The following is a 72,089-nucleotide window of genomic DNA, read 5'->3' on the forward strand; positions in this document are numbered from 1 at the left end:
TAACCAGAATAGATCAAACCCCCCCCCCCAAGGAAAGATATAACAGATGCAATTGAAGATCCCATTCATAAACAACTGGCTGAGAGGTCAGAAATCGAATTCAGAATTTGGATTGAAGACAAGATTAACAAAGTGGAATTTGGAATTCGAGAAGAAATTCAAAAGTTGTCTCAAGAATTTAACGAATTTAAAGACTAAACCACCAAAGACTTAAACACACTGAAGCAAGAATTTGCAGCCATAAAGATATGAAAAATACAGTAGAATCCCTCCGTAACAGAATGGAGCAAGCAGAAGAAAGGATTTCTGACATCGAAGATAAAGCCTTTGAATGCTCCCAAATTCTCAAAGAGGAAGAGAAATGGAGAGCAAAAATGGATCATTCTCTCAGAGAGCACTAGGATAATTCGAAGAAGGTGAATATCCGAATCATAGGAGTTCCAGAAACAGATGAAGTGGCCTCGCTGGACACAGAGGCCCTTCTGCATGAAATTATGAAAGAGAATCTTCCAGACATGCCTAGAGATTCTGAAATTCAGATAGCAGACAGCTTCAGAACCCCAGCACAACTCAACCCCAATAAGACATCCCCAAGGCATATCATAATTAACTTCACTAAAGTTAATATGAAGGTGAAAATCCTCAAAGCTGCCAGGAGAAAGAAAACCATTACCTTCAAAGGGAAGAATATTAGATGACTGCAAATCTCTCTGCTGAAACTTTTCAAGCCAGAAGAGGGTGGTCGCCGACTTTTAATCTCCTAAAGCAAAATAACTTTCAACCCCGGATCTTGTATACAGCTAAACTGAGTTTCATTTATGATGGAGAAATTAAATACTTTAATGACATTCATATGTTGAAGAAATTTGCCATAACCAAACCAGCTCTTCAGGATATTCTCAGACCTATCCTCCATAATGACCAACCCAATCCTATACCACAAAAGTAAACTCACTCAGAAACTTCGGACCAAACTCCAATTTCTACGCTGGAGAAAGGATTAAAAATGCCCACTGGACTTTTGAAAAACTCGATACCCAAAACTTCAACAGACTTATCAATATTCTCCATTAATATGAACGGCTTAAACTGTCCTCTAAAGAGGCATAGGTTAGCTGACTGGATACAAAAACTCAGGCCAGATATCTGTTGCATACAAGAGTCATATCTTAACTTAAAAGACAAATACAGACTCAGGGTGAAAGGATGGTCGTCCATATTTCGGGCAAATGGTAATCAGAAAAAAGCAGGTGTTGCAATTTTATTTGCAGATACAATAGGCTTTAAACTAACAAAAGTAAGGAAGGACAAGAATGGTCACTTCATATTTGTTAAGGGTAATACTCCATATGGTGAGATCTCAATTATTAATATCTATGCACCCAACCAGAATGCACCTCAATTTATAAGAGAAACTCTAACAGACATGAGCAACTTGATTTCCTCCAGCTCCATAACTGTCAGAGATTTCAACACTCCTTTGGCAGTGGTGGTTCGATCCTCCAACAAGAAGCTGAGCAAAGAAATCTTAGATTTAAACCTAACCATCCAACATTTGGATTTAGCAGACATCTACAGAACATTTCATCCCAACAAAACTGAAAACACATACTTCTCATCAGCCCATGGAACTTACTCCAAAATCGATCACATCTTAGGTCACAAGTCTAACTTCAGTAAATTTAAAGGAACAGAAATTATTCCATGCATCTTCTCGGACCACCATGGAATAAAACTTGAGCTGAGTAGCAACAGGAATCTGCATACTCATACAAAAACATGGAAGTTAAATAACCTTATGCTGAATGATAGCTGGGTCAGAGATGAGATTAAAAAAGAAATTGCCAACTTTTTGGAACAAAGTGACAATGAAGACATGAACTATCAGAATCTCTGGGACATAACAAAGGCAGATCTAAGAGGGAAATTTAGAGCACTGCAAGCCTTCCTCAAGAGAACGTAAAGAGAGGAACTTAACAACTTAATGGGACATCTCAAGCAACTGGAAAAGGAAGAACATTGCAACCCCAAACCCAGTAGAAGAAAAGAAATAATCAAAATTAGAGCAGAATTAAATGAAATTGAAAACAAAAGAATAATACAACAGATCAATAAATCAAAAAGTTAGTTTTTCAAAAAGGTCAATAAAATAGATAAACCTTTGGCCAACCTAATCAGGAAAGAAAGAGTAAAATCTCTAATCTCATCAATCAGAAACAACAAAGACGAAATAACAACAGACTCCTCAGAAATCAAAAAAATCCTTAATGAATATTACAAAAAACTGTATTCTCAGAAATTGGAAAATCTGAAGGAAATTGACCGATACTTGGAAGCACGTCACCTTCCAAGACTTAGCCAGAATCAAGTGGAAATGTTGAACAGGCCCATATCAAATTCAGAAATAGCATCAACAATACAAAACCTCCCTAAAAAGAAAAGCCCGGGACCAGATGGTTTCACGTCAGAAATCTACCAAACTTTTAAAGAGGAATTAGTACCTATATTACTCAACCTGTTCCAAAAGGTAAAAGAAGGAAGACTACCTAACACGTTCTATGAAGCAAACATCACCCTGATTCCCATACCAGGAAAAGACCCAACAAGAAAAGAAAATTATAGACCGATATCACTAATGAATATAGATGCAAAAATATTCAACAACATCCTAACAAACAGAATCCAGCAACACATGAAACAAATTATACATCATGACTAAGTCGGTTTTATCCCAGGATCTCAAGGCTGGTTCAATATACGTAAATCTATAATGTTATCCAGCACATAAACAAATTAAAAAACAAAGACCACATGATTCTCTCAATCGATGCAGAAAAAGCTTTTGATAATATCCAGCATCCCTTCATGATCAGAACACTTAAGAAAATCGGTATAGAATGGACATTTTTTTAAACTGATAGAGACCATCTACAGCAAACCCACAGCCAATATCATATTGAATGGAGTTAAACTGGAATCATTTCCACTCAGATTAGGAACCAGACAAGGCTGCCCATTATCTCCATTGCTTTTTAACATCATAATGGAAGTTTTAGCCACCGCAGGTAGGGAAGAAAAGGCAATCAAGGGTATCCATATAGGGTCAGAAGAGATCAAACTTTCACTCTTCGCACATGATATGATTGTATATCTGGAAAACACTAGGGACTCTACTACAAAACTCTTAGAAGTGATCAAGAATACAGCGGCGTCTCAGGTTACAAAATCAACATTCATAAATCGATAGCCTTTATATATAACAACAATAGTCAAGTTGAAAAAACAGTTAAGGACTCTATCCCAGTAGTGCCAAAGAAGATGAAATATTTGGGAATTTATCTAACAAAGGACGTGAAAGATCTCTATTAAGAGAACTATGAAACTCTAAGAAAAGAAATAGCTGAAAATATTAACAAATGGAAAAACATACCATGCTCATGGCTGGGAAGAATCAACATTGTTAAAAAGTCCATATTACCCAAAGCAATATATAATTTCAATGCAAGCCCTATTAAAGCTCCACTGTTATACTTTAAAGATCTTGAAAAAACAATACTTCGTTTTATATGGAATCAGAAAAAAACTTTGAATAGCCAAGACATTTCTCAGAAATAAAAATAAAGCAGGAGGAATTACGCTACCAGACCTCAGACTACACTACATATCGATAGTGATCAAAACAGCATGGTATTGGCACAAAAACAGAGAAGTAGATGTCTGGAACAGAATAAAGAACCAAGAGATGGACCCAGCTACTTACTGTTATTTAATCTTTGACAAGCCAATTAAAAACATTCAGTGGGGAAAAGATTCCCTATTTAACAAATGGTGCTGGGTGAACTGGCTGGCAACCTGTAGAAGACTGAAACTGGACCCACACCTTTCACCATTAACTAAGATAGACTCTCACTGGATCAAAGATTTAAACTTAAGACATGAAACTATAAAGATACTAGAGGAGAGTGCAGGTAAAACCCTTGAAGAAATAGGTCTGGTGGAGTATTTTATGAGGAGGACCCCTCAGGCAATTGAAGCTGCTTCAAAAATACACTACTGGGACTTGATCAAACTAAAAAGCTTCTGCACAGCCAAGAACACAGTAAGTAAAGCAAGCAAACAGCCCTCAGAATGGGAGAAGATATTTGTGGGTTATGTCTCCGACAAAGGTTTAATAACCAGAACCCAGAGAGAACTCAAACGCATTAGCAAGAATAGAACAAGGGATCCCATTGCAGACTGGGCAAGGGATTTGAAGAGAAACTTCTCTGAAGAAGACAGGCGCGCAGCCTTCAGACATATGAAAAAATGTTCATCATCTTTAATCATCAGAAAAATGCAAATCAAAACTACTTTGAGATACCATCTTACTCCAGTCAGACTAGCCTATATCACAAAATCCCAAGACCAGAGATGTTGGTGCAGATGTGGAGAAAAGGGAACACTTTTGCACTACTGGTGGGAATGCAAATTAATACATTCCTTTTGGAAAGAGATATGGAGAACACTTAGAGATCTAAAAATAGATCTGCCATTCGATCCTGTAATCCCTCTACTGGGCATATACCCAGAAGACCAAAAATCACATCATAACAAAGATATTTGTACCAGAATGTTTATTGTAGCCCAATTCATAATTGCTAAGTCATGGAAGAAGCCCAAGTGCCCATCGATCCACAAATGGATTGATAAATTGTGGTATATGTACACCATGGAATATTATGCAGCCTTAAAGAAAGATGAAGACTTTACCTCTTTCATGTTTACATGGATGGAGCTGGAACATATTCTTCTTAGTAAAGTATCTCAAGAATGGAAGAAAAAGTACCCAATGTACTCAGCCCTACTATGAAACTAATTTAGGGTTTTCACATGAAAGCTATAACCCAGTTACAACCTAAGAATAGGGGGAAGGGGGAAAGGGAGGATAGGGAGGTGGGGAGGTGGGTAGAGGGAAGGGGATTGGTGGGATTACTCTAGCGGTGCATCTTACAAGGGTATATGTGAAACTTGGTAAATGGTCTATGAAGCTAGTGAATGATGCCCCATGAATATATCAATGTACACAGCTATGATTTAATTAAAAACAAACAAACAAACAAACAAAAAAACCACTGCTGCCATAAGACAGAAAAAAGTATATATATATATATATTTCCTGCATTGATTTTATGGTTAGGGTCCTTAGTATTCCTCAAATCCTCAGTGGCATTTGTGACCAAGTCAGATCACCTTTTAATTATCATGGCCTTTCACTGGTTAGGAATTTATTTGAAGAATGTCAGTTTCCCAAAATACACTCCACGTTCTTTGAGGTGGGAGCTATGTCTGGTTTGCCAATAGTATTTTGAGTACCAATCAGAGCGCTTGGCATTAAAAAATGTTGTTGACATTCTATTTTGCTAAATAAATGCCTATGATTTTTTTTTCACATAGCAGGAATTGTTATTGCTTACAGCACTGATTGTACGGGAAGTAATGTCTAAAAGGAAATGAAAGTTCAGTGGCAATTTGCCTGGAAAGAAGAGCAATGGCGTGGTGATGAGACACACTGATGACAGTAATAGAGGTTGAAGTACAACTTAGTCTTTGTTAAAAAAGAAGTCATCTCATGCTTTGAAAACTTAACATGCAAATGAATGCACTAAATTCATTGAAAGTAGAATTGTAATTTATCGTAATCTGAGTATTAACCCAGACTGCTGAGGAAATGTTTTTAATCTTCCTTTTTTCCCCTTCAATGCTAAAAGAAGCTCTAAAATTAGCTAATTATTGATATCTCTTTATTTCATTTCTCCCATAATATGATTGAAGAAACATTCAAGTAGTTCAGATTTTATTTGTGGTTTGTATTATGATATAGAAAAATCAGCTCTGTGAGAAACCTTCTTTGGGATTACCACCTCATCTTAAATTTTGAATTTATTTTTTTTAGGATTTTCTTAGGCAGACCCCTAAAGAAAAGTGTATCTATATATTGTAAATTTTGTGCTGAAATAATAAGTTTTTAAAATAAGGATATTTGTAGTAGAATGTTTATCACAGCTCAATTTATAATCTTCAAGATATGGAACCAACCCAGCGCCCATCAACTTACAAATAGATAAATAAACGGTGGTGTATGTAGACTGGGGAATACTACTTAGCCACAAAGAAAGTCGGAGACTTTACATCCTTTGTATTTACCCTGAAAAATTTGGAAAACACCTCCATAAGTAAAGTATCACAAGACGGGAAGAACAAACATCCCATTTACCCAATACTACTGTAAGACTAGTAAATGAACAACTGCACACCCACATGAGAGAAAAACATAATTAAATTCTAGATGGAGGGAGCGGGGAGAGAGAGGAAGGACTTGATAATTCTCACCTGAGGGGCAAAACAGGCACAATGTAGGGGTGATTTGGCACACCCCCTGGGTGATGGGCTTAATTACAATTTGGACTTTGCCTAACAAATGCAAACAATGTAACCTAATCATATACACCCTTATATTAATCTGAAAAAAATAAATAAACATTAAAATTAGGGAAAAAATAAACAACAAATTACAATGGAAAAATTCCCTGGTCAAGAAACATTTGATAAAACAAAGGCTCTGGCAGAAGGTGGAGGATGACCTCAGCAGGCAGTCCAGGCAGATTCCCGAGGAGTGTTTGGTGTCCCTGGAGAGGCCTCTGCAGATACCCCTGCACCTGTGAAACAAGCCTGACGAAGAGAACGAAGTGGATTGGCTTGAAAATTATCTCGTGTATGATTCAGCCTAAGAACAGAGTTTCATAAGACACTGAAGACATGAAAAAATAAGATTGATTTCAGGAAGATAGATTGATCATTTAAAAAATAGTAATAATTAACCTAATAGAAGTTTTCTTCTTGTCAAAAATAAGTGGTATTATTTTTAAGATACCATATATGTTTTTATCCACATATGTATTTTAATTTTCAATTAAAATTTTCCAAAGGCCACAAGTCATTCATTCATTATGATGTATGAGTATTACTTTGTGAATTCCTCAACTCTCTTGAATGCTGTAAAATTTCAGGTGATTCTTTATACTTTCCCTAGGGCCTTGATGACTCACTTTGTCCCTCAAGTGGGGATTTCCCAAACATAATTCCTTGCCTCCCACCCCCACCAATTTTTTCCTTTTCATGTACTTAGTGAATATTCATTTACTAAATAAATGTTTGATATTTTACAAATTGTTTTTTTCTCCTTTTCTAATGATATTTATTCCAAAGTCTTCAGCTAGAGTCATTCAACTCTCTACTCCCTTCCACTTTTGTATTTTCATATAACTGCTGCGATTATAACTTATGTATAACAACAAAACCTCGAATTCAAGGCAACCAAAATTGATCTTACTTTAAGCCACCTCAACACTACTGTCAGAATAATATTCCTGATTCACAGCTGTGATGCTCTATTCCTCTGCTCAGAAATCTTATCTTGCTCATCATTTTTTTTCATTAAATGCTGTTTTTTACTTTTAAGAAAGTTTGCAAGTCATTACTAAAAATTTCTCACTTGCCATTATCCCTTCTTTTCATTACATATCTATAAGAACTCTGCCTTTTTTCCAGAAAGCCCATGAGTTTTTTTCTTGGGGATGTCTAACAGTGTTCCACAGATCCACAGCTCAGCTCCTTTATTTCATCCATTTGAAATGCCTTTAGGAATGCACCTGCATTTTCATATTTTATCTGCAATTTAGCATCAGAGCAAATGCATTCTTTTTCTTGGGTCTAAACACACCAGAAGGATACAGAACTTTCTGTAAGAGCACACAAGTCTCTCCTCCTACCTTCAAGTTTCCGACCACATCTTTTCTTACAGTTAATTGTTGCTTCTCTAATCTCCTCTGCTAGATTATCAAGTCCTGGGACTAAGGACCCCATATTACTTATATACAAATTCCTCATAGAACCTACAATAACAGAACATCTTTCAGGCATTCAAATATTTATTTATTGAGTAATAATATGGCAAATACATAAAACATAGTGAATGAAACAAGATCAACAACATAATTTCACAAATACATTAGCCATCAGATAATTTACTATCCCTGTACTCTTGCATTCTAGAAAATATTAGTTGCTACAGTTCTTGAAGAAGTTAAATATGTTCATCATTTTGTAAAATCTGTTTCTGGCCAATATCATTTAAAGACAATAACTTATTTAAATATGAAATACACACACCTAATTAAAAATCTAAAACCTACTAAATAAAGTAAAAACTAAAGTAGTTCCTCAACCCTGTTCTCCAGTCCCCAAGCCCTTTCACAGAGGCAATCCATTTTTCCAATTCCATGTATTGTTTTCAGAGATAATATGCATATATACAAGCTTAATTCTGAGAATCATTTTCCCTTTTACAGATACTAGAATACTTATCCACACTATTATGCACCCTACTTTTCTACTTAAAATTATCTTAGAGATTGTTTTTAATATGCCTGCTATCTTTATTGTTATTAATGTTTCCCTAGTTTTTATACCATAATCTATGTACAAATGACTAGATACTTATTAATGAGCATCAGGGATTTTTAAACTTGCCATGATGTTTCATTTTGTACATATATCTTTGCAGATATCTATACTACAACTGGAAGATAAATTCTTTAAACAGGAATTACTGGTTCATTTTGTTATTTAATATTTCTTTTATTTAAAAGAATATTATTTCTTTTATTTAAAAGAAATATTAAATAAACTAAATAAACTAAATATCAATTATTGATATCAAATACAATGATATCAATGAATATCATTGACTTTCTCTACACAGACACTATATTAGCTATCTATTTCTTTATAACAAAACTTTGCAAGCTTAGATAAGAGTGCACCGTTTAGGCCTAATTTAACTGAGTCATCTACAAGGCTGCAATCAAGTATCAACTGGGTTATGGTCTCATCTGGACACCCAACTGGGAAAGGTCCTCTTCAAAGATCACTCAAGGTTTTGGCAGACATTAGTGTCTTGCACCGAAGGATAGAGGGCCTTAATTTCTCTCAGACTTGGCTGAAGGCCATCCTTAGCTCCCAGATGTCACCCTCAGTTCTTTACATTGTGAGTCTCCTAATTTAGCTGTCTATGTCATCAAATTCAGACAGCAAGAGAATCTCTCAGCAAAAAGAGAGTTCCATCTTATGTAATGGGATCACATTCAGGTAATCAAGTGTATCTTCTCACCTTTCTTGTTTTCTTGTGGTTAAAAAAAAGTTTCAGGTCACACCTACACCCAAGGGGATTATTCAAGGACCTATTGACTAAGAGACAGGAAACATGAAGTTCCACTGGAGTCGGCCTGCCACAGGTGATGCATCAATTTAGAATCCCTCCAGATGTGTGCAGAGGCTGATACACCAACCCCTCACCAAGTCCACTATCAGAGATTTTAATTGTTGCCAAGCAGACAGCTAAAAGCAAATGCTCTCTCACTGTAGTTCAAATTTTCATTTTCTTATGGCATGTGAGGTTTAGTATCTTTTTGCTTACTTAAATAAAATAAATATTTCCCTTTTTGTGGACAAAAATCAGCAAGATTTTAAAAGTCCTTTATCCCTGCTAAAAAGCTCGCAAATATTCATTTTTATTTGGTGAACTGGTTTTATATTTTGAAGATTTTCTTTCTCATGCAGATTGTTTCCTTCATTTTAATACAGTTAATAAAATTGCATAGTTTGAGTTCTATTTCTTTATTCAAACGAAATTGCTGGTGGACAAAGATGTAAATTTAAAAATTATTTTTTAAAAAAACTAGGAGGTGGGTGGGGCCTTGGTGTGTGCCACACCTTTTGGGAGCAAGACAGGATTGCAAGAGGGACTTTATCTAACAAATGCAATCAGTGTAACCTGGCTTATTGTACCCTCAATGAAACCCCAACAATAAAAAAAAAATAAAAATAAAAAAACTAGGAGGTAACAAAGAACTACAAGGGAAAATTCTTAATTTCTACTGCAATAGGAAAAGAGTGCCTAACCAAGACCATTTTCAAGAGTTCTGTGCTGAGCAAGAGAAAGAACCAAGATCAAGGGACCACTGCCTAGTAGAAGAACCCTTATGCAGATCAATTATTGGGCTCTCCAAACAGAAGACCAAGCCCGTTTCCCCAACTCAGGTCAGTCCCAACTCAGATGAGCCATCTCAATGCAAGCGGAAGGCCATTTCTAGCCCACACACTGTAGCTGAGAGATGAGAGGTCTGGATCAAAGGGACATCCTTAGTAATGTCTTTCCTGGCCACCTTGTCTAATATTTAACAACATCCACAATCTCTCTTTCTTTCTTTTCTCCTTTGATCTTTTCATTATTAATATATTATCAATTTAATTCCTCTTTTGCTTATCTGTCTCCCATATAAAATGTAAGCTCCACGATGACAAGGATTTGTCTGCTTTGGTCCCCACAGTTTCTGTGCACAGAAAGCACAGTGTGTGCTCCATGACAAACCCTTTAACTAGCAGTGTATGTGTACGTTATTTTAAAGAAAACACCGACTGTTAATGTAGACAAGAAACCCAGAGTGAAAGAAGATACTCCAAGAAGCAGAAGAAAATTCCCTTGAGAAAATAGGAAGTAGTAAATCAATAAATCAGGGCCCTAAAATGATGGTAAGCCAGTGGACTGTGAGAAAAAGGGAGTTGTTTGCCAAGAAAAAAAAAAATTCACATTAAAAATCGGTAAAATGAACTGGAAGCAGCAAAGTACAGAACAGACAAATATGAAAGTAACTGGAGATGACACATCTAAAAATTACTTTGAATTCATTTGACACATCTCCAATGGGCTTTTAACAGCTACAGGGCAATTTCTGCCTGGAACTGACAGACATTTAGAAGTTGATATATTCCACTAGACCAGCAGTTCTCAACCTGTGGGTCGCGACCCCTTCGTATCAATGAAAATGCATCCTCTATATCAGATATTTACATTACGATTCATAACAGTAGCAAAATTACAGCTATGAAGTAGCAACAAAAATAATTTTATGGTTGGGGGGTCACCACAAAATGAAGAATTGTATTAAAGGGTCACAGAATTAGGAGGCATTAAGAAGGTTGAGAACCACTGTACTAGAGAACGCAATTCCTCCATGAGAAAAAAATGGATGGCCAATTCACATTTAGACCTTTTCTCCTTTTCATATCCTATTGTCTTAAAAAAAAAAAAAAACTTATGTGAAATATCTAAGACAATCCATTTATAGAAATATAAGTGAAAGATTTCCCCAGATATATATGTGAAGGGGCACGGTTCTCAGCACCCCGGAAAGGTGGTTTTGTCTCATATGTGCTCCTTGTGGTACAAGAACCTAAGATGGGAAAATTCCATTCTTGGCTATAAGGGAGACTCGGGGTTTAATTCCTCCCTGCTTGCTAAAACAGCAGAGACACTGGGGTTAATTCTTCCCTGCTAGCTGAAAAGGCCTTGAGAAATGATTCTCTGAGGTTCCTGCCAAGTCGTAGCTGGAGATTTTAGCACCTGTCTGGAGCTGAACTGTTAACTCTTCATTCCCTAACTTTAAATTACACAAAAGTTTCATTTAACCTTTTAGGGAGGTGGGCAAACAGAACAGACAGCCTGGTATCCTTATAGTTTATCTTTAAGTTAAATGCTCCAGACTTAGAAATAACGTGTATGTGCTTTATAACATTTATGCTGAGGAGAACTTTTAATGGCAGTCTCAATTAATGCTTTTGTTCTTTATTCTTACTTATTCTTATCTGATGAGTTTGGATATATAATACAGTGAATAAAGATGTACAATCGCTGTAGGCCTGAGCAAGCCTCAGTCTTCCCTTAATTAATCATTCTGTCTGCAGTGATATCTCTGTGTCGTTGATTGGGCTGGTGGACAGCAACATATATGTATATATATTTAATATATATCTGAATTTGATTCTGCAACTTCATCTTGTAGAAATAAGATTTATTACAGAATTATCAACAACAGAATTCTTAATTTTTTGTTAGTACTAGACACTTTTCTAGTTACTAGACACTTTTGGAATTATGTAAATCTATTATCGTTTTCTCATGATTTTTATCATAGGCTCAACCATGGGGAAAATCAGAATATAAATTAAAAACATTAAACTAAAAATGATTAAAGTATGATGAATTACATATAAATAAAAACTTTCAAAAACTCAAGACATTCCAAGTCCCTAGGTAACTACCCCCCAAAATATCCTTGAACGTGATATTTAATTGAAAAAGTCACTGGCCAGAGTCAGCCAAGACTTGGCCTTCCTATTCCAGGCCAGCGCCATTATCTTTCCCCCACTTTCCTTAGGGGTCATGGATTGGAGCAGAAAATGAAGACTCCAGGCCTATTTATCTGTTGTTGTTTATTTGTTTCATTTTGTTCTGTTTTGTTTTTCAGGAGAAAAAAGAGCTTGAGGGAGATGTGCATTAGTATAGTCCATTTGTTGCTATAAAGAAATCCCCATGCTGGGTCATTTATGGAGGTCTGAGGTTTCTTGGCTCATAGTTCTGCAGGCTGTACAAGAGCATGGCACCAGCATCTGCTCCAGGCTCATCGAGGAAGAAGGAAAAGAGCCAGTGTGTGCCAGTCACATAACCAAACAAGAAGGAAGCAAGGGAGCAGGACAGTACCAGTTCTCCCTCGCTTCCCAGACAGAATGGCACCAACCCATTTTTAAGGGATCATTCTCAAGGATCCAGACACTTCCCCCAGTTCCTACCTCCAATACTGGAGATAAAATTTCAACATGAGACTTGATGGGGCCAAACAACCCACATTCAAACCAGGACATTATTATTTTGTGTCAGGAAGCACAATATATTAGACAACAGTCTCAATATTAGCAAGAAATTGCCTAGGACTAAGAAGTCACATTATGTTAAAGTTTATGCTACTGTTCATTTGCCAAAACATATTTAACAATTGACCATAATTAAACTAGCCATCTTGAAGATTTCTTAAAAAATCTTTTAGAATACAGAATAGGAATTTTTCTTTTTTGTTACCATACCATCCCCAACACTTCGACCAATAGGCATTCAACAAATATTTCTTTCTCAAATACAACATACTTGATGTGTAAACATATGAATTCTATGTTTTATTATTATCTTCATTGTGGTTAATATGAGGCTATCTATGGTTTGGTTACATTGTTTGAACTTGTAAGGTATTTTTATTATTCCAACAAGTAGAATGAAATTCTCATAAAATTAATGGTGACTATTTCTGGTGGTACAATGAAGGAAAAACTTAATTTTCTTTAGGTAGCAGATGGGGATTTTCACATCACCATTTTAATTTTGTAAAATAAAACTTTTTATAACAATTTAATTTTGACTTTGAATTTCATTCTACTTGATAAGAGAAAAAATATTCTTTTCCGTTTTAGGAAAAGTCAGTAAATTCAGTTTGTTTTCCAAATTTATTTCAACGTTAAAACTCTTGAATTAAAATTCAAACTCAGTCGATTATGTTGTGCCCTTACACCTTCATCTTCCTCTCCACAGTCCCTGTTCTCTTTCCTCTACCCGTCTGCTGTGAACACTGAGCCCTGGCCACTGGGACTGCCTTTTCTTTCATTCATATTCTGGATCCACTCACGATGTCCTTGCTGCCACATTGGGCATTTGGCATAGCTACTCAATTATCTGGTATTGGGTGGGACACGCAGCTTCTGGAAGATACCCACCATTGTCTCTGGGCTAACCTTTGAAAGACAGCCACAAGACCCAGCACTCTAGAGTTCTATCAAAATTATGTGGGGATTCTTCTTCTATCCCACCCTATTAAAAGTCTGTTTTGGGGAATATGAATCACTTTTCAGAAACTTCTATCTGCAATTAAATCTGTTGCTGCCAGAGCCCCTTCTCCATCAGCCATTTAACTTTTCCCATTTAGAGTTGTAAACCAAGGTCTGTCCTTGCTGCAGAGTATTTCTTATACTGTTCTTCAAGGAACCCAAAGGCATAGAGCCTCAGAGGCACTTAACTGACCCATATATGAACTTCTATGTACCACTTTGTCTTCTTTTTAATTGTATTGTGTACAACTTCTAATGCAATTAGGAAATTCTATTTGGAATTATATACATATCATTTATTATACACACACATAGGGTTGGTGCTCCAAGCATTAATAAAACTGAACAATCCAAAGTATGACATCTCTGCTTTTTGGCAGACATTTGGGAACACAAAGTCTGATTTCCAAAAATCAGAACATTCTAAGAAGGGAGATCTTTTTTGTCTTTAAAGCCATTGTTTCCTTTGTGAATTTTAATAGCCTGTTTTGCAACTCAAAGATTATTAATTTCATTTTCTTGTTATTTCTTTGTTTTATTAAACCTTAAATAATAGACTCCGCGTACACTGTTTTCATCATTTTACTTTAGGAAGTAATTATTTCAGCAGTTTTTTCTGTAATGTACTTTGTAACTTACTTGGAGGCAGAGCTAACTTTCCTCTACTCAAAATTTTGGAAAATTTCAATCATAGTAAGGAGTTCAGAGAATGGTGCGACAGACATCAGTTAGTAGAGAGGTACTCTTTCTCAGCCTCCTCCCACTTTCTCCCCCCATTATTCTGAAATGTTAAGATTATTTAATATAATTTAGAAATCATACCACGTAATCATTAAATATCTCAACATACATCAAAAAGTAAGGGCACTGTGTTACAAAATCAAAACACTCTCATCACAGGTGAGAAAATTAACATCAGTGCAGTATTACCCAATATGCAGTTTCTATCTAAACTTTCCCCTTCTTCCCAGTAAGGTCCTAGATAACTGCCTTGCCCCAGCCCAGGATTCGAGTGTCACCTACTACATATATTGTGCTTCCACTTACCACTTGCTTGATCCAATAATAAATGAAGTTTTTACCAAAATCACTATTTCTGCAACAGTGCCGATAACAAACTGATTTAAATAGAAATATTGCTTTACACTTTTGTGTTTAGACTTACTGAGAGTGTACAGTCAGAATCCCGCATTCAGAAGTTCCTTGGATCCTGTTTCACTTTCTGTGATGGTTAATTTTATGTGTCAACTTCTCTGGGAAAGGGAAGCCCAGACAGCTGGTAAGACATTATTTCTGAGTGTATCTGTGAGGGTGTTTCTGGAATAAAGTAGCCTGTGAGTTGCGAGACTAGTAAACAAGATCACTCTCACCTATGTTGAGTGGGCATTGTCCAAACCAATAAATAAAACAAAAACGGCAGAGAAAGGAGGAATTCTGTCTGAGCTGAGGCAGCCATCTTCTTCTGCCCTTTGACCTCCAAGCTCGAGGCTCTCAAGCCTTCAGATTCAGGCTAAACTTGCACCATAAGGTCCCCTGGTTCTTAGGCCCTTGAATTTGGTCTGAAACCACACCACAGCTTTCCTAGGCCGCCAGCTTGCAGGTGGAAGATGATTGATCCTCAGCCTTCATAATCACTCTAGCTAAACCCTCACAACCAATCTTTCTGCATATACGTAAATCCTGCACTGGTTCTGTTTGTCTGGAGAACTCTACTACACCTCCACTATCTTAAGGCTGCAGTGCCCAACCTCGGCCTGGGGCCTGCACCAGTCCATGGCTGATAGTAACTGAGTGGATCTCACAGCAGAGGTGAGAAAAGTGGGGGGGGGAGGACATGCTAGGAAAGCTTCACCTGCATTTATGGCCACCCTACCCCTGAGCCCCGCCTCGTGTCAGACAAGTGATGGTGTCAGGTTGTCACTGGAGCACAAACTCCGCTATCAACTATGCAGGAGAGGGATCTGGGGTGGGAGCTCCTTGGGGGGTCTACTGCCTGAAGGTCTGACGTAGAGATGGAAAGTGCTTGAATCTTCCTGAAACCACTCTCCCATCCCATCCCCAGTGCTTGGAAACATTATCATCTGTGAAACCAGCCCCTGGGGCTAAAAATGTTGGTGGCTTTGGTCTTAATTGATTTGATAAAGGGCTAAGTGATAAGCAAGAAGGCCTCATGGTCTCCCTGCTCAAGTAAACTTCAGACAGGATTGCTTCTGCCTTCAGGGCCTAACCTCTACTAAATCCTATCTCAGTGCCTTTGAAATGTAAATCTCTTTAAAAGCCTCTTGCCACTTTATAACCCACAAAGGACGCCCCTAAGGACCTAGGAGCCAGGCCTTTGAAAGGTAATCATCCAGCAAGATAGAGCCCCCTCCCAGCCTCAGTGGGAGGCTGGAAGCCTAACTCAGCAGGGCACCTGGCTCTAGTTATAAAGCTACCCTGTCTCCAAGGGAGGAGAAATTTACTTTTCCTTCAGGTAAGGCCAATTGGCAAACATAGATGGCCTAAGATTTCCCCAAAGTCCAGGACTTAAAAACTTTCTAGTCTTAGAAAGTTTTGGTCTTAGAGGAGCTGGGTAATTAGAGTTGATCCATACTCTTTTCTGTTGCTGGCAACAATATATGCATAAAATTAACTGTTTGCTTATCTTGCCCGGTTTTCTTCATTAACAGTGGTAGGAGTCCATCCCCAGCTGTGAATACACCTCAAAAGTCAAAACTGCATTCTAAGGGATGCTCAGAAGAGTTTATTTATTTTTATTTTTTTCCTTACCCCACATACTACGTTGTACTTCACTGGTTATGGCTCATACACTCTACGATTTTTTTTTTTTCGGCATTAGTAACCAGAGGAGAGGTGGCCTAAAACCTTTAAGTTTTACACCTAAAACCACAGGACTTACGTATAACCTAAAATTATTGTAGATAACTTTATCATTGGGCAATATATCCAGGAAATCTCTTGCTTTCTTTTTTTCTAAGAGACACATAGCATTCCATTACATGTATATATACCATAATTAATTCAATTAGTCTGCTGTGTTTTCGTGTTGTTTTCTAATGTTTTGCAAATGACAATTATGTCACAATAAATAATGCACATTTTTCCTATAACATTGGAGCCTACCTTGTACCTGTTAATTCTTAGAAATGAAATTGCTACATCAAAGGGAAAATTGGCAATGTACTTTCATTAGATATTGCCAAATTCTGCTTCACTGCACACACCATCTGGCAGGACAACCAGGGATGAATGAGAATGCGGCTTCTCCACAGTAGTGGCAACAGAATTAGGTTATCCTGCTTTTAAAGATGTTGTCACTGTGTAAAATGAGCAATACTATTTCAGGGCATTTTACTTCTTACTACTGAAAGGGACCATAGTTTTAAATGGTCACATTTCATGTGTATCCATTTTTAATTGTTTATTCATATTTTGTTAGATTTTCTATTTGTTCTTTCATAAGTCCCCTGTTTGTACGTGTTCTTTGTACATTAGAATTGTTAGCATTTTATCCACAGGCTAGTATTTATGAAAGTCTTTTCAGCAACTAAGATGAGAAGCCAATTTCTCTTTTGACTTATTCATATAGAAAATTTTATCAATGACCAACCAAATATTAAATATACTTACAATTCTGAAATAAGTTTTATTTATCCATAATGGATACTACCCCTTGGCTTCTTTTGTTAATATTTTATTTAGAATTTTTACAGTATGTTTATATGCGGGATTAATCTATAATTTTCTTTTTTTGCTATGTTTACAAAGTTCCGATATCAGGTAATGATATTTATAAAAAGGAGACTATTTTTCCTCATTTTATCTACTACAGAGAAAATTATGTAACAATGGGACTTTTGGGGTTTGGGAAGTGCAGAATTCCTGATGCATAGCGTCTGTTTTGAAATAGTTACTCAATATTTGCCTCTATTTTTGTGCTGGAGATCCCTTAGGGATCTAAAAATAGACCTGCCATTCGATCCCACAATGACTCTACTAGGTATATATCTAGAAAACCAAAAATCACTTTATAACAAAGATATATGCACCAGAATGTTTATTGCAGCCCAGTTTGTAATTGCTAAGTCGTGGAAGAAGCCCAAGTGCCCATCACCCATGAATGGATTAATAAATTGTAGTATATGTTTAAAACAATTTTTTTTTTTAATTTTAAGTAGTGTCCTTTTGGCAAATTACGTTTCCTAGGAAATTATCTGTTGTTTCTATTTGTCTCCAGAGAAGTGTTTAAAACAGTATTAGTTCTTAAATGCATCTTTAAGCAACTGTTTTATTTGTGCTTTCTAATTATTTTATTGAGTAGGTCAGGGTTTTCCATTTTGCTGATGTAAAAACACACAGATTTTCATTTAATCAATTAACTCTATTTCTACCAATGAATATTACATTTGTCTTTATTATTATCTTCCTGGTGTTCTGTTCACTTTCACCTTTTTCCTTTCCAAGCTTTCCAAGTTAGATATTAAACTATTTTAACTCTCTCATCTTTATCATAATAAAGCGCATGTTTCTGGCTTTGTGCTTTTCTTTTATTATACTTTGAAATGAATCTTATGATCCAACTATGCAGTTTTTCATTGTCAATTTTTATAAATACTTTCCTTTTAATTTTATGTCTATAGCCTGCAAAAAAAAATTGTTAGACAAATGTTAATTTACCAGATAGAAGGGCATTTCTTTGTTACTAACTTACACCATTACTTCATGGTGTTCAATGTTTTTTTTTTTTCCTTCTTGTGGACTTTAATTTACTTAGCTGTTTAGCTTTATTTTGAGTCACTCAAGATGCTTGCCTTTTTGTATTGTTTTCTTTACATGTGCTAATGTGTCTTATAATGCTTTCAATCCCTTCTTTTTTTATTTAGGCTTCTGATATTTGGTGTCAGTTTTATGTAATTTATTTGACTACCACCTATTAACTCTGTGACAATGATAACTTATGTTCTAGTTTTGTTTACTCTTTTCAACTCAGTTTTACATGCAATATTTCTGTGCTATTATAACATATAACTTTTAAGTATTGTTTTTTGATGAATGGATCCACATTTGTTTTAGTATTAGACCTACAATTACATGTATTCACGTCCATTGATCTTTCCTTTGTAAATTTTCTCCTATCAACATTTGAATGAACCAGTTCCCACAGTACAGCCATTCTCAACCTATGGGTAGCAACCTCCAGGAACTGTATTATAGAACCTTGGCATTAGGAAGGTTGAGAACCACTGCCTTAGGGGATTCTTGGCATCTTTAATGAATACCATATTCATTGATGTTTTATATATTTAAAACTATTCTATAGACATTAGGAGGATAGTCTATAAACATGTAAAGGATACCTTAGCTGGATATAAAATTTTTTTTCATATTTTTTCTTTTGATTTTATTTAAAGAGCTGACTTCATTAAAATATAATACCAATTTTACTTTCTTTCCTTTGATAAGAACTTGAGGGTTTTTTCCTAGAGACCTCAGAATTTATTTTTATTTGTTATTAGCATCCAATAATTTTATGAGACTATGTCCTGATTTTTAAAAGCTCTAGTAAGTTTATTTTCAGGTACAAATGGTCTTTTAAAAATACAGTTCAAGTTTTCCTTTATTTCCCCAAAGAAATTATAAGATAGGTCACAGTGTTAAATATTTATGTAGGGTTGATTTTTTTAATAGAGTTCCATTTTGAACACACTGAATTTTTTAATTTATCTCTCAGACAAAACATTGTCCTTCTGATGCATTTCATGTCACTTAAAACAATTTAGTCCATTAAATTATTATTTTAGTGTCTTTATTACATTTTTGATCAAATCTATTCTTTTTACCTATTTTTCAATTTAGTACAACATAATGATTTTTTATTTTTTTACAATTTATGAATATATAATTTTCATAGCTGCAAATGCTTATTTAGAGTTATTTTATTTGGATAGAGATATGTGAAAATGTTATGCCTTCTTTGTGGTTGATGTTTATGGGGAATTTTTACCATATATTTTAATTCTCACATCCTAGTTTCTTCTTGTTGTAGACATCTGCTGTTTTCTATTTTCTTTGTAATAACTTATTTTCCTGAGTCTGATATAATGATTGTATATAAATGAGGGAAAGGTATTGGGAGATTTACTCACAAGCTACATGACCACTAACACAGGGTCTATTGGTCCTTGGTTTTAAATTATCCAAACACTTTATATAATAAGAAATGATTTCGGCAGTTGGAGCAAGATGGCAGCCAAGTAACAGCTTCCCTACAACTGGGCACCATGAGTCTGGGGATATAAGACTCCAGGCATCTCTGGCTGGTGTGATCTGCCTATAATCATCCCTATGAGGATACAGGGAGTCAAGCGAGAGACTACTGGACTCCAAAAGGAGGACAAAAACAGTGGAAAACTGGCAAGTGGTTGCATGTGTTCGATCAGTCTAATCCTGCCGGCAGCTGTAAGTACAGCAGCAGTGAGACTGCAAACAGGAAAGGCCTTATCTGTGAACCGTTTTGGTGTTTTTGGACTTGGCACTCAGTTGAACTGCCTTGAGGGGAGCTTGAGCAGGAGTGGGGAGAACTTTGGGCATTATCTAGGACTCCAGACTGAGCTGCTGAGCCAGACAGAGCTAATAGTGTTCGGCTGTGGGCCGCAGGGAGCCATTGTGAGAGAACTGCCCCAGCAAACTCCGCCCTCAGGGTCAAGCAAGGATCGGGTGGGAGCTAGTAACCTAGTGACAGAGCAGCCTAAAGGCAGGGACTAAGCTGCCTCTCAGCCTTAACCCTCAGGGGCAAAGTGAGACCGGTTTTGGCACTCTGGGTAAGTGGATAGCCACTTCAGCAGAGATCCCAGTGATAAGCAATTTCCTGGGAAAGCTTCTGCTTAGCCAAGTTTAGAAGTTTAAAGTGCCTTTTAAGAGGGCTGAAGAGAGATTTAGGGTCTCCACCCTGTGGGGTTTGAGAAATCAGTGGAGGCCTCCAGTCGTATCAGCATTGTGATTAACATCTCATACCCCAGAAGACCACCTGTTGCCCAGACAATATTCAACAAGATTTATATACGGCTTTGTTTTTGGTTGTTTGTTTTTTGTTTATTTTGTTGTTAATTTTTTTTTTAATTCCAACCTTTTCTGTACAGATTTTTTCTTTTCTTTTCTTTCTTTCTTATCTTTCTCCATTTTTCTAGTTTAAATACAATTTCCCATTGCTGCCTTTTTCAATACTTAGAACTTTATTTTTGCTAGTGTTTCTACCCCTATTATTTGTGTTTTCACCCAATTTTATATTTATTATTTTCTGTTTGCTTGTTTTGGTTTGATATATAGCATTTTTGTCTTTCTCCTCTGGTTGGTGGAGGTAGGATACTGAGTCTTATCAAGTTAGCAAAGAGCTGCTGACCTCAGGGAACCAGCCAACTGGGTACCCCCAGAGGTTGGGTTTTTTTTAAAGGTTGTGTCCAAGTACCCTACTGTACACCTATATTGCTCTGTCTCCCTCTTTCTGTGCCTCTCTTCTTTTTGTCAATATTCCCTTTTACCCACCCCTTCTCCTTTCTCTATTTTCTTTTCATTCTTTCTTTCTTTTATCCCTTCTTGCTCTTCAACCTTCTCATCCTTCTGTTCCTGTACCAAAAGGACTCATCGAAACCTTAGTCCATAGGCATGGGAACTTAAACAGCAAGAGGAAGTGAAAGGAAAATTAGGGCAAGGAAATAGATAAAATAACTCACTCATGAGGAAGAATCAGCAGAAAACTTCTGACATCATGAAGAACCAGTCCAGAGCAACCCATCCAAGGAATCCACGAGGTAACTATTGCACAGCATTCAACATGTAAAGAAATGTTAGGAATGACAGAAAGGGAATTTAGAATACACATGATGAAAACAATGAAGGAAATGATGGAAACAATGAAGTAAACTGCTAATAAAGTACAAAATAACGAAAAGGAAATCCAAAAATAGAATCAAATAAGAGATGAACCATATGAAGAATATAAAAAGGATATAGCAGAGAAGAAGGAACTAAAGCAGTCAATTAGGGAACTTAAAAATGCAATAGAAAGTATCACCAACAGGTTAGGCCATGCAGAGAAAGAATTTCAGAGGTAGAGGACATAGTTCTTGAGATAACTGAGATAGTTAAAGAGACAGAAAAGAAGAGAGAGAAAGCAGAACGTTCACTGTCAGAATTATGGGACTTCATGAAGTGTTCCAACATACAAGTTATAGGAATCCCAGAAGGGGAAGAAGAAAGCCCCAGAGGAATGGAAGCCATACTAGAGAATATTGTAAATGAAAATTTCCCAAATACCATCAGAAATTCTGACACACTGCTTTCAGAGGGATATCAGACCCCAGGTCCCTCAACTCTAACCAAGTTCTTCAAGACACATTGTGATGAACCTGTCCAAAGTCAAGACAAAAGAAAAGATTCTGCAAGTTGCCAGGAGTAAGCACCAGTTGACCGACATGGGTAAATCCATCAGAGTGACTGCAGACTTCTCTAATGAAACTTTCCAAGCAAGAAGACAATGGTCACCTACTTTTAATCTACTTAAACAGAACAATTTTCAGCCCAGAATTCTATACTCTGCTAAGCTAAGTTTTAAAATTGATGGAGAAATCAAATAATTTATGGCTATACAAACACTGAGGAAATTTGCCACAATAAGACCAGCTCTACAGGAAACACTTCAACCTGTTCTACACAGTGACCATCATGATGGATCAGCAGCAATGTAAGAACTCAGAAATTAAAGGGCAGAACCTAACTTCCACACTGATGCAAAACTTAAGACTAAGCAATGGACTCTCACAAAAGAAGATGAATAGAAAACTACCACACTTACCAATTATCTCAATAAATGTTAATGGCTTGAATTCCCCACTGAAGAGACATAGATTGGCTGACTGGATTAAAAACACAAGCCATCCATTTGCTGTCTGCAAGAAAAACACCTGGCTTCAAAAGACAAATTAAAACTCCAAGTCAAAGGTAGGAAGACAATTTTTCAGGCAAATGAAATTCAGAAGAAAAGAGGAGTTGCAATTTTATTTTCAGATATATGTGGATTTAAAGCAACTAAAGTCAAAAAAGACAAAGATGGTCACTTTATATTGGTCAAGGGAAAAATACAACAAGAAGACGTTTCAATTCTAAATATTTATGCACCCAATTTAAATTCTCCCAGATTCTTGAAACAGACCTTACTCAGGCTGAGCAATATGATATCTGATAATACCATAATAACAGGGACCTTTAACACTCCTCTTACAGAGCTGGACAGATCCTCTAAACAGAAATTAAACAATGATATAAGAGATTTAAATGAAACCCTAGAACAACTGCTTGATAGACGCATATATAATACTCCATCCCAAAGATAAAGAATATACATTCTTCTCATCACCCCATGGAACATTCTCCAAAATTGATCATATCCTGGGACACAAAACAAACATCAACAGAATCAAAAGAATTGAAATTTTACCTTGTATCTTCTCAGACCATAAGGCAATGAAGGTGGAACTCAACTCTAACAAAAACGCTCCACCCCACACAAAGGCATGGAAATTAAACAATCTTCTGTTGAATAACAGATGGGTGCAGGAAGAAATAAAAGAGGAAATTATCAACTTCCTTGAGCATAACAACAATGAATACGCAAGCTACCAAAAACCTGTGGGATACTGCAAAAGCAGTTTTGAGAAGAAAATTTATCGCTTTAGATGCCGAAAAACAGAAAGAGAGCTCATCCACAAACTCACAAGCTATCTTATGGAACTGGAAAAAGAAGAGCAATCTTAGCCTAAATCCAGAAGACAAGAAATATCCAAAATCAAATCAGAGATCAATGAAATTGAAACAAAAGAATCATTCATAAAATTAATGAAATAAGGAGTTGTTTTTTTAAAAAAATAAATAAAATAGATAAACCATTGGCCAGACTAACGAGGAATAGAAAAGTAAAATCTCTAGTAACCTCAATCAGAAATGATAAAGGAGAAATAACAACTGATCCCACAGAGATACAAGAGATCATCTCTGAATACTACCAGAAACTCTATGCCCAGAAATTTGACAATGTGAAGGAAATGGATCAATATTTGGAATCACACCTTCTCCCTAGACTTAGCCAGGAAAACATAGAGCTTCTGAACAGACCAATTTCAAGCACTGAGATCAAAGAAACAATAAAAAAGCTTCCAACCAAAAAATGCCCTGGTCCAGATGACTTAACACCAGAATTCTATCAAACCTTCAAGGAAGAGCTTATTCCTGTACTGCAGAAATTATTCCAAAAAATTGAGGAGGAAGGAATCTTCCCCCAACACATTCCATGAATCAAACATCACCCTGATACCAAAACCAGGAAAAGACCCAACTAAAAAGGAAAATTTCAAATCAATTTCATTCATGAATATAGATGCAAAAATTCTCAACAAAATCCTAGCCAATAGATTACAGCTTATCATCAAAAAAGTCATTCATCATGATCAAGTAGGCTTCATCCCAGGGATGGAAGGCTGGTTTAACATATGCAAGTCCATAAACATTATCCACCATATTAACAGAGGCAAAAATAAAGATCATATGATCCTCTCAATAGATGCAGAAAAAAGCATTCGATAAAATACAGCATTCTTTTCTAATTAGAACACTGAAGAGTATAGGCATAGGTGGCACATTTCTAAAACTGATTGAAGCTATCTATGACAAACCCACAGCTAATATTTTACTGAATGGAGTAAAACTGAAAGCTTTTCCTCTTAGAACTGGAACCAGACAAGGTTGTCCTCTGTCACCTTTACTATTCAACATAGTGCTGGAAGTTCTAGCCAATACAAGGAAATAAAGGGAATCCAAATGGGAGCAGAGGAGGTCAAACTCTCCCTCTTTGCTGACGACATGATCTTATACTTAGAGAACCCCAAAGACTCAACCACAAGACTCCTAGAAGTCATCTAAAAATACATAAATGTTTCAGGATATAAAATCAATGTCCACAAGTCAGTAGCCTTTGTATATGCCAGTAACAGTCAAGATGAGAAGCTAATTAAGGACACAACTCCCTTCTTCACCATAGTTTCAAAGAAAATGAAATACCTAGGAATATACCTAATGAAGGAAGTGAAGGACCTCTATAAAGAAAATTATGAAATCCTTAGAAAGGATATAGCAGAGGATATCAACAAATGGAAGAACATACCATGCTCATGGATGGGAAGAATCAACATTGTTAAAATGTCGATACTTCCCAAAGCAATCTACCTATTAAATGCCATTCCTATCAAAATACCAACGTCATACTTTCAAGATTTGGAAAAAATGATTCTGCGTTTTGTATGGAACCAGAAAAACCCCATATTGCTAAGGCAGTTTTTAGTAATAAAAATAAAACTGGGGGCATCAGCATACCAGATTTTAGGCTGTACTACAAAGCCATATTGGTCAAGACAGCATGGTACTGACACAAAAATAGAGACATAGACACTTGGAATCAAATAGAAAACCAGGAATTGAAAATAACATCTTACAACCACCTAATCTTCGATAAACCAAACAAGAACTTACCTTGGAGGAAAGACTCCCTATTCAATAAATGGTGTTGGGAGAACTGGATATCCACATGTAAAAGACTGAAACTGGACCCACACCTTTCCCCACTCACAAAAATTGATTCAAGATGGATAAAGGACTTAAATTTAAGGCATGAAACAATAAAAATCCTCAAGGAAAGCATAGGAAAAACACTGGAATATATTGGCCTGGGGGAAAGACTTCATGAAGAGGACTGCCATGGCAATTGCAACAACAACAAAAATAAACAAATGGGACTTCATTAAACTGAAAATTTCTGTACAGCTAAGGAGACAATAACCAAAGCAAAGAGACAACCTACACAACGGGAAAGGATATTTGTATATTTTGAATCAGACAAAAGCTTGATAACTAGGATCTATAGAGAACTCAAATTAATCCACATGAAAAAAGCCGACAATCCCATATGTCAATGGGCAAGAGACATGAATAGAACCTTCTCTAAAGATGACAGATGAATGGCTAACAAACATATGAAAAAATGCTCATCATCCCTATCTATTAGAGAAATGCAAATCAAAACCACCCTGAGATACCATCTAACCCCAGTGAGAATGGCCCACATCACAAAATCTCAAAACTGCAGATACTGGCGTGGATGTGGAGAGAAGGGAACTCTTTTACACTGCTGGTGGGATGGCAAACTAGTTCAACCTTTTTGGAAGGAAGTATGGAGAAACCTCAAAGCACTCAAGCTAGACCTCCCATTTGATCCTGTAATCCCATTACTGGGCATCTACCCAGAAGGAAAAAAATCCTTTCGTCATAAGGACACTTGCACTAGACTATTTATTGCAGCTCAATTTACAATCGCCAAAATGTGGAAACAGCCTAAATGCCCACCAACCCAGGAATGGATTAACAAGCTGTGGTATATGTATACCATGGAATACTATTCAGCCATTAAAAAAAATGGAGACTTTACATCCTTCGTGTTAACCTGGATGGAAGTGGAACATATTATTCTCAGTAAAGCATCACAAGAATGGAGAAGCATGAATCCTATGTACTCAATTTTGATATGAGGACTATTAATGACAATTAAGGTCACGGTGGGGGTGGGGGAAGAGGAGAGCAGAGAGAGAAAGAAGGAGGGAGGGGTGGAGAAAGGAATAGCAGAGAGAGGGAAGGAGGGAGGGGGGTGGGTCCTTGGTGTGTGCCACACCTTTTGGGGGCAATTCAGGATTGCAAGAGGGACTTTACCTAACAAATGCAATCAGTGCAACCTGGCTTGTTGTACCCTCAATGAATCCCCAATTAAAAAAAAAAAAAAGAAATGATTTATATGACATAATATATTGCAGGCATCAGTTTAACTCTAAAAGATACAAATCAGATAGAAAGCACACACCTAAAAGCAGTTGCATCAGAAGCTCTTTCCACTAGCTTTTGTAATGGTGGAGTTTTTGTCTGCTGAAACTAATACTGAGAATGCAAAACCATTGAATATTATTTCAAAATATTATCCAGCAACACCTATATTCCTCTATGTAATTGCAACTTTAACAAATAAAAATATGTGCTGTTTAAAATTAAAATTCTTAACTAAAACATTTTCAAATACAGGTGATCTTAAACATCACATTGTAGTAATACTGGATAAATAATATTCCTTACTACTTCCTAAAATATTCAAAAATCTGATTAAATGATATTTAAGTTTTTCCTGCAAACGGTCAAATTATTACTTAGTAGTCACCAAAAGACTATTACAAATATCTAACTCAATCCTTTGACTCTAGAAAATCCACCTTGTAATGTCTCTGATCCTGGCAAAGCCAAGGGTTTTCATCACTGTGTCTACTATAGATCCTGATCTCCTAGACCGGAGACTGGAGCATAGAAACTGTTCATAATAATTTTTGGAATGTTGAATAAGTTTTTATATGTAATCATGAGAGATATATTTACCATCAATTGCTAAAAAGTGCTGACCATCCCTGTATCTGTATACGATATCCAAACTGACTTAATAGCTATTTTACCTTCATAATATTCTTAGGTAATAGCATAAAGTAAATTTAGCACAGATGCCTTTGTCATCTGTGATAAGGAAGAAAAGGGAGGGGACAGTTAACTAGTTTAACTAGAAAATACTCATGTGACATCTAATCCCTGAACCTAAACAATCTTGCCATCACAAATTGAGTATCACGTTAGAGAAAAAGTAATAGAAGAGTGAATGCAAATGTGAATTCATATAGGAAGTCGTTCCATAAAACAGCATTTCTGTTTCCTAATAGCTGCACAATAATTGCAAGAGCACACACCTCAGATTACAAATGATTCAAGTGAGCCATAAAAAAAAAAAAAACAAAAACAAGCTAAAGTGCAATTTAAGGTAACATTCATGAGAGTAGTGTAGATTAGAAATCAGAGTTCTTTTGTCTGAAAATTATATGAGAATAAAATAAAATACTGAGCTCTCACTGAGGTTTGCTGGGCTGACATCATGGAGTTGCTGAAAACCGTGCAGGAACAAGGACCTGCTATGAGATTGTCCCCACAAAAGGGAAATTGGTAAATCCAGTCAAGCCTGCCGTGCCCTGAGATTTTTGTTATGGCTTTGTTGGTTCACACCTGATGACACAGTCAGGTACTTTCAAAAGCCAGGAAAAGAGAGAGCTCTTGAGAATGTGTATCTCAGCCAAGACATTTAGTCTTTCAGAACAAGCTGGAAACACTCTCACACCCAGGATCTCAGTCTTGTAAAGCCCTTTTGTGAATTTCCAAGTTTAAGAGACAAGCGTTCATTATACTGAATAAGCTTCACACCTGGAAGGAAGCTGTGAAACACTTGCTAAGCTCTCAATGGAAAAAGCATAGGTTACAGGATGTGAAGTTTAATGATAAATTCTTCTATTGTAATATTTTTTTTGCCTGATAATTATCAAGTAGTGTTTAATCACTAAGTGCACTGTACATTATGTATACGTTTCCTGGGTCAGCTATCAAGTTACCTAAAAAGAGGAAATTAAAATTCACAGAACATATCTGATTTTGGTTTTGGAAGTTTGCTACTTTATCTTTCCTTAAGTGCTTTTTTTCAATAAAATATTTAAAGATATATATATATATATTTACATATAGTTAATTTCTACTTTCACATTATAATTAAAACATTAGCATTTATCATTTATTCATGATATGTTTTTGCAGAATTTAACTTTTCTTCTCCCTCTATTATATAGAACTATTTGAAATTGACATTTTTGACCATTCATGATGTACAAGAACAGCAATTTATTTTGCCTAAAACTAATATATCAAGATTATGTGGAATACCCCCAAATTTGATATTCTAGTATAAAACCACACTTATATGAGACTTCACAAGAGGAGGGAATGAGCAAAAACAGATGTTTCTATCTCCCCTACCTCCCCACCTACTTCATTCCTATGTAACATGAAACAATCACTTTTATAGATTACCAATACAATAAACACATCTGTCAGCATATATTAAAGGTCAAAATATATTCTTTTATGAAATATTCACAAAACAACATATAATGAAGCCTATTACACGTTAATTTAATTTGCTGGACAATGGAAAATATTTTTGGCCTCTTGGGAAACTCTCTGAAACATAATTCCTTAACCGATGTGTCAATTTCTTCAAGGAAAAAGAATCACACTCTAAAACTGAAAATGCCTTCTCAATAGTTTTTATAGAGTTCAGAAAGTCAAGACTGTTTTTATGATTTAACTTCAAGTTTAAAAAGTAGCAAGGTGTTAATAAAAGGCCACACAATGACCACACTGGGGCTGGATGTGGATAAATAGGAAAAACATTTCTAAAGCAGTTGTTTCCAGCTATGCAAATAATACGTGGGATGCATAAACTTTATGGGCTAACAAAAGAAGAAAAATTAGACGTGGTATAAGAGTAGAGAAATTAGAAACATTGACTTAAAAATGCCTGCAGAAAACATAAGCCCCCCAAAGTGAAATTTTATCCCTTGCAAGTACATGTGCTTACTGCAGAAAACAACTTCAATGATAGTTGAAAAAGTCAGAGAGAGTAAGTTGCCATAGTAGCCTAAACAGTCATTAGACAGGGGCAGGTGAATTCAGAAAAACAGCAAACAGAAGTGATTGTCAACAGGTTATCTATTTCACCCAATTTCTCATTCCATAAATGCCATTGGCAGATAACCCCGAATTTGCTAAATGACCTTTTTTGCAGAAAATAGATAGGTTCTTTCATTCCCAAATGGAAAGCCCATATTTCTTTGCCAAGACACCATCCCAAAATGATCCTGGAAGAGGAAGATGGGGAAATGTACAAGGTGTAGAAAAGCATAAACAGTGGAACGGGGAGCAATGCTGTAATTCTACTAAGATGAGACGCCATATACATTTCAGGGGCCCATTATTTTATATAGCATTAAGAAGAAAAAAAGGACAATCTATAACAAAAGATTTTCATATAATTTAGAGTTTTAATTTTGTTCTTATCTTGAAAGCTCTTTTAGAATTACTTTGACAAAGATTTTTATCATTTATGTTTTTCATTGATGAACAAAAAATAAAATATGAACCAGTTAGAGATTGGCCGAAAGAGGGCAATTAAAGATACAAGTATTACTGTCACTAAATACAATATTTGTGCTCTGTTTCCATGCTGGTTTCTATACATAGTAACTTTTCTTTAGCACCAAATCATAGTATAATCTCTTGAACATATTTCAAAAGGCAGTCAAATATACTGCATGTAGTTTAACTGCAGCTGAAAAGATGAAAATATGAACAGCAAGGGCTACATTTATTTTGCAGATAAGCTATGACATCCGTAAAATAATTGCCTAACTCGTAACAGAAGTATCCTCAATCCCAAGAACACAAATGCTAAATGGTTTTAAAAAATGACGTCTTAGATGAAAAACAATAATAATAATAACTTCAAAATATATGTGTATCAAGCAGTAAACAACTTAGGAACTCTAAGAAACATTGTGTTTTATGAGCTTCTCATAAACACTTGCTTTTAAGCCCTCTCTCATGCAAGAAAAGCACATTTTCACTGCACCCACCAGAGTGGCTAAAATGATTAACAATGTTTCAATGGTGAGTAGGCCAAGCAACATCACTTCTTTACCTATCTAGTGCGGCTATAAAATGATACCAATACTCTTGAAAATAGTTTGTATGGGTACAATATAGCAAAATATACTCCCCTGCTTGGCTTGGCAATTCCATCCCTAAAGATGTGAGTGCACAAATCTATACAAGGACGTCCTATGAGCACTCAGCCGCTCACAAGTGGCAGTATTATCATCAGCCAGCCTCAGACATCAAGGGATGAATGGAATATTCACATGGAAATACTGAGAAACATGACAGAGAATGAACTACGGTTAAACATAACAATGTGTGCAAATCTCAAGGAAAGTATAAAAGCATATTGAGTGAAAGAAATCAGATACAAACAGGTATAAAATCAATGACTCAGTGAACTATTCAAGTGCATATAAATCTAATAAAACACGGAAGTCAGAATCTCAAAATAACAGATATTTGGGGGGATGGCATGTGTATTTAATAGTTTTCTATTTAAAATAAATATCAGGATATCTTGCAATACAAAAAGTACGAGATTTCCAAATCCAGTCTAGCAATGTGAACAACATTCATTTAGATACATTATCATTAAAGTGTTTTGTGGGCTTAAATGAAAACTATAAGCAGTGTACAATTTAGTTAACTGGATTTTATGGGAAAATTACTTATGAATTTTATCCTTTCCCCCAAATACCAACCTAGAATAACCTTTATAAAAATACTATGAAAATCTGGAACAACCCGCACTGTACTTAAATTCAGTAATTAGTGTTACAAAGGCAATTTTGTCTGCATGTATTATGCTGGCTGCTTTTCCACTTTTCAGGTCTGCATTCCAAGTTGCTTCTCCTCGAGAAATGGCTACTTCTTTTCTCTACCCCCTCCTCAGGCTGATCTAAGTACAGGGAGTTGCATAAAATTTTGAAATGAGCAGGGGCTTTAATCTCTTAATACCATTTTCAGAATATTTTCCTAAGAGCAAGCACTTCTAAGAATATGTAAGGTAACATAATTTAAAAATAATAAAATATTGAAAAGAGTCTAACCATTCAAGATCTGGGAAGCTAGTTAGGAACTATAGTGCTACCATTCACTAGGATACTCAGCGATTGGAATAAAAAGATAGATTGTGTGCCTTTTATTTAAAGAAATAAATTGTCCTTTATTTAAGGAAAAATGTCAAGAGGCTAAAAGATATTTGGGATGAATTCATACATGTTATACACGTAATTGCACATGTCTGAGAGTTGTCTGTCAAATGACAGCGGCTATCCCCAGAGCATATGAACAACACAACGATTTCTACTACATTTTCAAATTTTTACTTTAAGCAATAATTGTATATATTCAGCAAAATCACAGGCCATAATTCTGTTTTCAAAGCAAAAATAATGAATTAAAACTTAAAAATAATTACAAACTGATTTAGTCATAAAAAGCTTAACTTTGTCAAAAAAAAAAAACTTATCTTGTCAAGAATCTTTGACTTGCTACTTAACAAATCAACAGTGAAGATTGTTCCGCTGTGCTGTTTTTTCCAACTTCCTCAGGAAAGGATCTAATTTCATCATAAGATGATTGAACATTATTTAAAATGTCTTTATAAAAAGTATTAATTGTGTGAATAATCACACAATTTCCATGTCTCTATTTCTCAAAGAATTTTATGATCAGCACATAACCATAAGGACAGATCAATGAGAAGTGATTTTACAATTGGCCGTATTAATCAATAAACTTATTGTTCTATAATAGATACTTCTATTTCTCCATGTCTTGAATACATATCACAAATTACCACATAAGCCACTTATTATAAATGATGTATTCTATTTCTATATCCATCTAGTCTGCTCATTGTGCCCCCAAATATTTATTTTGTACTTATTTATAGTATATTTAAGGCAGGTGACTTCCTTAAGTCACCTGCCTTAATTAAATACGGTGTACCTTATGTATTTTTTTGTTGAATGTTAGAAGAAAATTAAATAAGGTGCACTTTATGTATTTTTTTGTTTAATGTTAGAAGAAAACATCCACACACTAAAGGGAAAGGGAGGTTTTACCTGACTCTATCAATTGCTCATTTTTTCAGCACCTCTGAGACCCCAATTGCTAGCGTTAGCCATTCAGATTTATGTGTCACCAGCTCAGACCACCAGGGGACTCAACCCTGGAGGAAGCCAAGCAGTCATTACCTGGAGTGAAATGTCTTCTAATGGGAAGAACAGAATGCAATGGAACCCTGGGGATAATTTCCCAGAAATGACCAGAGTTAGATGGATGAGAGTCAAAGAAATAATTTTCTAAGGGCATCTGAAGAGACTAAAATACAATCTCATTCATAATCATAACTGTCCAAATAAAAATGAGATATCACTTTCATTTATAAAAATCATTCTTTAGAAAATAAAGAATAAAATTGCCTACAATGCATGTTTATTGGATAGTCATACAAACCAATTGATAATCTTCAGAGCAGTAACTATGCTAAAATTATAACTACTCATTTGTCTACATTAACTCCAGGGGCAGGGATACTAAGAGAAAACTCCCTCAGAATAATTGGTAGCAAAGTAGACAAAAGAGCTGATGTACAAACAATTTGTGGCAGTTGATGAATCTACTTCCAAATACAGTGAATTAATCTTAAATTCTTCTTTTGGTCTTTATTTTATTTCAGGAGGGAGCCACGGGCATTCAGCCTGTGACATCAGTTCTCCATTATTTGAGATTGTCCCAGTAACTAAGATTTTTTTGCACCTATAGGAGGAAAGGTATATATCAATCCCGTTAGCTTGAAAAAGCCAGGGGAAGCAACTGATAATCACAACACTAGAATTAAGATAAATTAAATACCCATCCTCTATGTCTGTCCTCTTTGGTTGTATGATTTTTATGGAAATACTATGCATATAATACATAAAATAATGTAACACTGTGAGCTGAAGGAGGACTTATTTTTACTAAAATGAGAAAAAAAGGTTCAAGCCAAAAAGACGTACATATACAACCCAAAACAAGATTATAGGCAATCATAAAAACAAAAACAAACAAACAAAAAAAAACATGGATCCCCCAAAGTGTGTCAGGTAAATATATCCATGAATGTAGAGCTTAGAAAATTAATTACAAAGACATCTTCTGTTCTACTTTTTTGTCATAAAACATAATTTCACAGAAAAATATAAGCCAAGATTTTATCATCAAAGTCTGCGGAGATTTCTATGATCATTTATTGATTATAATGTATGAAAAGGAAAATATAAAAACACATCATATTATAGACATTCAAAACATGGTTTGAAGTTCACAAACATATGAAATAAATTTTAAATTTACATTTGGCAGTTGGAAAATATTGGGGACTAGCCCCAAATTACACCATGAGTTCTTTCCCAGTGACTGGTGGAGACAAAAGGATGAGGGAAAAATGAAGAATCAAGACACAAGAAGAAAGTTTTGAAAAGTAGGCCAGGGGGGCTTTCCACCTCCAAATGTGAGGACTGGTGAAGAGCCCCTAACTCAGGGCTAAATCTGTTTTTATAACACACATCACGGTTTAAATCATCCATCTAATTGGGAAGGCTAAACTCTTAAGTCAGGGTTCTTGCTGGGCTTTCATTTTCTAACCAAACTATTTACTTAAGTAATCAGACTGATTAATCAGACTGATTTACCTCTTACTTTTATTACTACTCTAAGTTATTTATAATCTTAACACAAACAGCATGCGACAGGGAACACAGTTCAGGAGCAGGATGTCATAGCAGACCCCAATCAGACCAGGCACATAAATCTCAAGAGTGGTGATAAAACCTCCGGGTAGACTTGTGGACATCAAGCTGGCACTACCGCCAGTATCGAGAAAAGAAGAAAGGAGACATTTTTTTCCCCTATCTTCCTGAGAGACCTTTTCTCTCTTTACCAGGTTTAGGCGCTCGCCCTGTCTCCAACGCATTCTGCACCCCCTCACTATTTTCCTAACTCCCCAAATGCACTCACTCTCCCTGAGAGGGAAACAAGCCTTGTCTCTGGGTGCTTGGTGACCTATGAGCCGAGTCATAACAGGGGAAGGGTGAAGCTCTGGCAAGACAGTCTGCTCGAAAATGCCAGGCTTCAGGCTGTCGCACTTTGCAACAGAATGAGAATCTTGTTATCCCTTCTGCAGTCCAAATGCATATATGCTTTTCTCTAATCCACTTCTCTCTTGTCTCTGTTCCCTTGTGCCCATCATCTGCAATCATTTTCTTCATTAAATTCCTAACTTACTTATAATAAACAATTGAAAATTGGGTTTAAACTTATTAAATCATTATTTCTAGCAATGCAAGCACATCAAGATATGACTCTTCCCTTAAGTACCCATGTGTCCACCCACAGGAAAAGGCAGTTCTTACAGGTATTTCAAAGCACAGTGGGATGTTCAGTTAAATATAATTATTTTTCAAATGTTTAAATTTTATGTTAAACAAATGTAACTTCTCTCTTAATATCCTTTTTTCTCATTCAGTGGAAACTACAAACCCTGTTACTTAAGTATATCTACTCTCTAAATTCACTCCTTTCAATGTTCACTCATCTGGGGAGTAAAGTGGTTTGACCAGTTCTCTGATTTGTATTTAAAGCTGAGAAGTCATGACAATGAGTGTGTCATACACCCCATCTCCTGTGTATTACACCTAAATTTCTGATGAGTAATGAAGAGGTGATAATGAAAACAGATTTCTGTATAATGGATGCAAAGAAGAAATCATTTCAAACAAATTAAACTGTTTTATTTAGATGTATACATATTTTCATTCTCAAAATAATCTCTGCTCTTCTAGAGATATTTAGCATTATGGAATTCAGAAAGAAGGGACAAAGTTTATGAGAAAAAACTTTGTGGGGAAAAAACCATATTATGTATAGGAGTTCCAGATATAAGAGAATGAGAAATAACTAAATTCTGTCTAATTCCTAAAGTAGTGAGGAAGAAGAGGGGAGGGGAAGGTAAGTGGTCCCCCATGGTCCCCTTTGGGGTGATAATGGATGGACTGAAGGGTCATCTGACAGGGAATGTCTTATATCATAGTCCTCTGCGCTTCAGCTGATCACAACAAAGTAACAATGGCACTGTGTTGGGGCTAGGCCAATGGTTCTCAACCCTAATGAGCTTTAAAAACCTTCTACAATGCCAGAAACCCACAGGTTGAGAACCGCTGGCTAGGCAACGAAAAAGACCTAAGTACTTCTAAACCTTATTGACTGGCCATACGGTTACCAGATTAAACACTGCTCATGAGTACATCTGTGAGGGAGTTTTAGAATAAGATTAGCATTTATTTTTGTGGTGGCTGTTTTGGTATGGACATGTAATAGCTGTGTGTATGTACATAAACATACATATACATACACACACACACACACACGCACACGTGAGGTTTGACCCATATATATACTCAAGGTTTCCTAAAAGTCACTCTGAAAGTCACTATAAATAGGGAAAATGGGAAATTACAGCGAAATGTGCCTTTACAAAATATTCATGACAAAATTGTACAAAATATTTACAAAACATTCTCTATGTGTTGGCCACCTCTTTGTAAAGTTACATAATGAATATTACATAAATAAAAGTACATTTAGCTACAATTTCCCATTTTCCCTATGTATGGCAACTTTAAGATTATGGGGAAAGTCAATCAAATTAACTAACATCCATTCCTTCGCCAACTTAATGACTTTTAAAAATCTTTCCTTCTAGCAACTTTGAAATATACAATACTTTGTTAAATTAACTATGCTCGCCATGAAGTACAATAGACCAGTGATCCCCAAACTTTTTGGCACAAGAGACTAGTTTCATGGAAGACATGACCTTGATGGTTTTGAGGAGTACTGATGACATATTTAGTAGGCTGTCCCTCAATTTTAGTGTGTCAGACACTTTCCTAATTATTAAACTGGGATTATACATTTGGGTGAAGTAGAGTGTACTAGTGATCTGGCAAAATCTGTATCACCCTGGAGCCTGTGAACTTGACCTCATTTGCAAATAGCGTTCTCACAGGTCTTTGTCATTAGGTTAAGATGAGCTAACACCAACAACGAATTAGAGTATGTTCTAAAACCAATGAATGGCATTCATACCAACATGTAGCAAGTAGCCTAAGTATCACAGGTGGCTCATGCTTATAATCCTGGCATATTGAGAGGCCAAGGCAGGAAGATCACTTGAGCTCAGGCTCAGTGAGAGCAGACCGTGCAAGAGTGAGACCCCCTCCCCCCATCTCTATTAATAATAGAAAAGTTAGCTGAGCATGTGGCACATTCCTGTAGTCCCAGCTACTTGGGAGGCTGAAGCAGGAAGATCACTTGAGCCCAGGAGTTTGAGGTTGCAGTGAGCTACAATGATGCCACTGCAGTCTACCTCACTTACAGGGGTGACTCTGTCTCACTTACATATACATGCATACAGACATGTGGGGAAAGGCTAGAAAAATTATAAAGGAAAAAGGTGGTGAAGCGTAAGGACTACAGATGGCAAGAGCCTGCCTCTTTATCTTGGAAGCTGAAGACAGCCACGACAGTAGAATGCTTAGCCGGTTTTGAACAAGTTAAAAGATTAGGTTAGAAAGCAGCCATTTGAGTTGCTGGAATAGATCAGCAGTATAGATTAAAAGGCAAATAACATCTCTCCCCTTTTATAGTACATGTTCCCTTTTAAAAGATAATTGTCCATCCACGTAAACATAAAAGAGATAAAGTCTCCATCTTTTTTAAGGCCGCATAATATTCCATAGTATACATATACCACAATTTGTTAATCTATTCATGGGTCAGTGGGCACTTGGGCTGCTTCCATAACTTGGCAATTATGAATTGGGCTGCAATAACATCAGTATAAATGTCTTAACACAATAAGTAAGTAAGTGAGGTGAAGGCTATGTTAACCAGTTTAATGTAAGCATTCCAAATTGTATGTAAAATCAGCACATTATACCCCATAAATTAATGTACACAGTTATGATTAAATAAAATTAAGAGAATAAAAGATAATTCTATCCTAGACCCTTTTCCACTCTCCTATACATTGTTCCCCTTAGGTCTTACGCAGGACCCCCATGCCTCATGTGTGTGAACATAGTTTCCCCGACTATGAATCAGCTAATGCTATTGTTGCGTGAAGTTCCTTATGTGTGATCGGTGACACAGAGTATAGACCTGCATTTGAAATAGTATAGAACAGAGAGTGGCTACAAGCTCTGTGATGGTGAGTAGCAAACTTCTTTATTTCTTCCCAGCTTATATAGCCAGTGCTGCACGTGCACACTGTTAATCTAACTGATACACATTCTTCTAAATTTTCTATTATACCTAAAATAGTAATCATGGAAAAACATGCCTTCAGGCATTTACCCACATTCTGATAAGGTCACAAACTGCTGTGGGGGAAAGGATTGATTCTTCACCCGCCCTGTTAGGCCCCAAGCCATCTGGAGACAGTAACTTAATCTGAAAAGACCTGGAGATTCCTAAGAGATACTGTTGACATGTTTGCATGCCCCCAGCCCCCTGGGCCAGCTTCTGATCATGGGACTTTTATCTCCAACATGTTCAGGCCAAAGGCTGTAATGGAGTTCTGCCCTGGTTTCTTCTAAACTGTGCCAGTAAGACTTATTACTAGCTCACTCTCAGAACGGCAGGGACTTTTTGACCATATGCTATATTGTAAATGTTGTTGAAACACAGTAGGAAGACTGGTGAGATTTCAGGTGGGTGTGGCATTCTCCGGGAGCAACTTTACGCTGGTGAGAGTGCCAACATCTCTGAACCTCATGGGTTGTTGCTCCAGCAATAGCTGAGCATGAGAGTCTTTTTGTCACACCATCCTCCCCCACTTTAGCCAGGTTCCAAGGAAGTCAGCAGAGGCAAACAGCAACACAGACTTACATATGTACATAAAATGTGTGCAAGTTCTTTTACACCCTAACCACAAAAGGGGAATTTTCTTCCCCTTGAATATAGGCCAGCGATAACGATTAATTTTTAATGAATATACTGCTGTCCAAGAGATGCTCTGCAACTTATAAGGTTAGGTTAGAAAGTATGGTAGAGTTTACATCTGTCTGTTTGTCTATCTATCTACTTATATATCTCTATCTCTATCTCTATCTCTGATAGATACTAGAGTATACTAGTGACCTGGAAAAATTTGTGTCCACCTGGAGCCTGTGAACTTGACCTCATTTGCAAATAGGGTACTCACAGGGTCTTTGTCACAAGTTAAGATGAGTTAATACCTACAATGGACCAGAGTATGCTCTAAGTCCAAAAATGGTGTTTATATCATGTAGCAAGTAGCATAAATATAGCTGGTTGCTCACACCTATAATCCTAGCACTGTGGGAGGCCAAGGCAGGAGGATCACTTGAGCTCAGGAGTTTGAGACCAGTTAGTACAAGAGTGAGACCACACTATCTCTGTTAATAGTAAAAAAGTTAGCTGAGCATTGTGGCACAGGCCTGTAGTCCCAGCTACTTGACAAGCACCTTGAGAGTCCCAAGCCCATAGGCAGAGAATGACTATTCTGATCCTAGAATCATCATATGTAGAGCCCCACACAGAAGGAGGCCCCTCAGATCCACTCCCCAGCAGGCTGATTCTTCTTACCCCAGGTACCAGGATGACAGTGAGCAAGTCTTTACATGCTTCAGTTCCCAGCCTTAGAGCTGACTATGCTGACATCAATTGCCTTTGAACAGTATTGCTCAAATTGTAGAATGGGAATAAATTAATGTCACTGTTGTTTCAACCCTTAAGTGTTGGTGGTGCTTATTACACCGCCATGGTATCTGGAATAAACAGTCACCACCACATTTTTTATTGATTATTTTTTGTTTGTCACCCATAATAAATTGTAAACTAACTCTGTGAATGTAGATTGCATTTTTTTATTGTAGATTATATGCCAGATCCATGGTTGAGTCATAGCATCGCTGTTAATAAATGTTTTTCAATAAATTAATATGCAAATACACGAAAGCAGTAGCTGATGTTGTCTATGAAGAACACGCTGAGCTTTGAAAACTCTTCTTTGAGTGATATAATGGGTATCAAAGACTCAAACAGGGAGAAGTTGAGAGGGTGATGAAGGATGAAAAATTACCTGCCGGGTACAAGGTACCCTAAGAGGGTGATGGGTACACTAAAACCCAGTCTCCACCACCACTCAACATAACCATGTAGCCAATCTCCACTATGCCCCCAAATCTATTGAAATTAAAGAAAGTCCTCTTTGAAGTTACAAGAGTGACCATATTTTCATGTCATAGCAATTTTAACTACATAAATATTTGTATATTTATACTGTATATAAATATTCTACATTTATATACAGTGGATTACTAAAAATTGAAGAGAAAATTATACACACATATGCTTTGTTGTATTACAATTTAATAGATGACAACATAGACTCTGAGGGTATAAAGTTTAGATTAGTGAAAATACCTATGTAACCACTGTCCTAGTAAAGATACAGAACATTTTCACTACTCCAGAACTATCCCTACACTTCCAATAAGCTCGTTCCTAGCACTATGAATTAATTTTGCCCATGCTTAAATTTCACATGAATAGAACGACACACATGTGCTCATTGGTTTTTCACTTATTTTGTTTACCATAATGTTTGTTAGATTCACTCATTCCATTGCATGTATCCATAGATTATTCGTTTTTCTTTCTGGGAAGTATTCCATTATATAAATACACCATACTTGGTTCCTCAGTTAGTTGATAGCCATTTGTTTGGATGTTCTTGTAGAATTATTTTTGTAGACAAGTTTATATTTATCTTCAGTAAATGCCTAGGAGTAGAGATACTCATGTACTTGGTGGATGTAGTTTAATTATGGAAGCATCTGAAAAAGAGTTTTCCAAGGTGGCTAAATCCTGTAGCTTTCTTACTGCTAATACGTAAGAGTTTCATTTCCTCTACATCTAGTGCCGTGTAACAAATTACACCCAAAACTTAGCAGCTTGAAACAACAAGCATTCACTATCACACAGCCTCTAAGCTCCCAGCATCTGGGCCTGTGCTATCTGTTCTCTCAAAGGCTACACTCAAGGTGTTAAGGCTGGAGTCTCATCAGAAGGTTTTGCTGAGAATGATCCAAATCCAGTCTCACTTATGTTGTCCTTGGTAGGAGCCAATCTCTTGAGGCCTGCTGGACGGGGGTACTTAGCTTCTTGCTGATTGTTGACTGGAAGCTTCCTTCAGCCCCTGCTACATTGCCTCCTCCAAACTAACATCTTACTTAACCAATGGTAACAAAGAGAATTTGCAAATAAAACAGAAGTTGCAGGTTCTTGCAACCTATTCTTGAAAGTTACATTGCTTTATTGCCACGTTAAAGAGTAGGCTGTTCCGCAAGTGCATGTGAGAGGCTACCGATCACAACATCAACCAGTCCTGATTTTAGGCAGTCTGCTTAGTGAGAGGTATTATTTCCTGGAACTAATCTTCATTTCGCTGAAAAATAATGAAAGCTTATTTGCCATTTCTATACCTTGTTTTGTAAAATTTCTGTTCCAATACTTTTTGCCCAATTTTTCAAAATTGAATTTCATTTTTGGCTTGTAAGAATTCTTTCTATATTATGGACACAGCCTTCTGTCAGATATATAGATAGCAAATATTATTTCCAAGTATGAGGCTTTCCTGTTTATTTTTAACACTGTCTTTGGAAGAACAGAATTTCTAATTGTGATCAAGTCAAACTTCGCATGTTTTAAAATCTTTTCTGTTTGAGATTTTTATATCTTGTCCAAGAAATCTCTGCCTGCCCCACATTTGAAAATATAATCCCCTACATGTTCTTTGAGAAGTTTTATTCTCCCAGCTATGATCTTTATGTCTGTGGATCGTCACAAGTTAATTATTAATAAGTTCATTTTTGTGCATGTTATGAAATAAAGGTGAATTATTTTTTTCCTCAAATAAGATTCTAAGTTGATGATCCAGCACCATTTATTAAAAACATTAGATCCTTTAACCATTGACTTATCTTAGTACCTTCTTCAAAATTCACTCAACTACATATGCATGGGCCAATCTAGACCCTGTATTTTGTTCTGTTGACCTATATGTCTGTCATATGCCAAGGTCCCGCTGATTATGACTTGCAGTATGTCTTAACATTGCTAAGAATAGTTAAAGCCTTTTACCAAAGCCTTTCGATTTTGTTCTTTTAAAAATTATCTTGGCTCTTCCAGGCACTTTACATTTCCATATAAATTATGCATCAGTTTGCCAGTTTCTATCTAGAAAATCTGTTGGAGCTTGATTGAGATTTTTATAAGTTTCTCAAAAATATTTCATACATTAAAATGCTTTTATGTGTTTTATATTCATTTGATACTTTATAACTTATTTTCTTTCTAAGTTATTTTCTTATACTACTTTAATACTCTATAAGTTATTTTCTTAATTTAAATAATTTTTTAAATTGATACCTAACAACTGCACATACTTGCAGTGTATGTAGTAAAGTTTTAGTGCATATAATATACTGTCATCACATAAGGAAAATTATTATACCTATTGCATCAGAAATTAATCATTTCTTGTGTTCGTAACATTCCCTATCTACATTCTAACTATTCGAAACCATATAGAATGTTATTAACTATAGTCATTCTTCACTGATACAGAACACAAGAACTTATTTTTCGTATTTAGCTGTAATTTTGTCTCTTGTACAAGTTTCTCCCTATTTTTCCCTTCCCCTTCCCAGCCTCTACTATCCTTTGTTTTCTCACATACACACAATTTTCTTTCCATTCATCTGTTCCTCCATAGCTAGGTTGATTCCATATTTTGTTTAATGTGAATAGTTCTGCAATAAGCATAGGGCGCAGATGTTCTTTTGACAGACCAATTTCCTTCCCTTTGGATAAATTCCAGGGATGGGATTCCTGGACTACATGGTAGGTCTATCTGTAGATTCAAGAAACTTTGATACTGTTCTGCATGGTGGCTGTACTAGTTTACATCCCACCAACAGTGTGTAAGAGGTCCTTTTTGTCTGCATTCTCACTAGTATGTGTTATTTTTTTGTCTTTTTGATAATTGCCATTCCAACCCTGGTGAGATGATATTTCACTGTGGTTTTTATTTGCATTTCCCTGATGATAAATAACATTGAGTACGTTTTATTTACCTATTTGTTATTTGTATGTTTTTCTTTGAGAAATGTTTCCTCACATGATATTCCCACCTACACAAACAATTCTAACATACATCCCTGAAAGAAAAACATGTATAAAACAGCCATAAAATTCCTTACAGACTAATATATAAAAATATTCACCCAGTTATCAAAATACATTATAATAAATTTAAGTTTTAAATATCCTTACTAAAGACTAATATAGAAAGTTGTCTAAAATAAATATAAATAATGAAAGATTTTTCACCCATTTGTCAAAATACATTATAATAGGGCAGTGCCTGTGGCTCAAAGGAGTAGGACGCCGGCCCCATATACCAGAGGTGGCGGGTTCAAACCTGGCCCCGGCCAAAAACTGCAAAAAAAAAACCTGCAAAAAAAACCATTATAATAAACTTAAACAACAAGGCACCAGTGCAAGACTGATAAATGTAATTGAAGAATCAAGGAATATACCCACACATAAGCTATTATTGAATTTTTAATTTTTTGTGCTAAAAATTATCCAGGTAAAGATCAAAAAGATGTAATTGATAACAGGACTATTCTAAATTATAATGAATATCATTCCAAATTCCATATGGTGCAATTATTTTTTTTAACGATGAATTGTTCTTCAAAGTATGATGGTGGTGTTTTAACAGGAACTGCATTAGATCTGTAGATCACTTTGTGTAGTGTAGACATTTTAATGATATTGATTCTTCCCAGGCAAGGAGCATGGTATGTTCTTCCATTTGTTAATGTCTTCCGCTATTTCTTTTCTCAGAATTTCATCGTTCTCTCTGTACAGATCTTTCATCTCCTTTGTTAAGTGTATTCCAAGGAATTTCACTGTCTATGAAGCTCCTCAGAATGGTATTGTGCTTGGATTTGGTTCTTGGCTTGACTGTTGTTGGCATATATGAAGGCTACTGATTTGTGGACATTAACTTTGTATCCCGAGATGTTACTGTATTTTGAAATCACTTCCATGAGTCTCATAATTGAGTTCCTGGGGGTTGTCTTAGTATAAGATCATATCATCAGCAAAAAGTAAAGTCTGAACTCCTCTGTCCTCATTTGGAAACCATTGCTATTCTTCTCTTGCCTGACTGCACTGGCTGGGACTGTGTGCAATAGTAGTGGCAATAGCGGATATCCTTGTCTGGTGCTGGGAGAACTAGATTGCCACATGTAAAAAAACTAAAACTGGACTCCCACTTTGCACCACTTACAAAAATGAACGCATGCTGGATAAAAGGGTAAATCCAAGACATGAAACTGTAAAAACCCTAGAGGAAAGTTTGGGGAAAATTCTTTTTTTTTTTTTTTAATTAAATCATAGCTGTGTACATTGATATGATCATGGGGCATCATTCACTAGCTTCACAGACCGTTTACCAAGTTTACATATGCCCTTGTAAGATGCACCGCTGGTGTAATCCCACCAATCCCCTTCCATTTACCCACCTCCTCCTCCCTCCCCTCCCTTTCCCCCTTCCCCCTATTCTTAGGTTGTAACTGGGTTATAGCTTTCATGTGAAAACCCTAAATTAGTTTCACAGCAGGGCTGAGTACATTGGGTACTTTTTCTTCCATTCTTGAGATACTTTACTAAGAAGAATATGTTCCAGCTCCATCCATGTAAACATGAAAGAGGTAAAGTCTCCATCTTTCTTTAACGCTGCATAATATTCCATGGTGTACATATACCACAATTTATTAATCCATTCATTGATCGATGGGCACTTGGGCTTCTTCCATGACTTAGCAATTATGAACTGGGCTGCAATAAACATTCTGGTACAAATATCTTTGTTATGATGTGATTTTTGGTCTTCTGGGTATATGCCCAGTAGAGGGATTACAGGATCGAATGGCATATCTATTTTTAGATCTCTAAGTGTTCTCCACATCTCTTTCCAAAAGGAAAATTCTTAACAACATTAACCCTGGGAAAGAATTCATGAAGACACTCCCATTGGCAACTGCAGCAACAACAAAATAAATAAATGGAACTTGATCAAGTTAAAAAAAACTTCTGCATAGCTACAGACATAAAACACAAAGCATATCAATAACCTTTAGAATGGGAGAGGATATTTACATGTTATGAATCAGACAAAGGGCTGGTAATCAGAATATCTAAACAACTCAAGCAAATCAACAAGAAAAGAGCAAACGACCTCATGAATCAATGGGCAAGCAACATAAACAGAAGCTTTTCCCAAGAGGACAGAGGAATGGCCAAAAAGCATGTGAAATCAGAAGAATCAAATCAAAACCACTTTGAGGTATCACCTAACTCCAGTGAGGATGTCCCACATCACAAGGTCTCAAAGATACCGTTCCTGGCGCAGGTGCAGGATGCACTGTTAGCAGATTGCAAACTAAGACAGCCTTTTTGGAAAGAAATATAGAGTACACTCAAAGAACTAAAGGTAGATCTCCCATTTGACCTTGCAGTCTCATTACCAAGAATCTATGCAGAAGAAAAAAATCATTTTACCATAAGGACATACGCTCTTGGATGTATATGTCAGGTCAATTCACAATCACAAAGATGTAGAAACACCCAAGTGCCCATCACCCCATGAATAGATTAATAAATATATACACCACAGAATACTATTCAGCCTTAAGAGGGAGACTTTGCATCTTTTGTATTTACCTGGAAGGATCTGGAGTATATTCTCCTAAATAAAGTAGATCAAGAATGGAAAAGTAAGCATCCCAGATACTCAGTGCTAATCTGAAACTAATAGACCAACACAGCCCCACAGGAGAGAAGAACACAATTAAATTCAAGGAGAGAAGGGGCTCAAATAGTCCACACCTGTCACGCACAACACTGAGACATATGGTACACTTCCTGGGTGAAGAACTTAACTGCAACTCAGACTTTGAACTTTACAAACAGAAATAATGGAACCTAATTGTATGTATCCTCATGTCCATTCATAATTAATTAATTGATTAAATGGCAAACAGAGGAATATTCTAAAATTGTACACATAAATATTTAAGAAAGGCTTATATAAATCTGTATGAAAAGTTCTGAAAATCAATGTAGCCAAAAACATAAAAAATTGACAAAAAATATAATTGGTCAATAAAATTCAACATATATTAACCATATTAACAGATCAACTCAAATAAAAATGTTAGAACATTTTTACTCTCTATCTCATAAGAAAATAAGAAAAAGTGAACTCTGTAGTTCTAGGATTTATTTTCATATGAAAGTCATGTCTCTAATAACTTATAAATTTGTGTTTAAAATGTGCATATCATTTGCCCCAGCTACTTTATGTCAGTGACATGTCCTAAGTTGATAATGCAGAATTGTGTGTGTATGCATCTGTATACACAAATATACACACACAGAGAATTATCATTACAATGTGGCTCACGATTTCAAATGAATGTCTACATTCTAAAAGTTCATTCATAGGACATTCATTTAATAAATTAAGTACATCCACATGAGATGTGAATATTTTGCCATTGAATAATAGTTTGATTATATCCTTGTTGGCATCATAAAAGACTAAATCTTATTTCTGAATAAAATACAAGGCTCTTGAAAAATTATGTTTAATATATAGCATGATTTCATTTCTGTGTATGCATAGAGGTGATATTTAAAACCATGTTAATAGTGATTTTATCCTCACTTGTGGGATTTAGATTGATTTTACTTTTATGCTAAATTTAATTGCTTCAAAATTTAAGTAATTTTTTATAAGGAAAAAGAACAGGCAAGGAATATGAAAACAGGTTTACTATTTACACCATCCACAAGAACAATTAATGGTCAATAAGTATATGAAAATATGGTCAATGTCAGTAATTATCAGGACAGTATATATTTCAAGAAAAATGTTATATAATTTCCCTTCATCAGTTTTTTCATAAATATATTTAATATGGTAAAATGCAGTATGGAAAATGGTTATGATAAATACATAATTTCATACATTGTTAGGCTTAAATTGAGACTGACTTTCTGGTTGGCAACTTCGTATCTCTAGGAAAATCTAGTGTGTGTGTGTCATTCCATCTAGCAGATCACCTGACAGGCATGTATCCAAAACAAGTATTTGCAATGTGCACAAAGAGACTTATGCAGCCATATTCCCTATGGCGTTGTTTGCAGTAGCACATTTGTGAAATTTTGGAAAGACTCCAAAGGGCTACTCTGACAACAGTTAAAGAGACTACTGCACAACATACCCTGGTATAGTAGTTATACCACTGTGTAGCAGTTATAATCAGTTAGTGCTACCTGAATTGATGAGGAAATAGCTCTAAGATAGACTATGTGTACATTTACATGTAAGAGTAACTTAGAAGACATTTAGCAGATTTCCTACTATAATGTGATTAATAAAGATGCAAATGTGTTTTCTCAATTTTTAAATGTTTACCTGGATATACAAAAAAAAATTGTTAAATGTTTAATACTAGTGTAGGAAATGTGAAACAGCCTAAATAAGAATTTTCTAAAAATCTATAGCTTCCTTTTTACTTTTAAAAATTATATATGAAAATATGATTCAATAAATTTCTTAAAACTGAAAATGAATATTAAATACAATTTTCCTAATGCCCTAAATGCTGTTACTTTCTCTCCACAATTTGGTATTTTTCAGATGCTGATGAAGAGGACGCTCTCCAAACTAAAAGAACCGGTCATCCCTGCAGGTCAGGTGGTCCTGCTGTAAGCAAGGAAATGCTGTTTGTTGGATTCTCTCACATACTGATATATCATCAGAATAAAGCATACACATACGGATATCCATCGTTACCACATCTTTTATAATAGTGCCATTAAGCTTACAAAGAATCCCATGTAAAAAGTTTTATAACAGTTTTCTTCATGTAAATTTGAAGTGCTGGTAAAATCACACAGAGGTAAACACAGATGTCTTAAATCCTTTTAAAGTATAGTAATTATAATTAATAGTTAAAGTCTGGAAAACAAAGACTTTTAAAAAACAATATATAGTACAATTTCAATTATTTAAATGGAACTAAGAAACCATAATTTTTCTACTGCTTAGTAATTGAGTAGAAAATGAAAGTTTGCTTTGACAACAGAAGATAGGAAAATAAAATATTGATGGTAGTAATTTTCTTAATCATTATAAAAGTACTCACTTTAAAATATGTAGAATATATACTTATTTAATTTTTAAATCATATGACAACTAAGTGATACAAAATTAATAAAGACATATTTCAAAGTATTGATTTTGGTAATAAACTAAATCCTTCTTGAAATAATGTCACTAATGGAGTTCGAAGTTCAGTTTTTCCATCTTGCTTTCATTTTTTGGTAAGGGATGGAGAATTAGAAGTGAAATTGATAAATAGCCTCTTTCTCCCAACTTAATATCTGAACCAGTTTAAAATTAAAGAACCAGAAATCAAATGGAGAGAGAATTATTGGCATTATGGTTTATGAAGTTTATAATGGAGAACATGGTTTGGTTGCAAATTAACCCAAGGCTTCCTAATATTGTATTATATTCAGCCTTTCTTAGGTATAGTGGATAATGAAAGGTTTCTTAATATTAGAATCTGTTCCTTATAAAACACAATTCACAGAGGAGCAAACAACTTGGGTAACTGGCTCCCAAGGAGCCGATCTCTATCTGCACAGCTGCTTCTATTAAAAACTAGGTCATTTTCCCCAAAGGGAAAATGTGCAAAAACCCAGGAGTGTTTAAGAAACAATATTATTGTATCGAAATATAAGACATGGGGAAAGCTATCGTTAGCCAGTGTTCTTAACCATGTATAAATACGGTGTTTAACCTCTCCTATGCTTACCTATATTTTTTCTACTTTTCTTGGAAATGTTATCAGTACCATATAATTGCCATCCTGTTCCCTGCACAAGGCTCCACTGAGCCCAAATTAACCAGTTCACTTTTGTGTATATTCCAGGAATTACTGGTTAGCAATTTATTTTCTCTCAAAATGAACTAAAATGTGTATCTGTCAATTCCAACGTTCTCTTCACCAAAGACTGAAAATTATTTTTGTACTATATCTTATCTCATATTGCTAAACAGAGCCTATTAGAGACCCCCCAAGTGGTTAAATGCTACATGAAGATATTTACATAATGAAACACAGCTACACAAATGCCAAATTTTTTAATTCCGTTACAATAATTAAAGCTTCCTCAAGTATTTAAATCCAAGGAAATTAAAGTCCAAAATGAAATTATCTCATTCTTATGAGTGAAAGCCCATAGTAAAAAAAAAAAAGTGTATTATCTTAAACAAATCTACTCCACGTACCATTTTCCTATTCTACTAACTCTTACCCAGAAGTCCTCGTGACACCTGTGTGGAGGTGTTGTTCCTATAGCAACCGCAGCCTGGCTGCATCTCACTGGATCAGCATGACTCCTTTATGGTCTCAGAAGTTTCATTAGGTCAGTGCTAAACCCCACATGCATTTTTCATTCTTAAGATGTACAGGCTCTGTGGCAAAATGGGTAGCTCATTGGACTTCTAGTGACTAAAACTTTCACAAATGCAGATTATTTATCAAATTCAGGATGCAGACTGATCAAATTTAAGGTCCATGTTAAACCCAAACTCTGGCAGTGTTTATCCCCAGGATAATTACATATAATCCCAGAACACAGTCACACAGTACTTCGTGTTACAAGAGACCAAAGCAGAGACTTGGAGGTATTGTAACTAGAGAGCAATTCAATTTTCAAAAAATTTGAAAATATTTTTATAAAATTCCTTTTATATTATGTCTACAGAATCTGTAGAAATGTCTTTTTTTTTTTTTTTCCGGGATACCGTCTTATTCTGTTCCCCCTCCCCCAGGCCAGAGTACAATGGCATTATCACAGCTCACTGCAGCATCCTGCAGCGCGCAACCATCCACCTTGCAGACTCACGTAATCCTCCTCCCTCAGCCTCCCAGGGGCTGCTGGGACTGCAGGTGTGAGCCACCACACCTGGCTCTTTTTATGTTTATTTTTAATTTTTGTAGAGACAGAGTTTCTATATGTTGCTGTGTTACTGGTCTCACATTCTTGGCCTCAAGTAATTCTCCTGCCACATCTTCCCAAACTGCTGGTATTACAGGCCTGAGTTCCTGCACCCAGCCCTAATATGGACAGTGCGGATGGGTTCTTCATATGCACTTGAAAATAATGTCCATCTTAATATTACTGTTGTTCAATAAATTTCTGTCTGGTTCAGCTATCTTCAAGTGTTGTCCAGGTCTCGCTTCCCTTGTGCATTTTTAACTTATTTTATGATGACCCAAGAGTGGAGTGTGGACGTTTCCAAATATAATTGGAGATTTTACGATGAATTTCTCCTTTCAGTCCAACATTCATGTCTTTAGAGTCTGATTTGTCAGGCTCATACACATGATTGTATTCCTTCCTTGCAAATTAGCATTAATATTATGGAATGTTCCTGTTAGGCCCAATAGTATTCCTTGGGGTAGCCATGGATGGAAGAGAAGAAATAGAGGGAAAGTCTGAACGGAGGAAATCTGGCACTCGGGCCTCCCCTGTTCTCCTCGCTGTAAGGCGGACTATCCCGAGTGTATAGGCTCTGAGGTCACACGGATCCCCCTCTGGCTCCTACAGTCTGGGCCAAAGTTGGGAAATGTCTGTGTGGGAAAGAGCAAGATGAAAACTGAGGGATTGAAACTCCCTGGTGAGGACAAAGGCACACGGTGGGGGGAGAAGCAGCACGTACCAGCACCTCGCAGGTCTGTTGTGATGGGAAGCACCGGGGTGGGGGGGCTGGCAGCCTGCTGCTTTGTCCTTAAGAAGCTCCCAGTTCACGGGGGACAGCAGCTGTGGGGCTCATGAGGGTGTCAAGGCTCTCGCAGCTCAGCAGCCTGCTGTCTAACAGAGATGTGGGGACAGGAGACACACCACTGCACCTACCATTTTGCTGAACTCCAAGCTCTGGGGTGGACCTCTGCTGCTAGCTTGCTTTTTCTTGTTCTGACCCACAATTTCTTTCCGTGGAATATTTTCCGCATTCTGGCCCTTTTCCCTCCGAATTATACTCCATCTATTAGTATGTTTGGTTTCTTTTTCACCTAACACTTTTCCTGCTTTCTGAGACAGTCTGGCAGCTGGTGGGTCTGATCAGCCATCTTCGCGGATCCGCCCTCTGACGCTGCCTCCACTTTTGAGGGATATTTTTCTTGGTCACTGAACTCCCTAGCAACAGGTTTTTACCATTTAGAACCTTACATGCGTCATTGATTTATGGTTTTCAGGATTTCTTACAAAAAATCTGCTACCATTCTGATCTCATTCCTCTGGATACAATGTGTTTTTTGTTTTCATTTTTTTGTTTTTTTCCTGATGGACTTCAAAATTTTCTTTTTTTTCTTTGCTTTCAGCAACTGACTATGACATATGTGACTTTCATTTGTTTGCCATTTTTATCAGAAGCTTTTTATATCTGCTGTTGGATGTCTTTCATTATATTTGGAAAATTGTTCTTTATATCTGTTGTTTGATGTTTTATTATATCTGGAAATCATTAGTTATTATGTCTTCACATATCCCCCATGTCCTGTTTTCTCTTATCTTTCCTGGATTCCAAATAAATGTCTCTTAGACCATTCTGTATTTCCCCACAGCTCTTAGATACTCCATTTCTCTGTTTTGACTTTTTAACTCTTTGTCTCTCTGTATTTTTAATTCAGCATTTTCTTCTTGACATATCTCCACATTCCTTACTCAACTGGGCAACTAAGTAGGGTTTCCAGATGAGTCCCCAAAATGAATTTCACATGGATGATATATCTTATCAGCACTCCTCTTGGGCCTTTTCCTATTTTTTATTTCTCTGCTTAAATTTCTCTTCTGGTCTTTTGTTCACTTTTTCTTCTAGACCTTTAGCACATAAATTATAGATACTTTAATTCCTGTCTGATAATTTCAACATCTGACTCTGCTTATACTATTAGATATACTTTTAAAAAATGTTTTCATTTTTACTTTGCATTTCTGTGCCTTACAGTTTCTTATTGATTACCTTTCTCCATTAATTTATTCTATGTTTCAGCTGTTTTACTAATTAAAGCAGTATTGACTACAGAATTCAGATAAAGCTCCCTCTCATTTCACCTCGGTATTGTTTATGGTTGGCATGGGTGATATTTATAGACAAGTCCGAGGAGCCTGCACACAAATCAAATCTCATGTCAGTTAAAGGCCCCAGAGTCCCTGGGCTATTTTATTAATACCCAGAACAGGTTTTCTATGTGGCCTAAAGCCTCAGATGCCCTCCTTGCCATTTTTTAACAACCTGCATGTATAATCTAGACACTATAATCATAGTCGCTTGGCTATATAAAAACATCTTATTAATTTATATCATAACATCATGAGCTGACCAACAAGTCACTTGTTCAGATATTCTGAATAAAAGCCAAGTATACAAATAGAAGTAATACCACAAAAACAAACAAACAAAAAAAGAGTGATCTTTGCATACTATGAATGACTATTTGAAGGCAAGGTCAAGAATTATCATGGCACACGTCTACACTTGGGACACTGCTTGCCTGGTCCACTGCAGAATTCACGTCTCATCAAGTATATTTTGTTCTGAAGACAACACTCCTCGTCTGTGTCGTCATGTGGCCAAAGCAACAGTTCCTAACACCTTCTGAATTGATTTTATTTTCCAAAATCATAGATCCATTTTTACAAAGTTTGTGGCATGGTCTAGCATTTCGTTGTGCTGATAGTAGAATCGAGAGAGAAGAGCTAGCTCATGCTCAGTTTTTGATGATGCTGAAGTCACCAAGGAAATAATTTAATTTTTCTGCAGAGAAGAGTCCTTAACAAGCAAGTTCCACGGAGGGTTTAGGAAAAGGCCTTTCTCAAACAAACCTGAGGGCTAAAAAGTAGCACCCCAGCTTTGTAACTTAATATACAGTTCTCAACATCTGGTCTTTTTCTTAGTTTTCTCCACGAGGAAGAAACACACCGATGTGACTGCTGTAGTTCCCTGTGCTTGTCTTTAACGCAGACAAGGTAAGTGTGATGCAATCAACTCTGTTCAAGGAATGCTGAATTTCCTTTGCCATAAGGAATCGCCCAGAGTTTGATCTCAGGTAACAAAAACAGGGTCACTCCTTATTTGCTGCCTAAGGATGATCAGAAGACAGGACCACAACAGCCCCTTTACCTGGATTCAAGGGAAGCCTCTGCCCTAACTGCCTTGCTGTTTTGCTTAAGAGATAATGAGGTGTTAGTTATCGGTTAATTCTTCATTCATGTTGTAGGACGACATAGGTACTCCAAGATTTTTCATTCTGGGAAACCTCAGATTAAATTTTTTAATGTATTTTGTTCCTGTGTTTTTTAAAAAAATAATTTCACTTTTTCTTAATTTTTTTATTATAACTTCTAGATTTAGCTTCACCCTTATTCATATATAAAATATAAACACCTTTGAAACTTACAAGTGTAAACATGGAGACTTTGTGCACATTGACCTAACCAAGTAGGTTTTATAGCCCAAACGATAATCTCCTTTAAGGTACCCTATAATTCTAATCAGTAAAAAGTAGCACAATGAGAATCAGATGCCTTGAAGGTAAATTTTTTGTGAATAGTTTATTCTACTGATTCATTTTCAACTTTGTTTTGTGTTAAGTTTTTGAAACTTAACAGTCTGGCTCATCTCGATCACATCAGCCAGTTTTTCAAAGTCATTAATAAAGTAGCTTTAGCTTTGAAAGTGATTAAGATATACTTCGTGTGATAACATTTATTCTAGTGGTAGTGATTATATTAACATTTTTCAAAATGAAATAAATTCTGGCTGCCATAAAAAAATGTTCATTTACAGAGGTCATTTTTTAAAGGAGCATTAATTCATTTGCTTGTATGGTCATTTTCATTATTCTTTCAGCTCTTATTTTAAAGCTGATAAAATCCTTCTTATCTTTTGAAGGTAGCATGCACAAACACTTTTTCAGATGTAGGAAATAATATACGCAAAACACACAAACACTCAATTTTAAATAATCTAAGAGATAGCATGGTAACTTATTTTAATGTAAGGCATAAAAGAATGAGTATAAAAAATAAAAAGTTAGGGCGGCGCCTGTGGCTCAAAGGGGTAGGGCACCGGTCCCATATGCCGGAGGCGATGGGTTCAAACCCAGCCCCGGCCAAAAAAAAAAAAAAACTGCAAAAATAAATAAAAATTTAAAAAAACAAATGTCTTTCAGTAGCTCAACAATAAAGATTTAGGCTTGAATTAGGAGATAATCATGATTTTTTTTTCCAGGTTATTTTTAATGAATGAATGCATGTATGCAGATGCTAATTGCTGTGAAATTTTTGCGTATAATTATTAGAAATTTTTATTTAAAGTGTTACAAAATCAGGGAACAAGCAAGTCAGGGAAGTAATTAGAAATGAAGGATAGCATTTCTGAGATGATCTTTCAGGGAGATGGTGAAGCAACAGGTCAGAGTCATTCATCTACTGATTTATTTATTGGTGGGGGCAATGAGGGTCATAGTTATGACACAGACACTGGATTTGGCTGGTGTCTTCCCAGTAATACAATCAATATTAAAGCTTGGGTTCTTCCAAGGGTAATAGTATCATCCAGCTCACAGGGTTATTATGATAATTAGAAAGCATAATCGATTACAGTTATTTTGCAATTTGTAAATCCTTATACAGTTCCTGAAACCATAAATACTAGTTTTTATAAACACATCACAACCAGCCACTGTACCAAACTATCCATATCCCTTTGTGGCAGGTGCCATGGTAGTCTATGAGAGGCAGGGTTAATGTTATTTCTGGTCCTCAAGTTGGTCACAGTATACAAAAGGAAGTAGAAATGTAGAGGGAACAGGAAAGAAAGAGTAGTTTTTTTCCTTCTCTGGTGAGTAAGGCCGAGGAACCTTGGGGAGATTTAGTGAGAAATTAAAACCTTGGATTTATCTACTTGAATTATGTAGAGAAAATTGACTGATGAGAGCTTTGGCAATTCCAAGGAAGGAGATTCCCTTCTGGGCTTAAAATTAGTTTTAGGAAAAGGCCCAGGATCGGACAAATCATGCTTATTAAGGAATTACAAATAGTATTTTATGTCTTTCAAGCACTGATTTATGTGAGAGAATCAGTAGTAAAACAGGAGGCTGTAAACAATGTTCACATATTATGCATGTATATTACATATACGAATATAAAACATGCATGTGTGTACATATACAAAGAGAACTGTGTGTCGGTGTGTGTATACAGGATTTAGGATTTATTCTATCCACTAAACAGTTCTTTTTATATTTTATATTTTTATTTTAAATTATTATGGGTACATAGTGGTTGCATATTTTTATAGGATGTGTGTGATGTTTTGATACAGGTATGAAATTAATCATATGAATTAATCACTATATCAGGGTAATGTGGTATACATCATCTCAGACATTCCATTGTAGGAACATTATAATTCCACTCTGATGATTACTTTAAAGTATACCTTAACTTGTTCTTGATTATAGTCACTTTGTTTTGCTATCAAATAATGTTCATTCTTCTTAACTATCCAACTATACTTTTGCACCATGAAACATCCCCACTCCCTCCTTGCACCTGCTACCCCTCCAAGCCTCTGGTAACCGTCATTGTACTCTTTACTAATCTCATGGAGAAGGAGTGTAAAGGGTTCTTTTGAAGAGTTCTGAGTAGCTTATCAACATGAACAAATTTGAATCTCAGAAAATATAGCTTTGACACTACTACAAGATGCTTCAAATGCGGGAGGCATCTGGTTAATTGAGAAAAGCTGACACCTCTTCAGGGTTTTGGATGAAAAGCTCTGGACTACAGAAGTAGCGATGGCCATAGAGAGAAGGAGTCAAGAGTTTAGGGCAAGATAGCTCAGATCTTGTAAACAAGTGGGTGTAAGAAAATAGGCTGTCTGGGTCCATCTGGGTCAGACTAATACTCTGTGGAGTAGTTGAGTTGATGATTATTTCATTAACTAAAGAAAAGTTAAAGCAGGTTAAAGAGAAAATCCAGAGGTTGTTTTTCAAAAGTTGAATTTCGGAAAGTTGTGTCACATCCAGGTAAAAAGGCTCAGGAGGCAGGAAAAAGTACAAGATTTTTCACTTGTGTCTGCTGACATCAGCAATTTTTTTATATCAATAGCAAGTGCTCATCAGAGGATAGGTGTGACTCCAAAGTAATATGAACACTGTGAAAAATACATACGGACTTGATTACAGCAGACGTTGTGAATGACTCTACAACACCTACTCCTCTTCAGCTGATCAGTTTAAGGCAGGTTTGACACAGGCACACAGCATCAGGCAGATTCTTGTCATTTCTTCAGAAATGAGCATGTGGCCTGATTCTGGCTATTGAGATGGGAGGGGAAGTCAGATAGTGGAAAGTATTTCTTAATCCTAAGAAAGAGACTTAGGAAGAAACTGTTTTCTCTTCTAATTCTGGAATGTGAGGCCTCAAAATGTGATAGCTATCTTGCCATAAGTCTGAAGATAAAGTCAACTTAGAAAATGACAGAATTGAAGGACAGAAGGAATCCAGTTCTTCTGACACTGTGGTCACATTGAATTTCCTTTGTCTCAAGGCAATGAGTGCGTCTGCTCACATTCAAGGCATTTGGGCTGGGCCTTCTGTGACATTGCGATCCTCATTACCCATTCAGATGATTAATTTTATGAATTAACTTGCCTAGATCACAGAGACCATGTGTTTGCTTACACACTTGTCTGGATGTGACTGATAACAATTTTAAGATGTGATTAACATTTATGATCAGTTGGCTCTAAGTAAAGCAGATTACCTTCTACAATGTTGATGAGCTGCATCCAATCAGATGAAGGCCTTTAAAGTAAGAACGAAGGATTACTAGAGTAGAAGGAAGTCTGCTTCTAGACTGAAATGTAGAAATTCCGTCTGACTTCCCAACCTTCAGACTCAACACAGCAACATCAACTCCTGTCTGAATCTCCTTGCAGTTTGCCCCTTAGCTTTTGGATTTGCCAGTCCACACCATCTTATCAGCCAATTCCTTAAAATAAATTTCTTGGAAATTAAAATACATTTCCTAGTAATTGTGATTCTCTGATTCTCCTACGTAGTAATTCACTGATACGGTAGTTCCATTTCACAATATGTAATATCGTTTTCAAATAATTAATAATGACAACTGGTAGAGTTTATATATGTGTGTGTGTGTATTCAGTTGAATCTGTTGTAAAACAACCTACATTTGGCATGTGTCTGGAGACCCAACATATTTTAATATCTTATCCAGATTCATTTTATCAAATACTTATCAATCTAAAACTATTTAGTGTTTTCAAAAATAGTAAGTGAATATTTTTATGACTGCTTTAAATTTAAATAAAACCAGACCTTTAATTTAAATAAAACCTTGCTTACCCTGTTTCAATTGTGTTCTCTGGATCTAAGTCTGTTCAACATTTTTCTTTTATAATGGAAGGGTTCTTTTATGTAGTTTTGTTTAGTACAGAAGAATATTCTCACTGTAAGATTAAAACATAAGAATGTGAATAGAATTGTGAGGTAATATAATTTTAAATTCACAAATAAATTTTTAACTATCTCTTGTTGTCAAGGAAACCATTGCTTAAGCCCTTTTCTTGAATTATTAGAATGGCAATACTTTTAAAATGTAAATGCTTATTTCTATTTCATTCTGTATGCTGCATTAAATTAATCATTATAATTTATATTTGGTGGAGCTATTTTAAAGTGTTTGCCAATAAAACACATGAAAAATAGAATACAAATAAAACAGCTATTGCTATGAGATAGCTGTTATTATAGGAAATAATCCATCACCCATTAATTGAAAAATGTACGAAAATAATTATATATTCTCATAAGAAAAGTACTACATATTTGAATTAATATTTAAAGATGAGGGTCACGGGTTCAACCCTGGCCCCGGCTGAACTACAACCAAAAAATAGCTGGGCATTGTGGCGGGCGCCTGTAGTCCCAGCTACTCGGGAGGCTGAGGCAAGAGAATCGCTTAAGCCCAGGAGTTGGAGGTTGCTGTGAGCTATGTGATGCCACGGCACTCTACCGAGGGCCATAAAGTGAGACTCTGTCTCTAAAAAAAAAAAAATAAAGATGTACTATAATATGCTAGTTGAATTATGTTCTAAAGAAAGCGAAAGCATTTTGCCAAAGTGATAGGATATAAATACTTGCCAATAACTAGAGAGTTTAAACAATTTTCTTAATGCAGCCTAGGAATCATTAGGGTATTATAAATTCCATATAGAATTACATATGTGTTCCATTTTCTTGATTAGTTTCAGTCTGAAAATAGTAACAACTAAATTTCAAATAAGATTAATAACCAAAAGCCATAAATAGATGATGCTAAACTCCAGGAACTCTAAACATCCTTCAATGACTTTTCATGGATTTATAAAATTAAATCAAAATATGTTGAGCAAGTTTCAGTTTTTAAATGAAAGCATACAGGTGCAAAAGAAGGACATATTTAAAAGTCACCAAACTTTATTGCCTTTATCTTAATTTTCCAGCATTTTATATTTTGAAAGCATATTTATTCATTAACTACATTTACAGTGGGCCTAATCTACTGACCATGATTCTGATGCAAAGTGATGTATAAACAAATAATACTTCCACCTTCCTACGCAGCAGACCACTGACAATGATAGCTGCGTATCTGGACCTTCGTGAGAAACATGAAGATATTCAGATATTTCAATGTCACATAAAATAAGCAAACAAAATAACAATTAACTGGGCAACTGATCTGCCGTTGTGCAAAGGAAAAACTAGCTGGCAAGAAACTATAATGATCTATGTCCCTGGAGAGAAATAATCATCATCACCATACATATAAGCACATCCACATGCATGCATACACATTTTATTTGAGGTGCTCTGGATCAGAGAATTGTAGTCATCCATTTTTTTAATGTTTCCTCATTGTCCCTGATACCCTGATTCTTATCTTGGGTTAAAACAATGAAAGCTAGGTCAAAAGTCCTTTGCATGCCAAATTCGATATCTGTATCATAAGCAAGCTGGAAATAGAATTAAGAAGAACGGAAGGGAGACCGATTTGGAAATGGCAATGAAGAGAAATAGAGGTAACTATTCCACATAGTAGGAGGTATGAGAAAGAAAACAGCTCTTACTTAAAAGGATTTCAGAGGAAGAAATGTCTTCAGCCAAGGGCCCAAGTTTAGTCAGAACAAGAAGTCAGAGTTGAGCATTGGAGAATACAGGGTATTTTTCTAATGTTGAACAGTAAGTTCCAGAAGACACATTGGAAAGATTTCATGAATTAGGGAAAGACAGAATAAAGAAAATGAAACAAGGAAGTATAGAGCCAAGAGGAATTGGAATGCAAAAGCTGAGGGATTCTCGGCGGCCGTCCTTATCACTGTGGTTTCCACTAGTCTGTACAATCTCTCTATGGCAGATGAGATGGTAAGAAGTGCATAGGGGAGAGAGACAAGGAGCATACGAGGTTGGACAACTAAGTTCATGAACTCGTCCTAGAAAAAGTGCTACATACCTATGGCTGAATATCACGACAGTTATCTTGGAAATACTCTCCTTGGAAAGCTAGGCACCAATAGCCTAGTCCCCACCCTTCAAAGCACTTTTTCTAGGATGAGTTTGCAAGCATAATTTTTAGACCTCTTTAAAATGACGGCTCTGGTGGCCATTCCAGAAAAAATTAATTTCCAAATTGCTTTGAAGGGTGGACTAGGCACTGGCATCAGTGCATAGATTTCCAAGGGGAGGACTTTGTGGGTGACCAGAGTGATAATCTGCAATGAGGTATATAGCTCGTCTTCAAGGACAAGTTCGCAAAATTAATTGCCTGACCTAGTACAGAGTTCCAAAGCCTACTTTTGCTTCCTTCCAATAATTATTGAAAAGCTGGGAAAGAGGACCAACGCTTATTTAGACCACTGGGTCTAGGCTTCCCACCGTGGTGTGTGGTTCCTGGACCAAGAGCATCAGTAGCACTTCCGGGAAACATGAGAACTACACACTTTGAGTTCCTGCCAAGACTGACTAAGTCAGAAGCTCTAAGTGTGAAGCTAAGTCATCTGTGTTTTAAAAAGCACCTGGTGATTCTGATGTTCAAAGACAGTGTTTTCAGAACAAGGATCTTGGAGCACTTAGAGTCCAGGATCTCTCTCCCACTTTATTTTTCCCAATATTGATTTAGAGACCGTTCTTCATGGTAGAATGGTATAATTCTAAGAACATTCTCTTAACCAAAACCCTGTATTCTCATAATAGCTCCTATTGGTATGTAATATTTATAAAGCATCTTAATGTTATTGCCATAGAAGCAGTAGATGAAGACCTAGGAATAAATAAATGATACAATTGCAACCAAGCCAGAAGTTCAAACATTAAAACATTTAAGATTATTAATTCTGTTGAATTTAATTTTCTTTAATAAATAAAAACATATTTGTTCAAACATTTTTATACACCTACTGAATAAAATTTTCTTTCAGATACACAAGATTCTGTGGTGGAAAACTAAACTGTATTTCTAAAGTCTTGAAAATATCAATAAATATGTATTTTAAAAGTTAAAAAAGACCTGGAGGTTTTGAAGTTGAAAAGAATTCTTTACATGACATTCCAAGAAGTCTGTGGAAAACATTTGTAAATAGTATAATTTTTTTTCTTTAATAGTTGTATAAAGATTGGGGCAGCGTGTTCACTTTACATTGCACATTTGGTATAATAAAATGGCTAATTGCAGATGTTTAAGCCATATGGCATGAGAGAAAAATGTCCTTTCAAAAATATGATTGAAAGGATCATTAATAAATGAATAAAGTGAAAATAAAGTCATTACTATTAATTTATGTTTAACTCCACATGAAAAATGGCAGACTTCAGATCTCATTAATGTTATCAAGACTGCTTAAATAAAAAAAAAATCAGTCTCTCATGAAATATTAGAAGACTCAATAAAGAATTAAGCTACACTAATGAGCTTTTTTATACAATAAATTTATTCAACAACCCAACCTTCTTGTTTAGTCTGAGGTATATGCAAAGCTGAAATTCTATATCTCTGAACTTTAGATATTCACACTTTAAAAAAAATTTTCAGATTGAAATGAGGGTGCAAATATTTGGGTAACACTGCATTCATTCTTTCTTTCTTTCTTTTTTTTTTTTTTCATTGAGACAGTCTCACAGCTACCCTTGGTGGAGTGCTGTGGTGTCAGCTCACGGCAACCTCAAACTTTGGGGCTTATGAGATTCTGTTGCCTCAGCCTCCAAATAACTGGGACTACAGGTGCCCATCACATGCCTGGCTATTTTTTAAGAGATGAGGTCTTGCTCTGGCTCAAGCTGTTCTCAAACTTGTGAGCTCAGGCAATCTACCCACCTTGGCCTCCCAGAGTGCTGGGATTACAGGCATGAGCCACTGTGCCTGGCCTGTTTTCATTTCTAAGTTCAAGTTGTAGTTGAGCCCTTCACCCAGGGGGCATGCTGCACACCCTCACATTGTGCACATTAGGTGAGATCCGGCCAATCGCCCTTCCTCCTCCCACTTCCTCTCTCCCACCTCTCCCTTCCCTGACTATACTTCTGGTTTTCTTTTATGTGGGCTTGTAGTTATTTATATATTGGTTTCATATCAGTATTGAGTACCTTGTATAATTTTTTTCCATTCTTGTGATACTTTACTATGAAGAGTGTGTTTCAACTCCATCCAGAGAAATGGCTTTACAAAAGATGTAAAGCCATTCACACTTTTAATAGTATGGTAACACTACGAAACACTCCTTTCCGTTCATCCATCCCAAAGACAATTCTACCAGTGTGGAACCTTCGTAGCTAGGACACACACATATCTTTGGACTTCCGATATTTTCAGTGATTAAGGTTTCTCTAAATTAGACTTACTTCCAAGAGAGAACAAATCAAGTCTTTATTGGTGGCTAACGCCTAGTATGTGTACTTTAACCAGAATTCAACAAGAATCTGTACCATGAGGCAGTCCTAGAAACACTGTTGCAGGCATTATAGTATCCCACAAAAAGACTCAATGGAAAAAAAGTAACAAGAGAATTATTGCTTTGTTCTACATTTATATAAAGTTCACCCTGTTGATATCTACAGCTAAAAATGTAATCCAATGAAATGTGGCCTTTTAAAAATTTTTTTGTTTTTATTAAATCATAATGGTGTACATGGATGCATTTATGGGGTTCAGTGTCAAGATTCGATACACAATGTGAAATGCCTACATTGCACTGATTAACACATCCATCAAATTATACTCTTTTCTTAATAGTTTTAAAATGTACTGTTGCATCATGCACATTAGGTGGGGTCCCCTCAGACACCTCCCTCCAACCCCCTCCTCCTCTCTCCTCTTCTACTTTCTGGACTATGTTTATGTTTTACCATTCATATGAATGTGTAGGTGATTATATATTGATTTCATAGTAGTGTTGAGTACATTGGATACTTTTTTCCATTCTTGAAATACTTTATTAAGAAGAATATGTCCCAGCTCCATCCAGATAAACATAAAAGATGTGAAGTCTCCACCTTTTTTATGGCTGCATAGTATTCCATGGTGTACATACTCTTTTCTCATTTATACCGCATATTGTTAATACACTCATGGGTTGATGGGCACTTGGGCTGTTTCCATGTCTTGGCTATTATGAATTGGACTGCGATAAATATTCTGGTGTAAATGTCTTTGTCATAAAATGATTTTTGATCGTCTGGGTATATACCTAGTAGAGGAATTACAGATTGAATGGTAGGTCTACTTTTAGTTCCTTGAGTGTTCTCCAAACTTCTTTCCAAAAAGGTCGTATTAGCTTGCATTCCCACCCCGCAGTGTAGAAGTGCTCCCTTCTCTCCGCCTCCACGCCAACATTTGTAGTTTTGGGATTTTGTGATGTGGGCTAATCTTACTGGAGTTAGATGATATCTCAAAGTGGTTTTTATTTGTATTTCTCTGATGATTAAAGATGATGAGCATTTTTTCATGCGTTTGTAGTCCATGTGCCTGTTTTCTTCAAAGAAGTTTCTGTTCAAGTTTCCTGCCCACATAAAAATGGGGTTATTTGTTCTTTTCTTATTGATTAGTTTGAGTTCTCTGTGGATTCTAGTTATCAGACCTTTGTTGGAAGCATAACCCACAAAAGTCTTCTCCCATTCTGAAGGTTGTCTGTTTGCTTTACTTACTGTGCTCTTGTCTGTGCAAAAGTTTTTCAGTTTGATCCCACAAAGGACCCCTTTATGAGGAGTTGTCCTCCTCATAAAATATTCTCCCAGGCTGATTTTTTCTAGTGTTTTCCCTGTACTCTCTTCTAGTATTTTTATAGTTTCATGTTGTAAGTTTAAATCTTTTATCCAATGAAAATCAATTTTTGTTCATCATGAAAGGTGGGGGTCCAGGTTGAGACTTCTACATGTTGCCAGCCAGTTCACCCAGCACCATTTGTTAAGAGGGAGTCGTCCCCCCCCCCACTGAATGCTTTTGATTAGCTTTGCAAAGATCAAATGATGATAAGTAGCTGGGTTCGTCTCTTGGTTCTCTATTCTGTTCCATAAATCTACCTCTCTTTTTTTGTACCAGTACCATGCAGTTTTGATCACTATAGATTTATAGTATAGCCTGAAGTCTGGTAACATGATACCTCCTGATTTGTTTTTATTTCTGAGTAATGTATTGGCTATTTGAGGTTTTTTTCTGATTCCGTATAAAAAGAAGCACTATTTTTTCAATCTCTTTAAAGTATGATCATGGTGCTTTGATAGGGATTGCTTTAAATCTGTAGATTGCTTTGTGTAGTGTGGACATTTTAACAATGTTGATTCTTACCAGCCATGAGCATGGTATGTTTTTCCATTTGTGAACATCTTCACCTATTTCTTTTCTCAGAGTTTCATAGTTCTCTTTATAGAGATCTTTCATGCCCTTTGTTAGGTAAATTCCCAGATATTTCATCTTCTTTGAAATTACTATAAAAGGAATAGAGTCCTTGACTATACATTCAGCTTGACTATTGCTGGCATATATAAAAGCTACTGATTTGTAAGTATTGATTTTTTTTATCCTGAGATACTGCTGTTTTCCTTGGTCACTTTAAGAGTTTTGTAGTTAAGTCCTTGGGATTTTCCAGGTATAGGATCATATCATCTGCAAAGAGGGAGTTTGATCTCCTCTGACCCTATTTGGATACCCTTGATCACCTTCTCTTGCTTGATTGTGATGGCTAAGATTTCCATTACTATGTTGAATAGCAGTGGAGACAGTGGGCATCCTTGCCTAGTTCCTGATCTGAGTGGAAATATTTTCAATTTTACTCTATTAAATATGACATTGGCTATGGGTTTGCTATAGATGGCCTCTATCAGTTTAAGAACTGTCCCTCTATGCCTATTTTGTTAAGTGTTCTGATCATAAAAGGATGCTGGATATTATCAAAAACTTTTTCTGCATCAATTGAGAGAATCATATGATTTTTATTTTCTATTTCATTTATGTGATGTAGTATATTTATAGATTTGCACGTGTTGAACCAACCCTGTAACCCTGGAATAAAATCATCTTGATCATGGTGTATAATTTTTTTTGATGTGTTGTTGAATTCTGTTTGCTAAGATCTTATTGAATATTTTTGCATCGACACTCATTAATAATATTGGTCTGTAATTTTCTTTCTTTGTTGGATCCTTTCTCGGTTTGGGGATCAGGGTGATATTTGCTTCATAGGATGTGTTCTCTGCTTTGGAAAAGGTTGTATAATGTAGATATTCATTTCTCTTTAAAGGTTTGATAGAATTCAGATGTGAATATCTGGTCCCAGACTTTCCTTTTTTGGGAGATTTCGTATTGTTGATGCTATTTCAGTGATTGATATAGGTCTATTCAAAATTTCTAATTCTTTCTGGTTGAGTCAGGGCAGTGGCATGCTTCCAGGTATTGGTCCATTTCCTTCAGACTTTCATATTTCTGGGAATAGAGTTTTTGTAGTAGTCATTGAGGATTGTAGTAGGCATTGAATTTTTGAGGTGTCTGTTGTTATTTCTCCTTTACCTTATCTGATAGATGATATTAGAGATTTTACTTTTCTCTAAAAGTAAAATATGGTTACAATATGGTTAGGTTGGCCAAAGGTTTGTAAATTTTATTAATCTTTTCAAAAAAATATCTTTTGTTTCATTGATCTTCTGAATGATTCTTTTGTTTTCTTTCTTTCTTTTTTTTTTTTTTTTTTTGGCCAGGGCTGGGTTTGAACCCGCCACCTTCGGCATATGGGACCAGCGCTCTACCCCTTTGAGCCAAAGGCACAGCCTGATTCTTTTGTTTTCAATTGTATTTAATTCTGCCCTACTTTTGGTTATTTCTTTTCTTCTGCTGGGTTTGGGGATGGAATGTTCTTCCTTTTCCAGTTGTTTCAGATGACTTATTAAGTTGCTGGCTTCCTCTCTTTCTGTTTTCTTGATGAAGGTTTCCAATGCTATAAATTTCCCTCTTAGGACTGCCTTTGCAGTATCCCACAGGTTTTGAAAATTTGCGTCTTCATTATCATTTTGTTCCAAAATTTGGTGATTTCCATCTTAATCTAGTCTTTGACCCAGCTATAATTCAGCCTAAGATTATTGGTTTCCATGACTTTGTTTGAGTATGAAGATTCCTGTTGTTGTGGAATTCAACTTTTATTCCATGTTGTTCCGAAAAGATACAAGGAATAATTTCTATTCTTTTAAATTTGCTGAGGTTAGACTTGTGTCCTAAGATATGATCAATTTTGGAGGATGATCCATGGGCTGATGAGAAGAATGTATATTCAGTTTTTATTAAATGAAATGTTCTGTAGAGGTTGTTAAGTCCATTTGTTCTAGGGCCAGGTTTACATGTAATATTTCTTTGTTTAGTTTCTTCTTGGAGAATCTATCCAAAACTATCAAAGGGGTGTTAAAATCTCCAACTATTATAGTGCAGGAAGACACCAAGTTGTTCATATCCATTAGGGTTTGCTTTATAAATTGAGGAACATTCTGGTAGGATGCATAAATGTTAATTATTGAAATCTCTTCATGTTGGGTGTTTCCCTTGACAAATATGTAGTGACCATCCTTATCTTTCTTTATCTTTGTTAGTTTAAAGCCAATTGTATCTGCTGCTAAAATTGCAACCCCTGCTGTTTTCTGGTTTCCATTTGCCTGTATTATAGATGTCCATCCCTTCACCTTGAGTCTATTTTTATCCTTTAAGGTAAGATGAGATTCTTGTATTCAGCATATATCTGGTCTGAGTTTATGTATCCAGTCAGCCAACCTGTGCCTCTTTAGAGGACAATTTAAACTATTCACATTAATTGAGAGAACTGATAAGCCTGGTAGCATTTTGGGTTTCATGTTTTTCGAATATCTAGTGGACATTTTTTAATCCTTTCACCCCTGTAGAAGTTGAGTTTTGTTCAAACATTTCTGAGTGAGTTTACTTTGGTGGTAGAGCATTGTGCTGGTCGTTGTGGAGGATGGGTCTGAGAATATCTTGGGGAGTCGGTTTAGTTATAGCAAATTTCTTCAACATGTTCATTTCATTAAAGCATTTGATTTCTCCATCACAAATGAAACTCGGTTTAGCTGGATACAGGATCCTGGGCTGAAAGTTATTTTGTTTTAGGAGATTGAAGGTCAATGACCACCCTTTTCTGACTTGAAATGTTTCAGCTGAGAGATCTGCAGTCATTCTGATATTTCCACCTTTGTAGGTGATGCTTTTCTTATGTCTGGCTACTTGCAGAATTTTTTCCTTCATCTTAATGCTGGCAAAGTTCATCACATTGTGTCTAGGAGATGATTTATTTGGATGAGTCCTGCTGGAGTTCTGAAATTGTCTACCATCTGAATTTACGTATCTCTTGCAATGCTTGGGAAATTCTCCTCTATAATCGCTTGGAGTAGAGCATCTGTGCCTTTAGGACAATCCTCTTCTACTGCAGGAATTCCTATAAGATGAATGTTTGATCTTTTGAAGTGATCTCACAACTCTGTCAGGGAATGATCAGTTTTTGCCCTCCATTTGTCTGCCTCTTTGAGTGTTTGAGAATGTTCAAAAGCTTTGTTTTCAATTTCAGAGAACTTTCTTCTGCCTGGTCAACTCCATTACTGAGGGATTGTACCGTATTTTGGAGCTCCTCAAATAACTTTTTCAAATTTCCATGAACTCTGCTATCTCTTTCTTATTATGTCCATATCTTTGGTGACTTAGTCTTTGAATTCGTTAATTTCCTGAGACAACTTTAGAACTACTCTTTGGATTTCAGTTTCTAACTTTTCTTCCATTCTATTTATCTTATTTTCCATCCATATTCTGAATTCTGTTTCAGACATTTCAGCCATTTGTCTATGCATGGCATCTTCAGTTGTATCTCCTTTATCATTCCTTGGGTGTGTTGATATATTCTGGTTATTTATGTTGGAAGAGTTCTTCCATTGGTTCCAAACCATGTTTATTTCTCACCATTGGGTTATTAAAACTGGTAGGGTGAGAATGAATTTGGGTTCAATTTGACTATCTCTACTACCTGGGAACCAGGTAGTAGAGATAATCAGCCCCTTACAAAAGCACTAGGATTTATAATTGTGGCTTATCCCCCTATAACCTCACAGGTCCCTTTCAGAGTTTTAGCCAGAGACTCTGAGGACCTACTTGGTGAGATAGCACAAGCTGGCTGTTTTGAAATCAGCCAACCTCCATCCTAAGAAGCCATGGTACTAGGTTTAAATCTCAGCTGTGAGGAGATACAGACAGCTGCAGTGCCCTACCCACACCTACAGAACCTTGAAGGTCAACCTCAGAGTGTCCCCAGGTGGACAGCCCCAGACACGAGTTCCAATCAAACTGTCTCAGGCAGTACAAACCATGCTCAACAGAGAGGGATCCAAGGTTCTCTAACAGCACAATTGGAGCCAGGAGTCCACACCCCCAGATACCAGACTCAGTCCACACTGGTGCCCACTTCTCTGTTCACCAGCCTAATTGGAGTCAGGGGACCATGTCCCTGCCTGCCTGTCTCAGTCCACACTTGGCAAGCCTCTGCTCTCTGGCCCAGTTGGAGTCAGGAGACCAGGCCCCTGCCTATAAGTCTCAGTCCACATCCACATACCTGGCAAGCCTCTGCTCGCTGGCCCAGCTGGAGCTGGGAAACAGCCCCGCCCACTAAACTCAGTCTATACCAGGAAACCACTCTCCCATTTGTGGGCACCATCAGAGCCAAGGGTCTTCACGCCCTCCCACCAGACCCAGCCAAGGGTCAATACCACCACTCGCCAGGCAAAGTCATAACCAGGGGACTGCTTCTCCTCCCACAAGTGTTCCTTTCTTCCCATACACTCTTTCTTTCCACTGGTCACAGATTCTGTCCTAACATTCTGCTGTCTACACTATGCCCAGATCTCTCAGGAAAAGACCAAACACTTTGCTTTTCAGGGGACAGAAATCAGACCATCATGTAAGCCGGGAAGGGTGGACTGGGAGTTTGGAATTGTGGGTGAAAATAGTTGTTCAATTTTATGCCTGGGAATAGGGGTGGTCTCTAGGTTCATAAGCAGGACCTCCCTGAAGAAAGAGAACCAGTGTTTTGCTGCTCTCTCAAGTGAGATAAAATGAGAGGTCTTCTGTTCCCTGCTCACTCAGAGAAAGCCCACAGCATGGGCCTCCCACTTGGGAGGGGAGTGTCTCCCATCCTCTAGTCAATAGGCTTTGTACCTGTAATTTGTTTTCTTGAGCGCTCTTCCTTGGAGTGAGTCACAGCTTGCCGAACTTCTTTCTTGGCTCAACTCGCCACATTTGGCTGCATAGAGTCCAATTCTATCTAGCTTTTCTCCCTCTGGTCAGGAGCCTCTGCCGAGGGCTGCTACTAGTCAGCCATCTTCCCAGAATTTTGTGAAATGTGGCCTTTAAAATTTAAACACCAGCACTGTGTTTGAAACATTCCAGTTTCACTTTTCTAGTTATTTTAAAGTATATCTTAACTTATTGTTGATTATAATTGCCTATTAATAGTCTAAGTATATTTTTGCACCAAAAGCCAATTACCCTGATTTAATCAATTCACATTGGATGCCTGGATCAAAGCATCACATGTACCCTATAAAGACATAAAACTATTACTCACCTACAATAATTAAAAATAAAAATTTAAAAACCAGCAGAGTACCTGTCAGCTTTAATTTAGCTAGGATTATACATGTATCCAAACAGGATTTGTTTAACCTGTTCTTAGATTCTTTCTTGTAAGAATATATTTGTTTTATGAAGTATTGCCTAAATGGAATCTAATTTCATTAAATATCCAATAATGTAAAATTTTTGGCTATTTAAATCAAACTCTATGACTATGCAACTGCTTTCATGTCATATGTTCTTATGATTTTTATTGTAACCAAGTTATTTTAATCCTCCCCATAAAACTATTACTGTAATTGTCATTATTAGTCATAAATTCTTTGCCTAGGCTGATATCTGGAAGAGTTTTCCTACATTTTCTTCTAGAATGCTCATGGTCTTATGCCTTACATTTTAGTCCATTATCCCTCATAAATAAATTTTTGTGAATGGTGAAGTGATAGGGGCCCTATGTCATCCTGCCTGTGACTATCCAATGTTCTCAGCTCCATTGATTGAACAGAGCTTCTTTTCCCCAGTGTGCACTTTTGTCTGCTTTGTCATATTGGCTGTGTGTAGGTAGGTGGTTTTATATCTGGTTCTCTATTCTGTTCTATTGGTCTATGTCTCTATTTTTTTTTTTTTTTTTGTAGAGACAGAGTGTCACTTTATGGCCCTCAGTAGAGTGCCGTGGCCTCACACAGCTCACAGCAACCTCCAACTCCTGGGCTTAAGCGATTCTCTTGCCTCAGCCTCCCGAGTAGCTGGGACTACAGGTGCCCACCACAACGCCTGGCTATTTTTTGGTTGCAGTTTGGCCGGGGCCGGGTTTGAACCCGCCACCCTTGGTATATGGGGCCGGCGCCCTACCGACTGAGCCACAGGCGCCGCCCACTATGTCTCTATTTTTATAACAACACCATGCTATTTTAGTTACTACAAGAATGATGGAGGAAGAAATTATGGGACAAGAATTTTAACCAGGTTACTAAATTAAGCCAAAATTAATAGCATTATTTTAATAAAATTAAAAGGTATATAAGGCTAGAAGAATCTATTGAAAAATTCAGAAATATAAATAACTGATTAACCCCATTATAAAAACTCAATGAACACTTGAGTTGATGAATGTATTGATTGCCTGTTTCAAACTCACTGGAGGTTTTCACTTTTGATTAAATTGACATCACTAATTGGAATGCTACATGAGTTTCTTACATGTGGAACTGATGGGTAGACTGTTATAACCCCTTAGGAAATAGAACCTGAATTATTGAGTTTCACTCATCCCTCCTACAGCAAATCATTTAACAAACAAAGCAAAACAAAAATATATGTGCTAACCTTCTGACAATGTGTGAATAAGGATTAAAATCCAAATCCAGCAAAGCCAGCTCAGGAATCCATTCAGAAGCAAGAAAGTCAAGAGTTATAGTCTGAAAGGCCCAAAGCACATGTTGAAACGTAATCCCCCATGTGATAGTATTGAGCCCGGGGGCCTTTAAGGGGTGATTAAGTCATGAAGAATCTGCCCTTATGGATGGATTAATGCAATTATGGACTGATGCATTAATAGGTTATTATGGGAGTGAAATTTGTGGCTTTATACGAAGGGAGAGCTAAGCTGATGGGAGAAACACTCAACCCTTTCCTTCCCTGGTGTCCCGAGGACCCTGGACAAGGGGTCCTCACCAGCAGAAAGGTTCTTACCAGATGTGCCTTTTCAACATTGGACTTCTCAGCCTCCATACTGTGAGAAATAAACTCTTTTTCTTTATAAATCACCTAGTTTCAGATATTCTGTTACAAGCAATAGTAAAGGGACTAAGACAGAAGTACTTTGTGCAAAACACAAAAAGGGGGAAGGAAAGAAACAGAAGGTAGAGATGGAAGCAGAGAAAAAAGAGAGAGAGAAATAGAAAAACTCAGTCAGGAGAGTAAAAAACCTGAAAATAGTTCTGAGACTTGGCAGACCCTCAGTGAATAATGTCGGTGGATAAAGGCAGCACTCCCCTCCGACACTTGCAGCAGCCTGCTCAGGGCATTTTCATGTTTCCACTCCACCCAGAAGCCAGCGTCTGTACTACTTTTCCAGAGGACCTTTCAGACTTCTGGGGCCCTCTGTGCCTGTGGGTGCAGAGAACTGGCAGTGAGTCTTAACCAAGGATTGCAGAGTGTGGAGTATGACAACCCAGCCTCACTGCTGATGATCAGGACAACTCTGAGGATTTATGAAACTTCGCCAGATAGCACAAGCTTGCTTGGCTTCCTTCCCTTTCCTGCCTTCCAAAATTCCTTGCCAGTTCCCTTTGGGAGCATTTTGCTTTTTTTTTTTTTTTTTCTTGGATCATAGGAGCCAAAACAACTAGCTTCTGAGGGAACTGAAGGAAACAGACTTGAAATGTATGAGTGTATAAGAAGTGGTGTCCCTGAGGGTGAATGAGAGTCCATGAAATGAAAGGAACCCTTTGAGGACATGGTGGCGAAGGGAAAAGAGGAGGCAAGTGGAAGAAGTCAAAAAATCTTATGAAAACAATAAAGAATAATGAGCCATGGACATACTAATAATATGTCTCTCCCTTCCCCCAGAACACAGTCTGTTTAATGAAACTATCCTTGATTATATTTATGTTATTAGGAGACATGTTCACTTCTCTGCCCTTTAGGAGTTGTCATAGTGTCCCACAGTTGCTTCATCAAAGATGACATTAATTTCTAAGGAGGCTCAGATCCAAGACTTTTTGAAGCAAGAGCGTAACAACTTGGGCATCTGCTCTAATATGGGACAATTCTGAAAGACCACTGTAGCTCCAAATCTCCCCCTGGGGACAGCCAAAGCTGTTCTTGAGGGTGAATCACAGCTCTATTTCTCCCATTGCCACCAGGACAGCTTCATTCTACTACCTGCCCTGTGTTATTTTTAAGGGTGCCCCTTAATAAATATTCTGTAGGCAATACTCTACTTCAGGGTCTGTTGCTGAGGCCCCTAACCTGGGACAAAAGCAAACCAGAATCTGGTATGGTGGCATCTGCTGTGCATCACTGTACACCACTGTTATTTCTGATAGAAGGAGAAATGAGAAAATCATTCGTACAAATGTATTGTGAGGGAAAAATGTATGAGAAACAACACATTTCAGCTGGTGAAAATTCTTAGCTACTAAACATGCAT

Source organism: Nycticebus coucang, chromosome 1 (genome assembly GCF_027406575.1).
Source record: "Nycticebus coucang isolate mNycCou1 chromosome 1, mNycCou1.pri, whole genome shotgun sequence".
Classification (NCBI taxonomy): domain Eukaryota; kingdom Metazoa; phylum Chordata; class Mammalia; order Primates; family Lorisidae; genus Nycticebus; species Nycticebus coucang.